The sequence below is a fragment of the Protopterus annectens genome, chromosome 9.part0 (genome assembly GCF_019279795.1).
Source record: "Protopterus annectens isolate FY-2018-M chromosome 9.part0, PAN1.0, whole genome shotgun sequence".
Lineage (NCBI taxonomy): Eukaryota > Metazoa > Chordata > Ceratodontiformes > Protopteridae > Protopterus > Protopterus annectens.
In genome coordinates this window covers 229,525,787-229,597,875 of record NC_056743.1, presented here as the reverse complement: position 1 = coordinate 229,597,875, position 72,089 = coordinate 229,525,787, and positions in this window count along the sequence as shown.

Genomic DNA, 72,089 nt, shown 5'->3' with positions numbered 1-72,089 from the left:
TGATGTGGATATTCTACAAAAGGGCCTTACACAAACAGATGCTTGATGCCATAGCCATAGGCTCAAGCTCAATGCCAAGAAATGTATAGTTATCCCCTTTGGGAAAAAACATGTACCCATGAATTACCACATAGGTGGCAGTACACTAAACACCAAAAGTGTGATAAGAGACTTAGGGACACAGGTGGACAGTTGTCTCAACTTCGATAACCACATCACCACAACAGTCAGGAAATCCTTCTATATGGCGCACCTCATCACTAAGGGCTTTTCATCCAGAAAAAAGGAGGTCATTGTCCCACTGTACTCATCCCTCATTAGACCCATTAAAGAATACAATGCCCTATTTGGTATGTACCTCTCACGACATCTGCAACAACTGGAAAGGCAGCAGAAATACCTCACTAAAAGAATCACAGGCCTAAAGCAGATGCCCTATGCTGACCGTCTAAAAAAACTCCACCTATACTCTGTCACATATCGTCTACTCAGAGGCGATCTCTGCTTAACATACAAGGCCATGTCAAACCTAGACCTGTTGGACATGCTACACTTAAAGAAATCCTAATCCCTCAGAGACACACACTCCAGGGTTCTAAACCTTGTCATCACAATGAACAAAACATGCTGAAGGGATAGGTTCCTGACCCAGAGACTCCCCAGACTCTGGAATAGACTGCCCATACATGTCAAGCAGAGCACCTCTTTGGCCCTCTTCAAAAGGAACCTTAATGATTGGATGAGAGATAGGAAATTCACCCCGGGGATCACGTCAGTCACCCTGCTAGACAGGGGTCTAGGGGAGTAAATACTGTGGGAAGAAATAGCCAGGGAATTGTTATGGCTAGGCTTGTGTAGACCCTAGGGCCGATAGCCTAGTACCAACCTATGAACCTATTATAATCTGCTTTGGATAAGTTTTTTAGTTTAATTGCTGCTGGGGGGAGTCAGGTGTGATAGTTACTTCACATGAGACTTATCTGTGGTCAGATCTCACCAGGGAAGACCTCACAGTAGGGGTGCTACAGTGGTCCCCCATATTGGTAAGCACCAGATCCAAGATGTTGGCACCCCTTCTGGGACTGTCAACCAGCTGGTCCAGGATATTGGAGCTAACAAAGTCGAGAAACCTTTTGGCAAGTGAGTTTGTGCACAAGTAATTTACCCAGTCAATGGATAATTAGTTAAAGTCTTCCAAAACCATGGTGTTCGGCTGTATCTTGATATATTCAAGTAGATTCAAATAGGCTGAGTAGGTGTCTTCAATCATGGAGTGGGTCCTCTAGCTGGCAATGACTTGAATTGGTGTCCTACCAACAGTTAATTGCACCTGAAGTATCTCCAGGGAATCATGCTGTTGACCAAACTGGAGGTGTATTTATCTTTAATGAATACTGATACACTGCCTCCTTTAGTTTTCATGCCTTCAGTTTGTGGTCTGAATGCATGGAAGGAGGTGTAACCTGGTATGGCTAGGATGGTCTCCACAGCCTTGAACCAGGTCTCCATTACTGCACAAATGTCTGCGTCTTCCAAGGTGAGGACTGCTTCCAGTGAGTGCAGTTTCATGTTAAGACTCCTAATGTTTAGCAGCGTAACCTTGAGGTTGGTTTTAGATGGAGTTTTTACGTCAGGAATTTTGTCCTTGAGACACTGCCTAAAAAGGCACTTTGGGGGTGGAAAAAGTCTTACCCAGTAGCGAAAATCACACGGGTGACAGATGAAGACCTTCTCTGGCAAAGCATCATGGTCTGTTAATCATGTCATCCCAGGCTGAGAGATACTGAATCCCTTAGAATGACACCAGAAACTAAGCCAATTATTGAAATCAATCATTTTCTGTTTGTATCGAGGCATCATCCTGGGTGAATGTAAAATGCTGCTTAAGGCTAGGGACATACCTGCCTGAGACACATAGTCCAAGAGCTCAGTCATGTCTCTCTTCATATAGTCCAAAGAGGTACATATCAAGTCGTTCACACCGACATGGACTATAATGGAGTCATAGCAGTACCTGTTGCTGAGATACATGAGTGCATGTGTGATATGGTGTATCCTGGCACCCGACAGACAGCTGACCATGATCTTTTCCTTATCCAGGCTGGTGAGAGAGACATCTGTGTGTCTCACAATGGAATCACCTATGACTAATATGTTTGGTTTTGTGGTTTGCCTTAAGGGCTTTATAGGTGAGACTCTGGTAAGTTAGCTATTATATGTATTGTGTTCAGCAAATGAAGCATTATGTGTAGCGTGCTTGTGTTTGTGTTTGGGAGGTCTCTGGTGTTTAGGTATTGTCAAATAAATTGTTAAAATCAGACTGTAAAAATCATTAGGCTTTTCAAAATGACAGTCAATAACACAGGATGCTCAGGTTCAAACAATATTGCTTTACTAATGTACATTAGGAGGCAAAAAACTATACAAAAACAAGTATAGAGTTTTGACTGGCTCTATACAGGAAATACCCTCAATTATATACCATTTGCAATCAGCTTTTGCCCACCTTACTGACGTAGTCAGTCACAGGGCATTTACATCACTATAGTCCATAATACTTCATTCATAAGAAGATGCTTAGGTAATGTTTTTAAAAACTTTCCCATGAGAATAACACAGCCTTGCGAGGCACCTGGTCCATTACAATGTCTTCCTGTAGATGTTACTTTTCCAAGGTTCTTAGATTAGTTCGGATACAATGGTCTGTTCTTTTCTTAATACGTTCCTTTGTCTCTCTGGTTAGCAGCTGCACACTATCTCTGATAGTGTTCACAAGGCCATCCTTCTCGGTGGAAGGAAGAAAGATATACATGCATACATATTTATTCCTCTCTAACCCAGCAGATTATAATTACTGAAAGACATAAGCTTGCTGAGCTGGCTACTGCCAGGGTCAGAGGTTAACCACACTGCAGCTAAGTTTCAAGCAATTATATGCAAGATCATTTCTACTGCCATATTGTTAAATAGAATCAAATGCATTACATATTATACTGTTTCTAAACTTTGCACTACATATATGTTTAAGTACATATTCTTCTAACAGTTTATATATGTTTAAGTACATATTTTTCTAGCATTCTGTATATGTTTAAGTACATATTTTTCTAACACTCTGTATATGTTTAAGTACATATTTTTCTAACATTCTCCCTCCTTTTAATGCTTTTCATTCTATTCAGAAACATAAACAACATTATTTCATTCCCTAGTCTCTTCCTCTCTGGAACTTTCAACTAGGCAAGTCATTTGTTTTATATTTCAGAAAGAATTTCATTTGGTATCAATCTTTCAATTTCAAAATCTTGGTAAAAAGTTTCAGTAACAGATATATCAACAAAATCTTTGATTAATCTTTTCATGCAGGGAATTCCACAGTAAACACATGCTCCTATTAGGAGTATACCCACACAAATAGCAATTAAAATGTTTAATAGGATGGAACCCCACCCCCCAAACAGATTCTGGAAAAAGTCCGTCAGTGGGTTTGGGCCTGGTTTAGTCATTGCTGATACTTGCTGAATTACCTCTAGGTGCTTATTTGTCTCGTGACGATTCTCAGGGATAAAAGCACAGCATTCTTCTTCGTGTACCACCTCTTGCCGCTAGGGTGAAGTAAAGAGCCATTCGATTTTGTAGCACAACAGTTCTCATTGCATTCAGTTCATCAGTCACCAATTCTAGGGCGGAAAAAGTTTCGAGAAATCTTGACAGCTTCCTCAGCTCCCAGATCGATTTGACTGCTCCATAGGCTGGTAGTATTCCTGCCCAGGATATAACACTGTTGCCCAAGTCCATAAGAGTCAATTTATTTCTGTCTCTTACTGAATTATGGTCTTTTCAACCAGCTTCGATCTTCCCAACTGGATTCACAGGTTTCTTAACTGGACCTTCAGATTTTTCGAGCTGTTTCCCTTACATTTCGTATCTTACCCAAAGGTAATTCTGCAGTATGTCTTATTGCTAGAACCAGATAACCCAAAAAACAACTGCCGGACCAATTCTCAGGTAACCATTCATATGCCTTTTTCCCACAAATAAAATCATTACTTTGGTACTAATACGTGTTATCCCTGCATGAAACATTTTCCTATCTTTAATAGACAATTGTTTAGTTAAGACTGGATTGTCACGTACTGCATTTAATGTAGTTTTCATTGAACTCAGATATGAATCATAATTAGTATTACAAACAGTACCCCCACTTCTGACTTTAATGTAACATTTATAAGACATTGTTATATTACAATTACTCCAGCCCACCTGGAGGGTATCACTTTTGTAGAAACATACAGCTCCTTTTTGTGTGACAGGTAAAAATAAAGCTATTTTGTCCTGTGATCTCACAGTTCCTGTATCAAAAACAAATTTTCCCAAGTCTCATTTATCCCCAGAGGGACAGCAGACATTAACAGTCTTTTATATGCTGTTGGTGTAGCTGTACAAACCCAGCAATTTGAAATGTTCATAGTCTCTGCATACACACGTTTCATGGCCAGGTATGTGTTAAAGTTTGGATGCCAGTCTATAAACAGTTCATCACGTCTTCTCACTTTCACTCGTGTGGTTGAGTGCAGGAAAAAACCACAATAAGAGAAAAATTGTCACACTTATAGTCAACAAATGCAACAAATGCACAGCCAACAAAATAATTATGCAATAGTTCTGGGGTTGCTCTGCTTTTCTATTTGCTTTACTCTTGGGCATTTTGCCCTTGTGTATCAAATTGAAAGTTCTTTGTTCTTGTTCTGTCTTTCATCTGAAAAAGAGTTAAACCTGCAAAACAGATTTATTCATTAACAGTTTCTTTATATAATTAGCTAATGAACTGTCAGCCTCCTGCTCTGCAGGCATGAGAGCTTTCCACTGAGGTACATAATATGCCCTTCCAAATACTACTTCAAAGGGGGTCAAACCCTTTACATTTGGAACTGTTCTCATGCTCAGCAATGCTAGAGGTAAACAGCAAATCCAATTCTTCTGAGTCTCACTCATCAACTTCCTTAACTTGTTTTTTAAAATCCCATTGTACCTCTCCACCAGTCCTGCTGACTGTGGGTGGTAAGCACAGTGATTCCTCAAGGAAATCCCAAAAAATCTCCCATGTTGCTGAATTGTCTGATTGACAAAATGTGTCCCATTGTCACTATCGATTCTTTCCGGTATGCCAAATCTAGGAATTATTTCCTTTACTAGGGCCTTTGCCACTGTTGCTGCATCCGGATTCCTGGTTGGAAAAGCTTCTACCCATTTTGAAAACATATCTATGATCACTAAACAGTATTTCTTTCCTTCACATTTATTCAACTCTATGAAGTCCATACAAATAGTATGGAACGGATATGGTGGTGTAGGGAAACTCCTTGCTTGTTTTTAAATGCTCCTTGTGCATGGTGCTTGTTACAAGTATGACAAGCTGCACAAAATTTTATTGTAGAATTTATGTATCCATATGTTTGGAATATTCTATTTACTAACTGTACCATCCCCCCTGTTGAGACATGGCTCTGCCCATGGCTCAACAAAGCTGCATATCTAAATAAATTAGACGGCAATATTGTTTTTTTCCCCTTTGGAAATGTACAGTCCATTCTCAAAAATTGCACCTTGTTTTACCCATTTTTGTTTTTCTGCTTTTGTAGTAAGCATTTGCATTGTTTTTAACATGTCTAAATCTAAAATCTCAAAGGGTTGTAATTCCTCATTTAAAAATAAAGTTTCTGAGTCTGAGGCTGCTTGCTTTGCAGCTGCATCAGCTCGTGCATTAACTTTTGAAATCTTATCCTGTTGTTTTGTATGAGCTACACATTTACAAATAGCTACTTTGGTAGGCAACTGAATAGATTCTAATAGCTCCAAAATAAATTGCGCATGATTAATAGGTTTTTCACTGGATGTAATCATTCCTCTATTTTCTTCATTGTTGTGCAAACACATGCACTGTAGAAAAAGCATACTGACTATCAGTATATATGTTCACTTTTTTGCCTTTTACTAAAGTACATGCTCCTGTCAAAGCTACCAGTTCTGCTGCTTGAGCATAGAAGTTGTGTGGCAAAGTTTGTGCTTCTAAAATTTCAGTGTCTGTAACTACTGCAAACCCCACCAGATTCTTTTCTGTAGGACCCCTTCTGCATGAGCCATCCACGTAATATGTCACCTCAGCATCATCCAAGGGCATATCTGTAAGATCTTGTCTAGGTAAAGCTAACTGTTCATATGAGGTTGACTCAGCAGTATGGTCATACATGAAAGATGTCTAGCAGGAGAAAGGTATGCAACTTTTTCTTGTAGCAGAATTATTGCAACTGCATGAGGCATTCTCAATGTGAGAGGGTGGAATAACACCACTGAGGCTGAAGCCTGCACTGCCATTGCTGCTGCAACTACTGCTTGTACACAGTGAGGCAAAGATTGTACCACTGGGTCTAACTGTGATGAATAGTAAGCTATGGGGCATTGCTTATCCCCATGTTGTTGCTTTAATACTGATGTCATGTACCCTTGCTTATAATCTACGGTCTGAAAGAACCGTTTGTGATAACTTGGAAGTCCTAAAACTAATGAAGAAGCTATTAACTGCTTCAACCTGCAGAAAGCCATTTCTGCTTCTGTTTTCCATTGTAAAATAATTTGGTACCCAGCTCCAACAAAAATTAGTTGTACCTAAGAAAGACATTATTTCTTTCTTAGTTGTTGGTTTGGGTGCTTGCAAAATTGCTGGTTTTTTTTCCTCTCTTTTTTTTCTTTATCTAGTATTCTACCTTTATTGGATATCACATATCCCAGGTATCTAACCTGTTTTTTCCAAAGTTGTAACTTACTTTTGTTTACTTTGTGTCCTTGTATTGCTAAAAATTTTAATAATGCTACTGTATCCACCCTGCACTGCTGCTGGGTGCTGCTAGCAAGATGTCATCTACATAAAGTAGAATTTGACTACCTCCCGGTGGGGTAAACCCTGCCAGGTTGCTAGCCATTTTTTGTGCAAATATTATTGGGCTATCACAATATCCCTGTGGTAGTCGAGTATATGTATACCTTTTACCCTGAAATGTAAATGCAAACCAATATTGACTATCAGGATGTATAGGTATTGAAAAGAAAGCATTGCTTATATCTACCACGGTAAAATACTTCTGTTGTGGCTTTAAATCATTCAACAAGGTATGTGGGTCTGGCACCGTAGGTGCTCTAGGTATTACTGCATCATTTACAGCTTGTAAATCTTGTACCATCCACCATTCCCCGTTTGATTTTTTAACAGAAAATAGGGGTGTATCACATGGTGAATCAGGAGATTCTACCAGTACTCCTTTTTTGAGTAATGCTGCTATTATAGGTTTAATTCCTACTTCTGCATCCTTTCTCAAAAGGTATTGTCTTTTCTGTGGTCTAAAAGCTGACTTTGGGGTAATTGTAACTGGTCCTGCTGTTTGAATAAGCCCTACATCTAACTTGCCTGTTGACCACAGAGTTGTTGGAATTTTACACAAGGCCTCTTCTTTTCCTTTTAATAAAAATGCTAATCAGCTGTCCTCACTAGATTGCAAGTGTACAGCTGTATGTGTCTGTGTCAACCAATTCAGTTTTTGTTTTTGTATCCCTTGTCCTGACATTTCTAAATCAGTCTGTTTTCCTATTTTGTTACCTTTTTTTCTAAGTCTGCCCATTTAACACTTTTTTTTGTCAAGCTGACATGTGGCAGTCTATTGGACTTATACAATCTCATGAATTCCTGAGGTAATGAACAGCTTACTACACTGTTTCCCTCAGTATCCCAACATAAAGTTCGTAATATTAATCTGTCAGCAGGATTTTTTTTGAACAATTCTTGCTTATATTTCTTATCAGGTCCTGGTGTGCTACAGTAGTATAGAGTACAATGTAACAAGTGCTGCTGATCAGTGTCAAGGGAGGGTACCTTACTGATGGCTACGTTCATCAGTTCTTTGGTTACTGCCCCTGGACCAGTCATAACTAGGTCCTGGCTGTACCAATAATAGACTTCACCCTCTGATCACACCATAAAAGCATCCATTTGTCTTTGTGCTTCCATACCCTGCATGGTAGGAACTACTGCTATGCCAAATATCTGCACAAGGTCTCTTCCCAGTAAGTTTACTGGACATTTTGCAGAAACTACAATTTTACTTTTCTGAGTCATACCTGAAACAGGGTCAGTTATTGCTATATTATGGGAGAGTGGTTCCCTGTATAGCTGTCCATTTGCTGCTTTTACTAATATATAATCAGGTGATTCAGAATGTTCTGGTAACTTGGAGGGGTGTATCAAAGTCCGTGACGCTCCTGAGTCACACAGGAATTTGACTTCCCTTCCCTCCACCAGAAGTGTCACTTCTGGTTTTGTATTTGCTAGGTAGAGCTCCAGGCTCAACAATGCTAAATCTAAAATTTCATTTCCATTTTATCCTCTACATCTGTTTGTACTTCCTCTATTCCCTCTACTACATTCACATTTTTTTTTGTTTATTAACCTTTCCTGATGATTTTTGGTTGTTATCACTATCATATAGTCAGTCCTCATCTCCTTTATCTTCTGTCATTGCTTTCTTATTTTGTTTACAGTCCCTAGCTAGATGCCCTTTTTACCTGACTGTAATACAAATACTTCAGCTCTGTCTTCAGCAGTGAAGACTTGTGCCTTTTTTTTTTCTTTTCACTATGAAAGTGTCTTTCAGCATGTCTAACATACTCAAGTAAGGCTTGCAGCCTGCTTGTTCAGTGATCTATCATATGCTTTGTAATAAAGCTACTGATAGAGGCAATGCAACCTTTTAAAAATGCATTTTTTTAATTGTTGTTTAAAGCATTCTAATAATCTAGCATAATATCCATCTATTGTCTCATTTTCCTGTTGTATGCATTGATTAATGCAAGTTCAGTCTACTTTAAGTTTTCATTTCTCAGAGATTCTGTCTGTCAGACCTTTCACTCTGTTGTCTAAAAATGTTTTTGAATTTCTAAGCTTCTGTTTTTCTACAATTTGCTTCCTCAATCCACCTGTGTGCTTGAGGTATGCCTAGTTGGTGCTGCTTTTTTGCCTGACCTCCTGCATCAGATTTAAGCTGTTTAAGGAGTTTAACTAGTGAAAGTTTATCTAGTTTACCATCAAATTCATATTTGTTAACACATTTTGCAAAATATCTCACATTATCTGCTTGCTGCAATTGCATATACTTCACATTATCCGTTAGGGGCGGATCTCGTGATCTCTCAGTGCACTGATTTCCCATGTCTTAAAAAAAAACTGTTACGTAACCCTTCTCTTGTACCATGTGGTATCTTCTTCCCTGTATCCACAGTAGTGTCTAGAATGACTGTTTACTTTGCTTTGTTTTTTTTTCCCTGATCTATGACCAAATGTACAGTACTTCAATACGTTCTCGTCCTGCTATCACAAATCTTAATAACAGTACAGTGTAACCTGGTCCCTGATCTAAAACAAAGACAAAGAGGGAAATTCTTCTTACCTGAGCCTCCCGTTTATGACTGCATATTTTTCTTCTTGGGATCCAGTTTTCCGCTTTTCAGCCACAGATCAGAAAGTGGACAGCCTCTTTACACACAACAATTCAGTCGGAGGTCTTTTCACTCAAGAAGAACCATTTGTTTTGGCAGCTTCTCCTGCGCAGATTTATTACCACCCATGCACTCTGACCTGCAGCTTACCAAGGGAAATCCGGCTCGAAGGACCAAAATGTCAAATAAATTGTTAAAATCAGACTGTAAAAATCATTAGGCTTTTCAAAATGACAGTCAATAACACAGGATGCTCAGGTTCAAACAATATTGCTTTACTAATGTACATTAGGAGGCAAAAAACTATACAAAAACAAGTATAGAGTTTTGACTGGCTCTATACAGGAAATACCCTCAATTATATACCATTTGCAATCAGCTTTTTGCCCACCTTACTGACGTGGTCAGTCACAGGGCATTTACATCACTATAGTCCATAATACTTCATTCATAAGAAGATGCTTAGGTAATGTTTTTAAAAACTTTCCCATGAGAATAACACAGCCTTGCGAGGCACCTGGTCCATTACAATGTCTTCCTGTAGATGTTACTTTTTCCAAGGTTCTTAGATTAGTTCGGATACAATGGTCTGTTCTTTTCTTAATACGTTCCTTTGTCTCTCTGGTTAGCAGCTGCACACTATCTCTGATAGTGTTCACAAGGCCATCCTTCTCGGTGGAAGGAAGAAAGATATACATGCATACATATTTATTCCTCTCTAACCCAGCAGATTATAATTACTGAAAGACATAAGCTTGCTGAGCTGGCTACTGCCAGGGTCAGAGGTTAACCACACTGCAGCTAAGTTTCAAGCAATTATATGCAAGATCATTTCTACTGCCATATTGTTAAATAGAATCAAATGCATTACATATTATACTGTTTCTAAACTTTGCACTACATATATGTTTAAGTACATATTCTTCTAACAGTTTATATATGTTTAAGTACATATTTTTCTAGCATTCTGTATATGTTTAAGTACATATTTTTCTAACACTCTGTATATGTTTAAGTACATATTTTTCTAACAGTATGCTTCTAGTGAGGACATCCACATATGTAATTATGTGTGATGTGGGTTTGGATTGAATAGGAGGTGAGCTGTGCATGCTGACAACCCACTCATTGTCATATGTACTAACTGGTGTGTGAGAGAGCATGAATTCAAGGTTATTAATATAGTTGCATCTCTCACATGTTGAGTTTGTGTAGATTAGGAGTAGAGGGTTGTCAGTGAACATGAGGCAGTTGCTACACTACCTCAGGATGCCTATGTCAACCAAGCTGGCTAGGGAAACTCTGGGAAATTGTCTGTCCATAGTGTTAGGTGAATTTATATGGTTAGGAAAAGAGGTAACACATAGGAATGGCTAGTGGGTGAGAGGTGTGTTGGTACCTCTGAAGCTAGGCTTAGTGTTCCGCCTGATAGCAGAGCAGCACACAAAAAACCTCTGGAGGACCACAAGCAAAGTGCTAAGGGAAAATTTAACAAGCAAAACATTTGCATCTAAACCACCAACAGTAACCACCGCTATGCAGCAGTGCACGATGGTGCACCACAAGCAGACAAGCACAGATGCAAGCCTTAAACAAAACAAGAGATAACCCTTTTAACTCAAACTAGCTAATAAGGACACTCTCTCTGAGCACTACTCCGATCACCCTCGATAAGATGGGACTCAGAGAGCACTCTCCTCCCACAAGAGTGCAGAAGGGCCTTCACCTACAAGGATGGCTTGAATTTGATGCTCAGAAGCTACAAAACAGACCCAGAAACAGCAAACCTGGAAATGGGCTATGCTACAACTGAACTAGTACAGTATACAGTAAAATGTGGGAAAAACAGTTCAGAGTATTCAAGCAGACAGTAGAATGCAAATTAAATGTGCAATATAAGAGCAAAAACAGACACTTATTGTTAGTTGGAAGCAACGGATGTCTCAGATCATTCAGCATCTCAATGAAAAGCTGGTTTTAGTGCTCAAGTGATACCAAACAGTCTAGAGTCAGCAAGTCTGACTCTAGCCTATGTTATAAAACAGAAATAAAAGCAGAAGTACTAGAACTTCAAAGTGCATAAAATCACAGTAAAAGAAGCAAAAATAGTTTAAATAAAGCATCAATTCACCAGCAATTCTCAGCTTAGAAGGTGTAGGCCACAGTCTCCTGCCACAAGAGTATAGACCACAAACCTTCCTAATGTAAAGCAACTGGTTTTAGAGCCCAAGTGCTTAAGCCAGAACTAAGACACTCCAGAAGACAGACGCAATAGGCCTGCAACCAGCAATTCCCAGGTTAGAAGGGTGTAGGCTATCCTGTCCTATCACAAGAGTTTAGGCCACAAATCCTCCTAATGTAAAGTAACTGGTTTGGAACCCAAGTGTTTAAACCAGAATAAAGATACTTAGAATAACAGGCATAATAGGCTTTTACCAGCAATTCCCAGCTCAGAAGGGTGTAGGCCACACTCTCCTGCCACAAGAGTCTAGACCACAACTCTCCCGATGTAAAATAACTGGTTTGGACTCCAAGTGCTTAAACCAGAACTAAGACACTTTCAGAAAGACACAATGAGCCTTTAACCAGCAATTTCCAGCATAGAAGAGTGATGGCCACCCTCTCCTCCCACAAGTGTGCAGACCACGAACCATCTTAATGTAAAATAACTGGCCTGAAGCCCACGTCATTAAACCAAAACTGAGAGACTTAGAGTAACAATTACAATTTAATCAGGCAACTTAAAGGCAGTAATAAATTCAGCAGAATAAACGGAACTGAACAGTTTTAAGAACAAGCAAAAAAGCAAAATAAAGTAATACAGTAGGAAGAGAGACAAATACAGTAAAAGCAGCTGAATAACATGCATTTTTAAAGAGAAAAGGAGGAAACAGAAGATAATTCAAGGTGAAGAAAATAAAGGGGGGGGGCTTCCCAGATGATGTCACTGTACTCAGTACAATGAACTGATGCAATGAGACTGGGAGAAGTGTCCAGTATCAAATTTGTAGTAGAAGCGGGCAACTCATAAGCCACCAAGTTTTACGAACACAACAAAAGTTGGGCTAGTGGGTGGGAAAATAAAAAATGGAGACAGAATCAGAGCAGAAAACACATTCCTGCAGGAAAGTTCACAACCCTGAGATATGTTCACAAAACACACCATTTGCAGAATACTGTTAAAACAAGAACCTAAGAGCAGTGCAGTATTAAGCAGATGCAATTTCTTTAACAAGTGCAAGCAGTAATAAATTCAGCCAATTAATAAATGCAGCACAGGAATGTAAAATATCACTGAAACAGAGCAAATGCAAAAATATACTTATAGAAGTTTAATATTTCGAGATGGGCTTAGAAGCATACCAATTTCTGCAGCCAGCCACAGGTAAACAGCCATGCACAAAAGAGCAGTATCTACAAAGTTACATTTTTATACCAGCAAGATGAAAGAATTTTCTAAAGATAAACCCTCAGGCCAATCAAATAAAAACACAAAGAACTAATGATCAGTAGTTCCCTCCTAAATAAAAAATGGAAACAGAATCGGAACAGAAAAAGGTTTCCTGCAGTAAAGTTCACAACCCTGAGATTTGTTCACAAAACAGCATTTGCAGAATACTGTTAAAATAAGAACCTTAGAGCAGTGCAGTAACAAGTAAATGGGATTTCTTTAACAAGTGCATGCAGTGATAAATTCAACCAATAAATAAATGCAGCACAGGACTGTAAAATATCACTGAAACAGAGCAAGTGCAAAAAATATATACTTATATCAGCTTAGTATTTTCAGATGGGGTTAGAAGCACTTCGGTTTTTGCAGCCAGCCACAAAACAGCAGTATCTACAAAGATAATTATTTTATACCAGCAAGATAAATGTGGATTATCAGCTAAAACACATTGAAATTAACTACCACTGCTGTTACTACTGTTTATCTAGAATAATCCAGATGGGAATTTCTGGAAAACAAATTTAATGAATAGATTATTTTTAAATCTTGTGTTTGTTAAGTGAATCGACATTGGGCTTTTGGCCTGTGATTTATATTATGTCATGGTAGTTATGCGTACTGTTTTCTTTGACTTAAAGATGTCCCGGTACATTTTTATAAGAGCTAAAATACAAATGTATGACTGACTTAAAGAATTTTCATAAATGGTTTACAACATTTTCTGTACAGTATAGTGAAGTAGGTATAGTCACTATTACAAGGAAAGTCAGAAAATGTAGTAACTACAGAAATGTATAATAAGTTTTAGAATCATATAAAATTGTTATCATTGCTTTTGTCAGTAAATTACAATGGCTTGACCAGGACACTAGAAACAGTCTTTAATTTTCATCATTGCCTGTTATGTAGCTGAATATCTCAGAAAACTCAGTATGCAACTTGTACTGGGTCAAAAACAAACCAAGAAGAAACTTTGCAGTGTGGAAAGTGTGAAGTACACTCCTTGAATTATGTTATGTACCTAGTTCACTAATAAAAATTGAACTGTAAAATACGTACTACAAAATAATAAAATGCAAAATAGTAGGTAGTCCACAGTTACATTAAAAGTGGCACATCCTTTATTGAAACACACAAACAAGTGATCCTAGTTGAGTATACTGAAACGCATCAAAAACATTCATTATTTATATATAATCAGGTTATTTGGAGCAAGGAAGAGGTTACAGAGGGTGGTTCTATTGAGCTACAAAAGCATAAAACTCATTCCTTTAAACAACTCCCCCTTCCCCCTTAACACCATAGTGTAAACTGAGACTGTACTACCTTAGAACTGAAATTAAAACTCTAGAGACAAATTAAAATATAAAAACTAAAAATCTAGAGACAAATTAAAATATAAAAGAACACCTGACTGAGGCTAACCTACTAATCCAAACTTTATTAATTAAGAAACTAACTCACTAACAAAATTATTAATTAACTAATTAACTAACAAAAAGATCTACCACTAGGTATCTATCTATGTCTATTTCTTGTACCTCAGACCACTCATCTTTTACTGCAAATCCCGGCATTGTAGCACCTGCAACTACTATGGACTCTGGATCAGCCACTTCCTCTCCAGCTTTAGCAGTCCCTTCAGTGGGCAAGGGAGAAGCACATTATTTCGTGTTGTGTCAGAATGCTGCGCCCATCCCTGAGTAAGCAGCAGCATCCCTTAGTAACATGGTTGGCTCCATTTTTCCTGTCAAAAAGAAACAGAAACCCAAGCATGTATCTATTTCTCCTCAAAGTTCTTTAGATAGGAGTAGCTTACTGGGACTGGCTCAGGGTTTAATTCAGACTAATGAACCTTCTTGCAAAATAGTTTCTGGTAAAAGAAAGAGGGATTCCTCTTTTCCTGAAGACAGCCAAGATTCTGAATCTGAAGATGAAGATTTAGGATTTTGTCCTCAGATTTCTGATTCAGACTTAGAGAATAGCTCAGTTTCTGATTTTCCCTGTGGGAGTTTCTCTTTCTCTGAGACTATTGCTAGAAAGTCCCACTGTTTTTTACTGAGAGAACACCCAGGTTTCTTATTCCCTCAGAAAATACTAGGAATTGTTACAGAATTTATCGGCCATTTCAGCCTATCAGCCCATGGAGCCTCCTCTTTCAAAGTAGTCTCATGTCAAAATGTTCTTGAAAGGGATTTTACATAATAGACCTCTTAGTAAACTGGTGGTTCCTCCTTGGAATCTTAATTTTGTGTTAGAGAAGATAACACTTGCTCCATTTGAACCAGCTAATCTGTCTGACTTGAGGTTCTTAACTTGGAAACAGTTTTACTGATTGCTCTGACCTCTGCAAGAAAAGTATCTGAATTGCAAGCTCTAATGATGAGTCAGTCCTACCCCATTTTCCACATGGAAAGGTTTTCTTTGAGAACTAATCCATCTTTTATACCTAAAGGATATCCACGTTTACCTTAAGCCAAACTATAAATTTTTCCGTTTTCTTTCCTGAACCTAAAAATGAAGGCAAAAGGATACTCCATATCTTAGATGCCAACGCAGGTACTAGCTCAACAGAATTAAATCTTTTAGATCTTTAAATCAACTGTTCAATTCTTGTGAAGGTAAGAAGAAGGAACAATCTATGTCAAGACAGGCAATTTCAAATTGATTGTCTAAGGCTGTTAACTTTTGTTATACTCACCATGACAAATCTATTCTGGGCAGGGTGAAGGCCCACTCTACCAGGGCCTTGACTTCATCTAAGTATTTTTGGAAAGGGTTGGATTCTAGAAGTATTCAAAAAGCTGCTACTTGGTTCTCTATACATATATGCTTGATTCCTTCACTAGGCCTAAGTGAAGCTTTGCTAAGAGGACCTTTCTTCTTCCAACTCCCAAATATAGTTAGCTATGGCAATCTACCCATATAGCTAAGGCTACTGCAGCAGTGATCTATGTGAAAAACATAGTACGGTTGTGTAAGCTGAACATAACATAACAGTAGATGTTTGAATAATCACTGCTGCAGAAGCTGCTCCTTCCTTCTGTTCCCCCTTGCTTTTTGGTGTGTTTTTCTATGACAGGATGTGGATATTTATTTTCTGTTATTCCTAACATTGTTCTTTCAGGGCTCAGCCTTCATCTCTCTGCTGGCAGGAAAACTCTGAAGGGCTTCACACCCAAACTTGTCATTTATTCAGCTCAGCTCAATTTGCCTAGCAGTGTGAGCTCATGGAAGGCATCATGAAGTTTTGGAGGTTGGCCGGCTGTTATATTCTTGGCAGGATATAACCTATATAGCTAAGGTGACTGCAGTAGTGATTATATGAACATCTACTATTATTGTAAGTTCAACATACACAACTGTAGTTTACAGGCTAACATTCTATTTTAATGCTTCTTCTAGGATGCAACCAGATGGCAAATTATCATTAAAAAATGGTACTCTATTAAGCAAAATTTCGAGAAATTAGATATGATTCTAATGTAACAGTAAATACAGTGTGTTGATGTATTTGCCTTTTTCATGGACCATGCTGAGTCCTTTGTTTCATGCAGAAAATTGGGTCTCAGAAAAGTTAGATAAATTCAGATAGTTATTATTTTTGTTATAAAGCTGCAACTCTGGAAATACTGTTAGATTCTTGTGGCTAAAAGAAGCCTTAGTGCTTTTTTAAGAGTTAGAAACAACTGTCTGGGAGATTTTAAACAGCTTTCATAAATTTTCATAAATGGTGTTCAGTTATTTTTCTTAGTTCATTAGGTACATCAAAAATAGGATCACATTCTGTTAGAGCATTCTCTTTGTTTGTTTGCATGTGCTACACTGTTTTGAAAAATGTTCTTGCCTGTATTTTCCTGGCTGAATTAAATCAAGTTGTACCTCACAGTTAACATTCACTGGTATTTTTCTTACTTACATTCTTAGCCTTGCACACACTGTGTTTACACTTTGTGTCATCTGTGCCACACTGGTATATCACAGAATATGTCTACTCTGAATACGTGTCTGGCACCGCAATTAGCAGTTTATGAACTCTGCTCCACCATGACAGGATGCAGTTACAAAATGTAATTTTACACACAAAAAGCCAGAATGCAAAGGGTAGAGACTATGTATTTATGAAGAAAGCTAACAGAAAATAAATAAATAAATAAAAGTAAATAAATGAATAATTTGTGATGGTTGATGCTTTGCCAAAAAGATACACGTCATCTATCTATTTTATATTAGTTTGTAAAACTGGAGATTAGAGCAAGTGAAGTTATTGTAATTGTCTGCTTTGATACAGCCCCATTCTTCCTCCTCTGGGGCCACTGTTAATATTTACTTTTTTGTGTTGTGTTATTCTTTTTTTTTCACCATGTTTTCAGTGTGTTGAGAAGCCGTACATGGAAAACTTTATTTTTAGACTGACGTAATGTTTCTGGATAACTGATAAGTCCAAAAAACAAATATATATATATAAAAAAAATACTGAATTGAGAAAAGAAAAAAAGAATTATTTCAAATACAAATAAGGAGATGCCTACTTTCAGACTTCACTTATAAACATACAATATGTATATAAGCATGTGTGTGTGTGTGTGTGTGTGTGTGTGTGTGTGTGTGTGTGTGTGTGTGTGTGTGTGTGTATAGATAGATCAATAGATAGAGATATAAAGACATATATATGTATGTATGCACTCACCAACACAAACATCAAAGGTGCATGGAGGGGAAGAAAGTGCATTGAGTAAATTCCTCATAAAAAAAAAAAATAACACAAAAACAACTCCAGCAAAACCTTTTTCTCTTTCTGCCTTAAACAGCTCAGTAGCAAGGCATGCAGATGGAACCTGAAAAACATTTTAACCACTTTAAACCTCCTATAAATGAAAATAAAAGTAAAACGTTTTTATTCTCCTTATTTCTTAAGTGAACTATATGGCAGGACATGCACTTGGAACCTTAGAAAAAAATTTTAAACCAACCGAAAAAATATATGTGCAAGTGCTGAAGTTTTTTTTTTTTTGTGTATGTATTTATATAGAGAGAGAGCTGGAGAGAGGATTACAATCAAGTCTCTGATCATAAGTTTTTATGTGTTCAAAAAATGGATGCCGAGAAATTCACCTTGACAGAATAAAGTGAAGCAGCAAAGCAGTGTGAAACCTTTGTGAAGTCAGCTGATGTGTTCCAACTTGGCAAGTCCTTAAGCCTATTTACATTTATTGTAAAGCTTCTCATGGCTTTACAATCAACAGCATATCATATCAGGTCCATGACCTTGATAAGAACTTCGATTTCAGTCTAACTTAGTCATGTCAAGCAGTTCTTACTCTTAATTTTTTTGAGTGGTTCATGCTTGCTTACTATGATTGGGATGGATTTCCAGAAAAAATCTATAATCGTATCTGCAGTTACAAGTCAGGATGAGGAACGAAGCAAAAAAAAAAAATATATATATATATATATATATATATATATATATATATATATATATATATATATATATACATACATACACACATAAATTAAACCTGCCAAGAAACCTCATCTGAGAAATCAGTCAAATTTATTGTAAGAATAACCTAAGAGAAGGGTATTATTTGAGTTATTTACATTCTAGATGCAAAAGAATGAAGTAGTCGGTCATTCATAGTAACTGGCAGAGTCTTCCATGCTTTTGTCATAATGAAATATGCTGACAGAATTCAGCAAAATGTAAATTCTATTTTAGAGCAGGGGTTAGTTTGAAGTTGCCACCTCATGAAGCAAGGGATTAAGCACTACTAAAATCATCTTCAAAACAGGATTCACACAGGCGGGGCAGAAAAAGGAAGGACATTGCATATATCAAGACACTTTCATTATACCTGACTTGCCTGTCAGACAAAATTAAGTTACATCTGAGGAGGAGGAAGAAAGCATTCAGTAAGGGATTCAGAGCTGAAAGCAGGTTTCATTGGCAAAAAGGATATCATAGTTGCAAACAAAATTACATACAATGGGCTGTAAGATTCCAACATTACATACCTGGAGCTGTAGGATTTTCCTCTCTAGATTACATATGTCCAAATGGGCAATCTTTGGGTCTTTGCTACAGTCCACTGAAATGTCATATTTTAAAATAAAGGTGATGTTCTGAGAAACATTCCCTGGACCAAAATGAGCATAACGTAAATGCGTCATTAACAAAGCAATAGGTAGACTGTGCAAGCTGTGCAGGGTTCCCAAGGTATGGGAATTCATTCAACAAATGGAAAATCTGTTACTTTTGTCCTCCTCAATGAATATTAAAGGATGAGTGCAGTGACAGCAAATGTTGTGGTAGAAGGTTTTTATCTAAATAGCAAGAATGGGAAGAAATTAGTGTGTTATTATGGTAAGCAATACAATCCAATTAGCCAGAACAGGATTAACTCCAATAATAATGCTAAAAAAAGAAAAAAATGGCCAGTTATCACCTCTGATAAAGAGTTCATACAGTACATTGAGAAGCTATGAAGGTAGAATTGGAAATAATAAAATTATTAGGAGAGTACAACAGTAGTAGTGACTTATCATCAACTATCAGAGGTTTCAGATGCAAAACAATGTGAGGAAAAGTAACCACAGACAACAGATGAATGAAAATAGGTCAGCTAAGCAGGCAAAACAGAGATAATCAGAACCAAGGGATTCAGTGCGGGCCGCAATATTGGCAGACTCATGAAGCCAAAGGAAATATTGTGAAAAGCTCATGGTAACTAACTTATAGTTGGCAACGAAAGACTAGACTGCTGGTAAATGAGAAATAAGAAAAAGGTAAAAAAAAAAACTCTATACTCCAACGCCCACATAAATTAAACCTGTCTAATCTTGGCCTACCTATTTAACCTCTATATTGAACCTCTTTTTCTGTTAAACACCCAAAAAACCTTTCATCGTATTCCCGTCCTCTTCAATACTAAAATTCCATTCTCAGCCTTTGCTGATGACCTTAACCTCTATTACTCCCTCCCCAATTCTGACCTTCCAAAAATTCTAGACTCAATAGATAAATACTCTAAAGTCTCCAACTATAAACTAAACTTAGCGAAATCAACCATCTTTCCCCTGAATCCTTTTTGCTGACTACCTAGCTGCCCCCCCCAAATCAAAATTAATGATTCTCTACAGTACCTTGGTATTTCCTTTCACCAAGACCCCAGCCAAAGTTATTCAAATAGTATCTACAAACTACAATCTAACATCCAACAAGATTTGAACAGATGGGCAAAATTACACCTCCCACTTCTCGCCAAAGCTGCTATAATCAAAATGAACATTCTACCTCATCTACATTATGTTTTCAATGCATCTAACATAATAACTCACAACAATTTTTTTAAAACTCTCCACATATCTTTCTCCAAATTCCTATGGTCTCCCAAATCAATTAGAATTAGCTACAATAGACAAACTCTTCCAAAAGACAAGGGTGGTTTAAGTCTACCTGACTTCAAACATTATTATGATATTATCAATGGTAACAAGATAGTAACAATATCTGATTATGCTCCCAATTCATCTACCTGGTCTCCTACATGGGTAAAATTATACTATAACTATATTAAAACATTTAGCTTTAACCCCAAAGCTCTCCCCTTTCTGAATACAGACAACCTACAATACTTCAAATTATTATCAACCATTAAGCATAAAATAACTATTCTTCAGAAGATTTTCAAATCTCTAAAACTGTCCATTGCTTTCAATACCATGCAACCATTCCATCTCAACCCCAACCTTAGATTGAACAACAAAATAATCAACCTGGATAAATACCCCCTTATCAGAGAATTAACTATAGCAGATCTCTTTCCTCTCAGAAATAATTTATTATCCGAAATAAGACTACACATGTCTTTACCCAAAAGTTATACAATCAATTTGAGACAAATCATTGAACTTTGCTGTAATACCTTGGAAGATATCTCTCTAAACCTAAAGGATATTAAAGCCTGCAAATCCATATGGAACCTCCTCTTACCTAAGAAGAAAATTATTTCTAATCATACAAATGTATTCTTTCTTTCAGAACCCAAAATGATCAGATGTTTTCATACTACTGGAAAGACCAAGATCCCTCTATTACCTGTAACCAAATCTCCCAAGCTATTTAACTGTCCTTGAAACTTAATCCCCTTAAAAAATGTAACGCTACCCAATTTATGATCTTAAACAATGCATACCTCACCCCTGCTAAACTTTCTAAAATCTATCCCTCCTTCTCTCTCCTTTGTCCCCATTGTACCAATCACAATGCTGACCTATTCCATATTTTTTGGAGCTGCAAATGCTCTTATAGCCTCATGTGCTCCTTTAGGGTACAATTGGAAAAAGAGATATGAAAAAAAAAATAACTTTGTCCTGGAAATTCGCAATATTACATATCCCCTCTATAGGATTATCCAAACTTTATACTTGTATCTTAATTACACTCTTTTCCCTTGTCAAACTTTATATCACCCTTAACTGGAAGGATAGATCTCTACTCACTTGGGATGGATTTAAACACCCAACTAACAAACACTTACTTGCCCACAAATATCTGAAATACACCCAAAGACTTAGTACACACTTTACTGAATATTGGAATACTTTATTTGATATTCTCCTTGCTTGATCTCTGTTAACTTATTTATTTTGTTGGACATAAGGCATATCTGTAAATAGTTATTTGTTGTATTTAAGTCTATATTACTTTCATTGTTCTGGTCGTGCATTGTCTGTTACCATTTTGTACTGCATTATTAAAAATTGTTAATAAAAAGAATAAAAAAAAGGTAAAAAAGGCTAAAAATCAAAGGATCACATGGGAACCTCATCAAAGAAAGGGAACCCCTATCAGCAGTGAAGAAATGATAATCTAAGTCCTGACACTTTGCAAAATAAACTATTTACCATAGCATAATAGTAAATTCTAAAGGTTACTATCATACTTTTTAATCAGTTTTGTAGGGGAGGGGGAATTCACCTTCCTATATACTTAATACTTACATATATTAACTACACTTAGTGTCAGATTTCTATACCTCAGCCCAATGGGAGCACAGTGAGATACCACAGTCTTGGGTTTAGCACAAAGTCTTCTATCCACACTTATTTTTTCAGTTTCCACAATATCTGATCCTGTTGCTGAACATTCAACGGACAACAAAAGAAAAACGTTGCCAGGGTATTGGAGAAGTCCAAAGAAGTGATGCTTTAGTAGTTACAGGAGGTCAGTGGAAGGTTAGCAGTCTGGACTAGGGCTATATTATAAGTCAATAGAGACTTACGGCACCATAGTGTCAAGGAAGCAAGAAAGAGAGAGAAGAAAAATGCATAATGCTTGAAAGAGAGAGGGGGAGCTAGTTAACGAGGCCACTCAAAACTGTACAGCTGGTAACAAATGGGATGTAGTAGCCTGACTGGACAACTTGTGCACAGAGTCTTATGTCACTCATGTAATAACTACAGCAGCACCTGACAACTTGTTGTGTACAGGGTCTTATGTCACTCATGTAATAACTACAGCAGCACCGGACAACTTGTTGTGCACAGGGTCCTGTGTCACTCATGTAATAACTACAGCAGCACCAAACAACTTGTTGTGCACAGGGTTTTATGTCACTCATGTAATAACTACAGCAGCAGCTGACAACTTGTTGTGCACAGGGTCTTATGTCACTCGTGTAATAACTACAGCAGCACCTGACAACTTGTTGTGCACAGGGTCTTATGTCACTCATGTAATAACTATAGCAGCATAGCAGGAGAGAGTTACATCTCTACAACTGTTGCTTTTTTGTCCTATTCTGAATCAGATGTGTAGCTTGTTTTTCAGACAAGGTGTACTACAGATCATACAACTCCTGTCATCTTTTTTAGGGGACAACAGCTATGCCTAACTGAATCATTCATGCTTATAGGCCTATGTATGTATGTTCTACTTCCAGAAAAAGAGCTTTGTCTGCTGCTTAACATCATTACCATGTCCATAAACAAATTACCTATGGGAAGAAGTTCACAGCTATACTGCAATTATTTGACTATTGGCAAGAGATAGTGCAAGTTTATTTAGCTGAGCTCAGAGTAAGATATAAAGGAGCACCTCATAAACCAAACCACAAACGCAGTATACTAGCATATTCAATAAAACAAAAAAAGCTGACCCACAAGTTGCAACAGCTTTAATAAAAAACTAAGGGCTTTTGCTCCACAGACTACCAGAACTTCATCAGATTCATGTGAAAGCATCATTTCTGTGATTTAAACAGAAGGAATGGCACCAAAGTCTCATTTCACAAAAAAAAAAAAAAAAAAAATGCAAAACAAACTTTTCATTTATAAAAAATACAAATTTCACCATCTGAAAAAATATTTTCTTTCACACTCTAAAAACCTTAAACAATAAATAAAAAGGACCAACTCAATATAATGTGCAGTTATGCTGACTCTCAGTTTATCCATAGAACACAAACCTTCTGTCCCTTCCAGCATCTTTGCAACCAGTCATTAATGCGTCTTTGTTACTTAACATACCCTTTTCTAACTATATGATGAATAGGTCATTATTTTTAATTTTGGATTGTAGTCTGAGAGACTCCTTTCAGTTCCTCCCTACAAACCACATCCTCCCCTTCCAATTCCCCTGGTTTGTTGAAGCCCCTAAAATACTGGATCATTGTAATAAAGACATCTTTGTTCAACAAACCATTAAAACTTTTACTTGCAGACATTATACATTATATATATATAGTTCCTTTATTTCTTTATTACACCTGTCATGCAACCCATCATTACATAAATTGTTCAGTTATTGCCTTCCCTTAAACCCACCCTTCATCCTGAACATTATTCGGCATGTATTGTTCGCACAAATTCCATTTATTTCTATGTAATTTTCTCTTTCCCTTTTCTAAAGATCCTAATTCCTGTTCTTTTACCTTTTTTACAATATTCAAATGTTCAAATATAATTGGTTTAGTCTTTGATTTCCATTTTCTAATAATGGCTTTTTTAGCAGGCAATAGCATTAAACTTATAGAGGAAACAGAGAGGGGAAGCTTCTTAATTAAGCTTACTATGTCTAATCAATTCAGTTCACATATCTCAGCTTAAAATAATTATTTCCTTAGTTACAGTAATTTACTCCTCCAGCATTTCTGACAAAGTTCCCAATCATACCTCTCAGCTGTACAGATTTTCGCAGAATCTCCAGATTTTTGGCTCATATTTTTGGTCTGTTCCTTATAAAATCTGGGTTTTTCTAACACATTACTGAAATGATCTGAGGAATGAAGTCACTAAATAATGACATACATTTGAGTTTAGACTGAAATCCTTCGGAAAATATATGTTAAAACAAATCCTGTTAGTCTAGCAACTTTCCAGGCTTATAAGAGTAATATTTAAAATATGTCCCTATGTTTTGGCCTTTGTCCCCCATTTTGTCAGTCTTTGTCCAGATTTCTTGCACTGAGAGGTTGAGAGGTATGTTCCTAATACATATATTTTTTAATTCTGACAACTCATTACATTCACAAAAAACATGTCCCAGTTATCCTCTTTTTCATTGCACCTCCAGCATTTCCTATTTGCATGGACACTACAAATGCCCATGCAAACACTTCCAAGCAAAAATTCCAAATCTCCTGGACTTTGTTGCATACTTGGGAGCCATATATATGTCCTTCCATTGTTCCTTTGTAAATTGCTTTTCCAGTCTCTGTTCCCAATCATTGTTAACCTCCTGTGATTGATTCCTATAGTGACCATGCATTATTTTATATGCCCTACTAATTATCTATTTCTAACAGCAGCTACTCATCTAGACTTAACTAAAAACTCAGCCAGAGCTGCGCTTTCACCTAACATTCCCTTACCCATTTCTCTTTGTTTATACTCCGTTAAGAATACCTAGTAGGGAATGTAGTCTACATCCCGAACTCCAAACTTCAGTTTGGCCTCAACCCACTCTATTACACTTCCCTCCCTAGTTATTTGCAAACAGTACCTTGGCTCCTCTGCTAATTTTCTCCACTAAATTTCAGCCCCCTCTTGCCTCTGTTCTATGCCCCTTCTTGTAGTCATCCCTACTGGTAAAATTTCCTTTCTCCATTCCCATGCTAACTTAGTTCTTAAAATGCTTTCTGCTTCTTTGTAAACATTATACTCTATATGGTTGTTATTATTTTCCTTAAGATCCTGCATCCAAAATCCTACACTTTTCTTATTTTGTGACCCCTCCAATGTTTAAACGTAATTTCTTTCCACTCAAATTTGTAATTTTCTGCTTGTGTTATTCATATGAGCTTTAACTATATAGCTCAAAAATATCCCTTCAAAGCTGGTAATCCTCGACCAGTTGCATAGCAAGGGTGGGATGAAGGGGACAGCTGACCCAAGTGTAAAATGTTATGGGGGTGCAATTGGCCAGTCTTAATCACTCTTCAGTGCATGCAGGCAATTGCAGTCAAACAATGAAGCACTGCAATGCTGCATGTGATTGATATAAATTGTAGCAGCTGCTAGCTTCAACTTTAATCTGTTTGCTACAGTTTAGAAGAAAAGAGATTTTTTTGTCAAAATCTGTAGCTCTCTGCTAAACTATCTTGTGCTATGAGGAAAACAAACAGCTTATCCCACTTAATAATAATTTCCTTCAATTCTTTATAGATTATGGTCCATAATTTCTCCTGTGGTTGATAAAAATATGCCTAATCTGTATATAATGCTAAAGGGGTTATAAACATTTTTACTGCTTATACCTTATTATCTATATCCATAATCAAGAACTTCCAACTTCTCAATTTTTGTATTATATTTTATTTAGTATCTTCCCACATATCCTTAGCTGCCATAAGATAATCCTTTTTAATCCATACATCTAAACTGCTTCATCTTGTCATGACTCTATAAATATGGGTATTGCTAACCAACTCATGTGTGGGAACACAGTATTCTGCTTTAGCCTATGATTTATCGTTATTTATTTTATATCCAGAAAAACAATGAAACTGTCTCAAAATGTTCCTCAGTGCTGAAATATATTTTCTGGATTTATCAAATACAAAATAATATCATAGGCCCATAGGTTTATATGTGTTTACTAGTATATCTATCACAAGGGCCTTTTTAAGCCTAGCCATGCATCCCAAATCTCTGACAATTTCTGGTACCCTTGATAAGTGTAAGCAGGGACTTGGGAGATGGAACATTTACAAGCAGGGGCCTGAGAGATGAACCATTTACAGACTGCCTGTGTTCATTAGAGACAGAGGTGCCACGCTAAGGATGAATTTCCTGTTCCCCATCCAATTGCCCAAGTTACACTTGAATCGGGTTAGAGAGGAACTCTGCTTCACACGATTGGGGAGCCTATTCCAGAGAAGGTTTAGTCTCTGGGATACATTCCTGTCTCTGCAGCAGGTACTATTTATAACACAGGCAATGTTTAAGTCTTTAGAATAGGTAATTCTGGTAATATTTGTTTTGCAGATATGCAGGAGGTCCATCAGAGTGGGGTCTAACAATGTCCTCTACTCCAGGCATAGATCTTCCATCAACAGCCTATAGGAGACAGAATACAGGGATAGGACCTTGAGGTGGTCTGCAAAGGGCATGTTACCTACATCCTGCATTTTTTAGTGAGAAACCTCTGTGGACATTCCAGCTGTTGGATATGCCTGGTCAGATTCATACCAAAGAGGGCATTGTCCTCCGTGGCAGGTCTGATGAATGCCAATACCATGGAACAATAACTTCCTTAGACCTAGATGCCATACCTTTGTTTATAAGTTGTGCAGTGTAGAATGATTTCCTCACAACTGTTGACACGTAATGGTCAAAGGCTAGATTACTGTCTATGTGTGTCCCTAAGTCCCTGACAACTGTGTCAGCTCTAAGGGGTGTGTTGTCAATATGATAGTTACCAGGGGTGAATGACTTCCTGAATAATACTATTATGCATTTCTTGGCATTTAGTTTTAGTCCATGGATCTGACACCAGTTGTATGTCTGTGTCAGCCCTTCCTGGAGAACATTTATGTCGGTGTGGGATTTAATGACAGCTCCTAATTTGTAATCTTCTGCAAATTTCGTCAGACAGAGGCCATTGACATTGGCCTTGACTTTAGGGAAGTAAATGCCAAAAAGTAGCTGTCCCAGGACCGATCCCCGAGGGACTTCATTTATGACTGGCCACTTTGTAGAAGTGAATTCGCCAATTCTAACTTCCTGGGTCCTGTCTGTGTGCCAGTTGGCTATCCACTGGGTGGCGTAAGGGTTTGTACCTAATTTCTTGAATTTGTCAACAATAAGCAGGGTAATGAGTCATATTCCTGGGCCAGGTCAAAGTAGGCAGTGTCAACCATTTTGCCCTCATCCATTGCTTTGATGACCTTCTCAAAGAAGTCGACCAGGTTGAGTAGACATGACCTGCCCTTGACAAAACCAAATTGGGTTGGGTCCAGTGTCTGGAGGCTTACTATATCATTACTGATCATTTCCATGATAATTCTTTCCATTGCTTTGCATATGAAACTAGTTAAACTTATGGGTCTGTAGTTTCCAGGGTCTATAGATGGCCCACCTTTGTGCAGAGGGATGACTGTTGCTGTTCTCCATGCATGAGGCATGAAGCCTCTTTGTGGACTACAGTTAAATAGCAATTCCAGAGGGCCTGATAGGTCATGCTTCATGCTATTTAGAAGGTATCATAGGATTTTGTCTGGGCCCATTGATGCAGTGTTCTTGGCCTTAGAGAGAGTATTCAGGACATGTTCCCTAGTGATAGCAGGGGCAGTTATATTTGATGGTATTTCCTGAGGGAAGGTTGAGTGAGACATAGGGGTAAAATTGGAGCTGAATTTATTGGCCAGTAGGTTTGCTATCTCTTCTGGTTCAGTATAGGTGGCTCCATTTACAATGAGTTCTGCACACAATTGTATATCACCTTTAAGTTTGCAGACATAAGAATGCCTCATGGTTGTCATTGACCTGGAGGGCCAAATTTACTTTATTTGTCCTCTGAGTTGTTTCTTTAGTTTAATGAGAGTGCTTTTATTCTGCTTGGTGCTGAACCTCCTAATTTTTGCCGTGATTTTCTTCCTTCTGTTATACAGTCTACTGATTTTGTGATTCCTCCACTGTGGCTTGTTTTTTGAGTTAGTTCTGTACTTCTTCCTAGTGGCTACAGCTGCCTCTATGCAGTTATTAACATGCTTGTACAAGCTTTTTTAAAACAGTTCTGCAAAGGCAGCAGTGTTCTCAGGGTTTATGGGAGCTTGACATGTTGGTGGGTTATCACTAATAGCAGGAAGTTAGCCTTAGAGTAGATCCTGAATATTCTGGGGTTAGCTGGGGGGGGTCTTGGTTTTATTTTTACTACAAAAGAGATCATTTTGTGCTCTGACCCTACCAGGGAAGACATTACACTTGAAGGTGTGCAGCACTGTCCCATATTAGCTAGGAGCAGATCCAGTATAGCTGCACCCCTGTTTGGTGTATTGACAATCTGGTCCAGGGAGTTTGTGTTAACAAAACCCAGGAATCTCAGGGCCTGTACATTTGGTGTCATATAGGATTCCCAGTTAAAAGTAGGGTAATTAAAGTTGCCAATGAATATGATATTGGGTTGGATGGTGAGTTTTTCCAATAAGTTTAAATACATGGTATGGGTTTCCTGGGTCATAGAGGGGGACCTATAGCTTGCAAGGAAGTGGTATTGGATCTTGCCTATGGTGCTTTGAATATGGAGAATCTTAAGTGCATTGTCCTGTCTGACCAGCCTTCAGGTATAATTATTTTTCATGTAAATCAAAACACCTCCACCTTTAGTCCTTACCTGTGTAGTAGCGGGTCTAAATGTGTGGAAAGCATTATAACCTTGCACTGTCACTGTGTTGTCCACAGCTTTAAACCATGTCTCAGTGACCACACAGACATCAGCATTCTCTAGGGTGAAGACATCTTCTAGGGCATGCAGTTTTGTTGTTTAGACTACTAGTATACAGCAGTAATATCTTTAGATTTTCTTGGTTTTGATTTGCCATGTCAGAATTACTTTCGGTTTGGCGTTGCCTAAAAAGGCACTATGGGGAAAGAAAATGTTTTAGCTAATATTTGAAAGCCTAGAGGGCAGAGGTGCAGACCATCCCTGGCAAATCAGTGTGATCTGTTAACCATCTCTTTTCATGCTGATTAATATTGCACCCCCCTTAGAATGACACCAGAAACTAAGCCAATTATTAAAGTCAGTCATCTTTAGTGGTATTGTGGCATCATCCTTGGAGAAGGTAAAATAATGCTCAATGCTAGGCTCATACCATCCTGGGACACATATTCTGAGAGCTCCATGATATCTCTCTTCATATAGTCTAGGATGGCACATCTAAGGTAATTTACACCCACGTGGACTATGACTGAGTCATACTGGTACTTGTGTTTCAATGACCTAAGTGCATGCATCCTAGCCCCTGATAAGCAAATGACTGTGACTTTCTCCTTACTCAGTCTGGTGAGATGGACATCAGTGTGTCTCACAATGTAGTCTCCAATGGCTAGAATGTTGGATTGTGTGGTGGTTTGCCTTATGGGCTTAGAAGTAGAGGCTCCATGAGATGTGGCTGTATGTGTAGATGTGGGTGTTGTTTTGGTAGAGTGAATTTGAGGCTGCTGAGGGTATTTGTTACATGTACTTTGTCTAGGTGGTCTTTGGGGTTTAGGAACATTACATTTAAGAGCCTCAGCATATGAGAGTCTATATGTCTGCTATGAATTGTGTGTGATGGGTGCAGCATGTGTACTACTGACAACCTTATTGACACCAGGACTACTTTTATGTGAGCTTTGTCTCCAGTGGCATTGTGTAAATACATCTCTCACATACCATATCAGTTTGTTTGAGAATTAACTGATTTTCAATAAACATGAGGCAATTTGTACATTGCCTCAGGATACTCATATCCACCAAGCTGATAATGGAAATAGTGAGAAAGTTCATATTCATGGCAACAAACCATTTTTATTGATTAGACAGTTGGAGTAAGAATATAAAGCTATGTCTGGCATATCTGTTTTGCAACTCTGGGGGCAATGCTTGTCACTACAAACTAGTTGTCCTGTGTGCAACTAGGTATTGGTGAAATTGTGCTTTTGCAGGAAAAATGTCACTTAATGTGTCTGTGTCTATGCAGTGTACTGCCAAACACTTGATGGGAAACTAATAAGTAGACCCTGATGATTTATGGATAAAATATTTACGCAGATATTCTGAAGTCAGAAAAAAACAAGCAGTACTTACTGAAAACAAAGAATTAGCCAGTCACATGGTTGGGAGGGTGGCCTAATGGTTATGGTGTTTGCCTTATAAATACAAGATGCAGGGTTTTAGTCTGACAGGGGATAATTGGCTAGGCTTAAAATGGCTCACAAGGGCAGTTAGCTTAGTACTAACCTATGAACAAATGATGAAAAGATGGAAGTCGTATGAATGGCTACTGCCTGGCTACTACTAGTGCTGGTCTCACCACAGCTTCACTCTGCTGGGATACAATTGTCCTTTGCTTCTTTTCTCACCAGAAGTTAAACATTAGCACCAATCCCAAGATAAGAAGCAGGACACGACCTGTTTGGTGATCCACAGTCTTGTATCAGATGATGTAAGGGTCTGTAGGCTTGTTGTAGCCTCTTCCTGGTAGACGCCTTGAATAGCAAAAAGACCAATCAGGAATGTGAAGCACAGACACTCACTGCCCAACCAGAAACAGTCAGGAATCAATGCACTCTGCTTCTTCTCTCACTAGGAGCAAAATACATCTGCAAATAACACTGTATTTTCCTTGACTGCCACACCACTTATATTTTTGAATTTGTAAGTCCTTTATTTTCTTTTTCAGTGGATATAAATATAAAATAATAAAAGTGAAAGAGGATATCCTGCCTGGTTCCTATATTCAAACACAGCTTGTAATGTGGTCTCACATTATTAAGGTTTCATTTACGTTTAGATCCTTGTCTTTATGTATGTAGCATTCTTTTATGAAAGTGTTGAATGTTTTAGCCAGACTGAGATAAGCTGTATGGACAAATAAACCTGCATCACTGCATATTACAGGGCACTCCATTTCAGTTTAAGGAAACTATGGGAAGTGTTAGATTACATTACTCCAGAGCTGTCACAAGTTACAAATACATGCTATACACAGCTGATTAAATAAGAGAAGACAAGCTAGTTAACAGTCAGTGCCATTTTATTCTACTCAGTTTGAAAAGGTGATAATATAAAAAAAAATGCCATAAATAAACACACTGTCATAGTATGCTTACTTTGTTTCAGCCTCCAAAAGGCTACCAGTGTTAGCATTTGGACGCCCCCCCCCCCAAAGAAAAACTTGAAGGACATCTGCTCCCTAAGTACTTCTCATTCCAAAATACGTTTTCCTTCCAAGAAGAATGATTTCTAAACCACCACATGTAAAATGTAAGTTACCTGTTATTCTCATTGTATGGCATTTCTCTACTGCTATTCAGTTTCCACAGAGCATCGTATATTGCATGAAAAATACTCACTCTTTCCTTAGGAAATTGTGTTACTGGTTGTTACATCATATACTGACCATTACTTTTAAGATTTTTGGCCGAAGAAAAGACCACAAAGCAAGGTGTTTCCTGGAACCATAAAGCTATTGAGTGTCTGGAGACTCACAACACTGTTACTGTGTACTGTTAGTCGCAGTGGAGACAGCAGCTGAAGCCGTAATGTGACAATTTAGTAAGTAAAGTCAACATTAAGGGTTTACAGCTGTTCTGCTCTCGCTGAATGCCCCCTCTGTGTTGTTTTCCAATAATAAGCATCTACTTGCATTCACTTTCCCTTGCCAGCTGCCCTTTCTGTCTTTTTCACACAGTTTAGCCATTTTTTTTAAGTATCTAATAGCTTATGTGATATGGAAATCTCTTAAGTAGAAACATGTGAAAGGTCACTGTACATGGAAATCAGGACTTCACATTATCATATGAACCTTTTTCCATGCAAAACAAATGGAAGGGTAGTGGTGTCATAATTTCACACCATCAGTAAATATTGTAAGTGGTTTTATCTGACATCTCGAGTAGCAACATTTCTCCCCAATTAACTGCCAAATCTTTTTGTGAATGCTTCTGAAATGTGACGCATGGTACTGCATTACATGTAATGATAAGTTATTTTGTGGGTTGCTAATACAATGGAGGTAATTATGGGTATAGGACTGCTTCTAACTTCTGAGTATGGATTTTTTGTTTATAAGCTATCAGAAAAAATACATCATCAAGTGTACTGTATAATCAGCTAATGGGCGTCACAGGATGGGTGATTTCTTGGAGTCTGCTCTGACACAGCACCTGAGTAAATGTACGTTTTTATGTATCTTTTTACCTATTCAGCCTGAGAAATCCACAACAGAATTTTATAGGTCTACAATTAAAAACAGAATGCTTAAGTACAAAGATTCTGTATCTCTTCATGTCTGAAATGCAAAGTCTTAACATTTTTGTAGCTAATACACTGTAAACATTTATGCTAAAGAAAAAACACATTTTACTGTTTGCAAATTATGATATACTCCATTAGTACTGGCCTATTATGAGAATGGCTACATATAAGGTTGTGATGTGCTAATTTGTAATATACTTACTCAGCTGTTCCTACTGATTACAGAATATTTTATCTGTATTTTTGTAGTAACCCTGCTTGATACTGCTATGTTTCACTACAAGGCTGTGCACATCATAGCTATGTGAAACAGTAAACCAGACTCTGTGAGTGATGCAGAGGTGGGTGGAGAAGGTAAACCATGAAACTACAACTAATGAACGTATATGATGGCTTCAATAGGTGATAGGTACAAGAGATCTTCTGAAAATGGGGGTGTCATGGGGCGATTCTTCAAGGGAGTTGCCAGTGACCCTTAGCCTAGGATGATGTTAACATTTGTAGAAATATTAAATAAAATATGCTGTAAAATAGAGTCATTTTTCTTACACTGTGGTGGTACAGCATTAAATGAAAAATATACCCCCTGATCAGCTGTGGTTTGTGTGTTGTTTCCTGTGTTACAAGCACATGAATGCTGTGTACTCCTGACATTGTGACAAAAAAGCTGTTTTTTTTTTCTTGCACTCCACTAAGGCTACATTAAATAAGAATTCTGTTTCCCACTTTAACAATATCTGTAGTGGGACCCTAGCATTGTCCTACCTTAAATAACCAAAACATACATATACTGGGAATTTCAAGGTGAGACCAGAAACCTCAGTCTTTGCTGTGAGGTTGTGTTGTGATAGCACACATAATTGTTTAATGTAAACTGCTATAACTATTATGTAAATTTACTGATTTCTTTTTGTCTGTAGTTTCACAGTGTGCTTGCAAGAATCAAAATTGGTTAATGTAAATTGCTATAAATACCATGTAAATGTACTTCTCCATTTATTAATACCATGTAAGTTTTCTGCTTTATTTATTATCTGTAGTGTCATGGTCTACTTAAAGGAGTGCTGCGTGTAATCACAATAGAATGTCCCACTCTTATAGTATCTCACACTACCTTAAAATATACTTAAAGTAGATTTGTTAGAAAAAAATACGCTTTTACAGTATGTTCTACTATATACTATAAGCCAACATATTTGGTTTCATGGCTACTATAGACTTGCTTATACTGTATCTTGTCAGGTCAGACCAATATCATTTTTTATCTCTCACAGGCAAACTGAAGATATTGTCAGAAATAATTTGAACTAAAGTCCTCTGCTCAAACAAAAATGCAATTCCTAAGTTATCCCTGAATTTAGATTTAGAAAAAGCCTTTGAAAACACAGACTGAGGCTACTTCAGACCTCTCCAGCAACGTTTAACTTTTCAACCCAAACTCCTTCTTACTGATGTGTCTGCATGAGCATTCATAACCCAGTACTAAGAATGGTTCTTATATATCTGGAAACTTCCGGATTTCCACTGCATAAAGCAATGGTTCCCATTATCACCTTTACTTTTTAATCTCACAGTAGAATTTTGGCACAGATTACACAAAATGGAAACAATAAACACAGCTCTATACTGTCTAATGACAATCAACATATATCTTGCTTATTTGCAAGTGACCTCCTGGTGTTTCTTACAAATCTAAATTGCCATCTACCTGTTGCTTGGGACTTCTTATAAGCTTTCAGTCCTGAATTAGGATTTTATAACACTTCTCAAAATTCTTCAGCTGTCCACTGTAATTTTGTATATTACCCATTATTACACTGTATCTCACCTGATAAACTGATGAAAATATTATATACATAGAAATTATGCCTTCACCATCTCATACAGATGACTGGATAAAATGTTTAGTAACTTACCTTATGCTTTCTCCAGCTCATGTAATTACAGGTATCATTTGACCTTACACGCACATTCTGCAGTTAATAACATACATTCACCTTATTTATCATTTTCAGCGTTGTAATGGAACTTCAGCCTAGCCTGTGATGCAATGGAAATGAGGCAGAAAATGCACACCCACATATGAAGGACATGTAGACACCACACAGAGGGTACCCTGGTCAGGAGCTGAACCAATGCACCAAGCTCCAGGATGTAACATTGCTAAGCAGCATGCCTTTACAACAATAACACTCAGTGTACCTACCATTCAAACATTGTGTGATGATAAAAATGGCCACATTATTCAAACATCTTTAGACCTTACAAGCAGTATTTTAATATTATCAATCTTTGCTATCACAAATGGTCACATAGGTTCATAGGTGTGTACTAGGCTAATGGCCCTGGAGCCTTTACAAGCCTAGCCCATAGGATTACCCTGGCATCATGCCACCCAACCTTAGTTCCTAGTGCCTCTTTTTCCTCTTATACCTTTTGAAATATGTAAATATTATTTTGAAATAATAGAGTTATTAAACAGCATCATCACATAGTCCCCAAAGTTTTAAAGAGGGGCAATAGCTCATATATTTATTTATTATTGCATTTGATTATTGGGAACATTCACCTCGGCAATAAAACCCTTTTTTAGCAGAGGCCCAAAAAGAAAAGCTCCAAATGAAAAATATATACACATACGATGCATACAGTATACAGAGATAGCAAACATCTTATCTAAGACAAAAGGAGTAGAACAGAATTCACATTTACATACAATATACAGGGTTGCATTCAAACAGCAATCTCCAGTTTTGTTCTCATTACATTATACACTAACAGAGATGGATGTGTGTGTGCATCACTTAGATTCAAGAAAGGAGAGCAATACAATCAAAAAAATGAATACACAGGGTTGCATTCATGTTGTAATATACTGAGGTACTTCTCATTACAACAATTAACACTGGTGGATATCTATGCGCAGACATTCACAATTAGTCACAAAATTAGCTCTGAAGAATATTCTGTAATGATGTGATAAGAGATGCTGACAATTGTAATAATACATTTGTATCAACAAAAGTTAGCTTACAATTGTTTTGAGCATGAAAGACTGGGCAACAGATGTTTGTCCATAGGATAAAAATCAGGAGAATGGCTGGGAGATGTTACCAGTAGTAATGAGGTGTGAGGCCAGGTGCAGGAGCACAGCCAGGAGTCTGCCAGATATTTTTTAATTGTTTTTTATAGAATTTTAGATTCTGCATTTGTCTGAGAGAAAGACAGATGGGGTTTCACTTTTTAAAGATGTACTTAGAGTACAGGGAGACTCCTTCTGGGTTGTTTGATTTGGTTATAAGTAGTTGGTGTTTGCCTGTGGAGTGCAGAATTCTATTAGTGGAGTAGTAAGTGATTACACCATTTAGAAATGGACAGTTTTCTGGTTTGTTAATGAAATTATGAGTAGTCACTAGCTGAGAAATGTTAAGTAATGGGGCAGTTCACTACAGCTTAACTGCTTCAGATCCAGGCAATGGTGTGCCCTATGAGGTGAAATCTAGCAACATTGTTATAGAATCGTTCTAGTTGACTTATCTGTGTGGATTCTAGGTTTGTGAAAATGGGAGGGGCATAAAGCAGCACTGGAAACAGATGGGTTGAGGTAATGTGTTTTCTGGCGTTATTAGATATGGTTTGATCTTACACAGGGAGCTGAGTTTGTGGTATTTTTTAAATGCCTGTTTTATGTGAAGGTCAGATTTCATACTCTTATCTATGATTATGCCTAGAAGTTTGGTATGAGTAACAAGTTCACTTTTTGTTCTGTTTGATGAGGTTATATGGAAATGGACTTTCTATGCAGTCAATTGTTTTGGAGTAAATAACACTAATTTACTTTTTTAGGGTTTAGTAGTAATCAAGAGTCTGTTAGCCATATTTCTATTGAAGTAAAGGGATATTGGGTTATTTTTTTTGTCATTTTTCCAGAGGTTGGTTAGAACAGATCAAGGTGGAATCATCTGCATACTGGACTATGGAGGTGCTCTTACTTGCTGTGTGCAGGTAATTCTGAATATAATACAAAGTAGAGGGCCCAGGACAGATCCCAGAGCAGCATCAACAGATACAGGGAGGAAGGATGAGGATTAATTTTGCTATTTAACTGTTGGACAGGTAACTTTGAAACAAGGTAAGTGATGGATGAACTACAGATACCAAATCAAATGCTTTATCTAGGTCTAGGAAGAGTACATATACCAGATTGCCTACATTTCTATGTAGGTTAACAGTGTGGACAAAACTGAAAAGGGCAGTAGTGGTACTGTGGTGAGGACAAAAGTCGTGTTGAGACTGTTTTTGCAGGCTATTTTCAATAATCTAATTGAGCAGTTAAGATTAGATACATTTCTCAAGATTTTGGACCCAGGGGATGGAATAGCTATTGTTCTATAGTTTGAGACATCTGTTGAGGTGCCTCACTTAAGGAGGGGCAGAATGTAAGTTTATTTTCCATAATGAGAAGACACATCGCTTGGTGAAGGATCTGTTTGTTAAGATATAAATTGGATATTGGATGTCTGATGGAGCATTAGTTAATGCAATGTGAAAGCACTTACCTGTGATATGTCATTAAATAAACATATTTTTTAAAGTTTGTTTTATTTTTAGTTGCTGTACAAGTCGCAGTAAGTTGTATTATTTCATTTTGTTGTTCTTTTATGTGCGACTTTACCCGACAGATTATATCTTTGTTTCCGATAAATTGGATATGCCAAGGCATCAGCTGCAATCCTAGTATATTTAATTGGTATACTGTCTGGAGTTAGAGTTATTATTTTTAGCTTAAGAAGTCTTTTAACGTAGGATGTAGACACATGCTTGAAGTTCGGTTTGCTATTGCTATTGCTGTTGTCTAGTAGAGAAGTGTGGACTGGGAGTTGGGGGTATTGTAGTTGATTTGGGATGCTACTGTTTGTATGAAATTAGTGTTGAAATGATTTGCTATACCCCTTGATTGGATGTCTGAGGATAAAGCTGGTTATGTGGTGCGTATAGGTTTTAGGAGATGATTCATGGCTGACAGAAATTTTTGGGACACACACTTTCTTGTAGTATGTCCTTTCTCTCCACACTAGCAGCTCCACAGAGTAGTTTTTTTTATTGATATATACATCACATATTATTTACATATTTACATTATGTTTATCTGTTTACAAATCTCCATACATTATAAACTTCAATTTAAGCATTTCCCTCCCACTCTTTTATCCACAACCAAAACATTGTTTTCTCCAGAATCTTTGTCAAAGTCCATTTTCCATTGTATTTGATTTCATTTAGTCTCTTTCCATATAGTCCATGAAACTTAAAATATTACTCTGTCCATTTTCTTCACTTCTTCCTGTTTTCGTGCACCATAGTAACCAAATTCTATTATGTCCATATTTGTTGCTAAACTTTTAAGGAACTTTTCACCCTATTATGTTTACATATTTTTTTCCACAAATTGTTAACTCTTTCACATTTCAAAAATACATGCTCAGTAGTCTCAAACTCTCCACATTTATTACATATACTATCTTGAATTTTCTTGTATACCATATTTGCCTTAACCGACAATTTTCTAATAGAAAGTCTCCATAAAATATCATTACATTCTTTAATATTTTTATAGTTATTATATCTCATTATTTTGGCTTTTTTCTTATCTATTTCTAAATCTTTCAATGGATTAATGAAATAAAATGTTTTCATAATATTTAAGTACCATTTATTTCTATTTTTTCACATACATTCTTTTTTTATTTTCCATAACACAATTTTGTTTTGGTACTCTTTTATTTCTTCATTCACAGTGCTTTTACTTCTTTTTCTAACTTCCATTCCTTCCAACAATTCTTTATATTTATAATAGAGTATCATTTCTATCAAGATATTTTCCTTCATAATTCATTTTAATACCTTATATAAAATTAAAGATGCTACATGTACTATTGGTTTTATTAAACCCAAGCCTCCTTGCTCTTCTTTCATATATAGAATCCATATTTTGACTGGATTCAGTCTAATGCCCCATATAAAAATATAATAATCATTATTTCCTTTTCATACTTAATAGGAATCATATAGATGATAACAACATAAGTAAGTTTTCCTAGTACCATGGTGTTCAACAAGTGTGCTTTTTTCTATATGAAAATCTATATGATTTCCAAAAAGTAGCCATATCCTTTACTTATTTGAGTGCATTATCCCATTGTTGTTGTCTGTATTCATTCCATCCAAATATTATTCCTAATATGTCTATATATTTTTCATTCAACTCAATACCGCCTATCATACCTTCAAAACCAAATCCTTTACTTTTCTCTTTATTTATACTTAAACATTTTTTAATTTATACTTAATTTTTCATTTACTTCTTACATCCATACTTTATTTTTAACAATTAGTGCAATACCATCTGCACAATTATACATTATTGGCAATTGTACTTCCTTCATCATTTTGTATCCACCGCTACTTGACATTTTATTAATTTCCTTCACTATTACATTCATAACTAATGAGAATATTACACTACTAGCTGAGCAACCCTGCTTTATTCCACATTTTAGTTTTATTTTTTACCCAATCCAGCCATTTACATTTAATTTCACATAGTTTCTTTCATAAACAGATTTTATTACTTGTAATTTTTTTTTGCTTACATTATATGCCTGCAAAATTCCCCATAATGATTTATATTGAATATTATCATAGGCTTTACTTATATCCCCTATCATAACTTTTGCTTCTACATCTTTATTTATGATATCAGTAATCATTTCTCTTATTATCCATAATAACTTTTGACTTCCTTTTCCTTTTCTTCCGAATACATTTTGGTCATATATTCTACCCATTTTTTTGTAACCTTTTTGTTATTATTCTCATACAGAATGTTATAATCTGCATTATTCGGTGTTTTAGGTCTCCAATTTTTATCTCCTCTTTATTTCCTATTTTAAATATACATTTTATAATTCCTGTAAATAGCTCTTTCTCTTTAATTCCAGTTTCTAACCATTCATTCATAACACCTATAAAAATTATTTTTGTCACTCCTTCATTTCTTTATACATACCATATTCAATTCCATCCAGTCCTGTTGCAGAATTCATGTTAATATCTTTTAGAATTTCATTCAATTCTTTCATAGTTATTTTTTGTTCTAAATTGTCTTTATTATCTTCATTATTTAATTTTTCACCTTTATAAATTTGTTCTGCATTTCTGTCTCTTTTAACAAATAATTCCAATACATATTCTTCCATTATTTCATTATTATTTCACCCATATAGCCACATGATCCAAAAATCCAGCATATTTAATTCCTTTTTTAACTTTTAAACTATCAGATATTAAAAAAATAATCAATTTCTGTCCTAATTTCATTCCTTTTCTAGGTCCAGTAGTTATTCGCCCATACACTTAACTTTCCACTTCTCATAATTTCTTTAACCATTTTAACATCACAATTGCTCTTATTTTTAATCTTAAATTGCAGTTAAAATCACCCACCACTATAATGTCCATATTTACACAAACATATTCAAGAATATTTTTAAACATCATTTTTCTCTCTTTTTTTCTTACATGTGCATATAAGGCTATAGTTCTATACACATATGTTTTCCATCTCAAGTCTATCAACTGTAATTCATCCTAGTTCCACTATGGTTACATGTAATATTTTAATGCTTTCTTGACATAATATACAAATGCCCGAGCACATTTCTTTCCCCATGTTTCAAACTACCATATCATTCCATAGTTTTCAGTTTGCTTTCTTTCTTCCTCTATTAATAATCTGACACCTTCAAAAACAACAATATGTGTATCTACTGCAGCACACCATTGTAATATACCTATTCTCCTCTTACAATTTTTCATACTGTTCACATTTAAAGCTAATATTTTCACCTTTTAAGAACAGTTAGTATAATAAAATTTGTATCTCTTTCCTTTCTTATTTTTTCTAAGTATTATAGTTTTGAATTTTCTTTTCCTTTCTTTAACTCTTTTCCATATGAAATTATTTTTATTTCTGACTGTACGCCAGTCAGCTTCTTCCTCCCTTTTCTCCTCTGTTTCTTTTTCCTTGTTTCTTTCTTCAACTTCATGTACAACTCTTTATCAGTCACATCGTTTTGTACATTTTCTTGTATAACACATTCTTCTATCGCTTTCTCTTGTATAACTTCATTTTCATTTTCTTGCACATTCATTTCACATTCTAGCATGAATGACCAGTATTGCCACATTTTTTGCACTTTAAATCACATTTTTTGCATTATGCCCTGTTTTATCACATAAATAATATCTTTTTTTATCACATTCATTCATTAAATGATCATGTTTTTTCCGCAAAAATAAGAAGTCTTTGGTTGACCCCTGTATTTTACAAAACCCCTATTACCATGAACATTAATAATACTAGGTACATGCATAACATTATCATTTTCAGTATTACTATACATTCCCATCCCCAGTCCATAGTCCTCTTTCATAATATATTTTTGAAGTGTCCATTACTTCTTTACATATAGTTAACAAATGTTCCTTCAGTTCTTTTTCTTCAACTTCAGTTCTAAACTGGATAATTATTTTTTTTGTCTGTAAAAAGATTGCACCACATAATCTGACCATCGATAAATATTTTTCTTTTGTTCATATGCACCAAAAAAAAATTTCCATGGCCTTCCCAGTCTCAAATATAAAGCCAAAAAAGTCTCTTTATTAATTAAAATAAATGCTCTTACCTCTTTTGCTTTGAAACCCACTGGTGCTATGACAGAGTCCCAAACCTCATACATGTCAAACTTTCTTCTTTTTTGCTGCTCACACATGCTGCATACTTCTTTTATATTTCTTTTATTTTTTCCTTCTGCTTTGTACCTTCTCCAACAGTTTGTGCATACGCTTTTGTCTCTGGAAATTTTTCTGGCACAGTCTCTTCCTCTCTTTTTTCATCTATTTTTTCCATGACATCACTCTATGAAGTTGCTGCTCCATTTTCATCTTCCTCTCTTAAGGCATCTGGGATTTGATACACTGCATACGTCCAGCAGAATTCCTGTACTTTAACTACCAGGACACTTACCTAGGATCTGATTCTGCCTCTTACCTGTCCTTTTCATGGGATGGTGTCCCTCCTCCACTCTCACCTCACATTTGATACCATCCTTTGTGTTGATCACTGCTTTACCACTATCAGACTGCCTTATCATTTTACAAACCAGCCATCACCCAGAAACCTCCATGTCCCATCCCCACTTGTCACTGGCCCATGTTTCTGTGATACAAGAAATGTCCACTCTCATGTTCTGCATCATGGTTTGCAGCTCTACCATCTTATTACTTACATTGATGGTTTGCATAATAATTCTACCCCACTACATAGTGAGTCACTTTTCTTTGTTCCTTTGCTGCGTTCTGTGACATTTTTTTTCTTCCTCCCTGAGTACCTACCCCTTCATTCTGCATCTATAAAATACCCTTCCTCATTTCATCTTACTTTAAAGGTACAACCATTGAATTGCATGTTGCCAGTCTAGCTATTAGCAGCATTACCTTTTCTTGAGCTAATATTAAACATGTATATGGCACAAAACCGGTTTCTCTGCAGGTCACTCACCATCCTCATGTAATACTCACAGCCACATCCAGTGATTATACTTCCTCCTCCTCTCCACTCAGTCTTCTGACTGCTGCACTGGGAGTACTTGTGTAACACCTATCCTGCCACGGTCTATCTGCAGGTCGCTCACCATCCTCATGTAATACTCACAGCCACATCCAGTGATTATACTTCCTCCTCCTCTCTACTCAGTCTTCTGACTGCTGCACTAGGAGTACTTGTGTAACACCTATCCTGCCATGTCTCTGCTACCTCCTTGGTCCTACTTATTACTAATTTAACTCCCTTCCACAGACAAGTTAGCGGTCTTGCATGTACCACAACATTCATGGTGACCCCTTTTGTCACCTCTGTCATGTCTTTCTAGGTCTGTACTCCAAGACCATTTGAACTACACTCTGGTACCCCCTGTCTCCCTTGCAAAGACTCTTGTTCTTTCTTGTGAATGAATGTACAATTACCAAAATTCATTTTTTCTCTCCCCACTCTGAAACTTGCCTCCTCAACTTCCTGTCCCATGACCCAACTCCTCCTATGTGCAATCAACTTCTCCACTTCTATTACTTCAGCCCTTTTTAATGACTCTGCTGGTTGCATTACGCTCCAAAAGGCATTTCATCCATTTTCATATCCCTCTTGCACTCCTCCAACAAACGTTTTCCACTATTCTGTCCCTTCTGCTCTCTGACCCTCCCATCTAGTTTACTTCTCCTCCTCATCCACTTCTCCCCCTACTCACCTCATGGTATTGGTTCATTCACAGCCACTTCTGGTACTCCCTCCCCATTATAACCTAGCTCTGTGGCAAGTACATTTTCCTCTGTATTTCTTTCTTTTCCTTGTCCAGCTATCATGGCTTCATCTTCATTTATATCCTTAACATGTACCAGCTCATTGACCTGTATTACTCAGGCAACCTCAGATGCATCCTCTTGCCCTCTGCCTTTCTCCTCAGCATTTTCAGACCCTGTCTTGTCTACTAGCCTCATGCGACTTCATTCTGTTCTTACTGTACCTTTTATTGCATTACTAGCCAGACCACTACCATTTCTAGACGCCATCTTCTGCCATGAAGCTCCCCAGTTTTCCTACAGACCCCACATCTTCTGCCACCATAAAGCTCATTAAGTCAGACTACTGTCCTGCATATTAATCATGTCAAAAAAAAATAAAGTAAACTGGCACCACAGCACTTGATATAATAAAAAAACAAATGATTTTATTAAGCTTGCTAGTTTAAGACTTTCACCATTACTAGCTTCCTGGGGCAAATAGTTGGTTTCATTAAAAGAGATGATTTAAATAACAAATAAAAAATCAGGTGACTTCAGCATGCTGGTTTACTTTATTTATTTATTATTATTATTATTATATATTTGCACTTAGTATACCGACTTTATCTATGTGGCGAAATTATTATCTTTACTTTGTTAATCACATCACCCATCTCTCATCTGCTTTTCTTTCCCAACTTGTACAAGTCCTTTAATGTGTCTCATTCTTAGATACCCCTCTTTTTCACTTTTTAACAGTTGATATTTGCATGGATAAAAACTTTTGGAGCACCTAGCTAGAAGGCCCTTCTTACCTCACTGCATTTCAGCGTGACCTGCTAAGCAAATTCCAGTCAAATAGCAAGATAATTGCTAATCAAGTTTAACAGACTAATAATTGTCATTTAATTTACCATACCCAGTAACACCAGCAAAGATTTCTAAGGGAAATTCTCAGGTCTGTTATGTCTTTCGGCTTATCCCGGTTAGGCGTCGCCACAGCGGAACTATGGTCATCTAATATTTGGTAGTGGATTTTTACATGCCGAGTTACCAGCCCTGACGCACAACCTTCAACGAAGGCATGCCCATTCACGCATGCCTCCACACAGAAGACGCTCTAGCTGAGAATCAAATGTGACAACGTTTTGCTGTGAGGCGACAATGCTACCGCAGCACCATTACTGCGGGTATGTAATAAACAAAATGTTCACACCAAATTCTGTTTAGCTAACAAACAGGCAGGCACACAAATACACACACACACAATTTCTCTAAGCCTCTCACCAGAAGTGCAAAATGAAACAGTAAATGTTATACTGTTGCCTGTTCCACAGATGGATGATAATGCTACTTCTTACCTTAATCAGTCATGTCAACAGTCAAAGACTACGCTAAAAATAATCTACCGAGTTCACTTCAAAAAAAAGAAAAAAGAAACAGACCTAAAAAAATATGCCTCAGGTTTCCAGTTGTATGCTATCCATAAATCAGAAATTAATTCTAGAAAATCAACAAATGTAAATCACTGCACAGTGGACTACTCTGCCACACTCCTGGCAGTAGCTCTTCAGACCACAGGACTGATATTGCAAAGAGCAGGATGGCTACTCTAGGAGTCAGTGAACATTACTACTGCAGAAAAGATTAAAAACACTCTCTACTTTTTAACATATAAACTTTTGCCTCCAATGCAGTTCCTTCAATTTTCTGAACTTTAAAAGTATAGTGGTAATCTGTGTTTTTCATAAAATCACTTTAGATATGTACAGCCCATATCCAGATCAATTCTTTGATATTTTCTGTATATATTATTACTGAAATGTATCCATAAACTATTTAAAGGTCAGCTCTGGCATTCTAAGCTTTAACATTCTATGAGGTTTAAGATTTGAATCACAAATAGCAGTTACACATTTTCAAATTTTGGCATTTAGTAAAAAATATAATCTCTCATTTGTGATGGCCTTTTTCTTACTCTATTAAATGCACATCTAGCTATAGGATTATTAAGCAATAACCAACAAGTGGGTGTGGGTATATTGAGGATTTACCCACAGTTGGTGTGGTTTGATCACAAGGGTGAAGCCACTCGAGTGATTAAACAAAGCCAACCATGGTAAATCCTCTTGTCCCCACACCCACATGTCAGTTATTGCTATTATGCAATGACACTATTTAAGAAATATATTATTTTTCTTAAATAATGTCTTTGTATAATGGCGCCATGGTATTTATTCCATTGCTTTGTTTCCACATTCTTCTGCATTTGTTGATGTACTGCACATATGTATGGCACTTACATTTCTACACTTGCACAGTACATCAGTGCTGTGGAAAACAAGCAACAAATAAAGGAGGACCTCCATTGCTATTTTTTATTAATTATAAAATCTGGAAAGTTTAGAGGTACAAGAGAGACAGGGCAGAAATACAAGGAAAATCAGGTACATTTCTTATCTTTTGCAGAATGTACCTGATTTTCCTTGTATTTGCTCTGCCCTCCATACATAACCTCTCATCCTCTTAGCTGAAGAAATGTGGACAAAGCCTTAAATAAAAAGGGGGGGGGAACAAAGGCCCAAAGTGGGGACTGATAGTAAATGTTGCTCTTATAAACTTAGAAAGCAGCAAGAATAACAAGATTTGTATTTTTCTGCATTGTCTGAAGGATATGAAGTCTAAAACTGAAATGGGTGTCATTATTTAGTGAATTCATTCCTCAGTGATTTATCGTAAAACCATACATTTTATGAGAAAAAGACCAAAAATATAAGCCAAAAATATGATGCAAAAATCTGAACAATTGAAACATATGCCTCAGTACCATATACAAATAGAAGAAAGTCTGGCCGCTCAATGGTGCTTCAGTGTCCGGACTTTTTTCTATTGGTATATGCTTGATATATACAATGGGCATGCTGGTTGGGCTAACCAATCAGCATGAATGTATTTGAATAGTAATGAGCTATCATTGTATAAGCAAGCAATAATGCCTGACAGGGTATGTTTTAATGTGTAATTAATGCCCTCCCAGGGGTGTTATGAGGCCCGGCACTGCAGGCGAATGGCCTCTACACCCCTGGAAGGGCATCAGTAATACATTAACACACACCCTGGAAGGCATTATTGAGCTTAGAGAATGGGCTCTCTGTAAAATTGTTGTGTTTTACTTGCTTATTTTTTTTTAAGTACTAATATTATTTTTGTTATATATTTTAATGTAAAATAGTTCCACTGCCTAATGTTTCAAACTTGCTGTAGTATATGTTAATGGTGTTGGGAGGAAGTATTTTACATCAAACATATATAAAAATAATAAGCAAGTAAAACACAACAATTTTACATAGAGTCCATTCTCTCTCTCTCATACACAAATGCACAGTCTCTTCTGCTATCACACACACACACACACACACACACACACACACACACACACACACACACACACACACACACACACACACACACACACACACACACACACACACACACACACACACACACACACACACACACACACAGTCTCCTCTGCTTTCATACACGCATTCAGTCACACAAGATCACTCAAACTTTATCTTTCTCTCACACACACACACACACACACACACACACACACACACACACACACACACACACTCACACACACACACACAGTCCAAGGTCCACGGCAGCTTGACATGCTGCCATGAAGTGGTGGACTTGTTTGTTAGCGGGCATTATTTGTACATTAATACCCTGCTGGAGAACGTTTGTTCTACAATCAGGGTGTTGATGTGCAGTCTACTCATTCTCTGATAAACATTATCACTATTAGAACTATCAGAATTTTGTTAATGTTCAAAATTCTAACAGTACATAGCTTGCAATGTTATTTATTTATTTTATTTATCTTAAAAAAAGTTGCAATGCCTGTACCTGTTCTGCCTACCACTAAACCTTTGATTATGGCTACACTGTATTTTTCTAAGGAAAAACAGAGAGTGATTTTTATGAATCTCGTTTGTTTTAAAAATACATAATGTCCTTCTATGAAGTAATACTGAACAAGGGTGCATCTTTTAATCAGTATGTTCCGTCATATTAGCACTCTTCACTTTTGTAATAGCTTCTTAATATCTGATTATTAGTTGTTTTGTTTCCTCTTAGGAAGGAAATTTAGTTTTAAAGTTAGTCTTCAGTAAGCCTGGTCAGGACTGTGTCCATGCTGTGTGGTGATGAACATCATCTATCATGTCTCAAAGTATTTGTTGATATTGCTTCAATGACATGTCTATGTTTTGGGCTGTTATTGCAGCTTTCTCTGATTAATGCACATATTTGGCAACAACTCCATAGTCCTACAACTGCAAAGTTCTTACTTTTCTATACTTGAACACTAAATATTTGGCAAAATATGCAAATGTTTATCCATTGAATGGTGGTCTATTATGAATTCTATGAATGTCAAGAATGCTAGATAATGAAAGTATTTTGCAAAGCCTAGAAGTATTGCTTTTGGAGATGTGGAAATAATTGATTCTGCAATCAAATATCTAATTGTCTTCAACTAAAACCAGCAAATATTCATACCAGGACAAAGGAACACAAAACATAAGTATGAGGTTCTATCCATGGCTATGTTGGTAACTTTGATATTTGAATGAGCACTCCTAACAGCGGCGTGGCATGCCACATGACTCTGAAGCACTGACTACTCAGTATCTGGAAACCAAGTGTTTCTCTGTATAGTGCCTTTGTCTGTACTGTCTTTGTGTGAGTCTTGTATAAGCTGTAGTACTTTGACCTGTAATGAATATTTTACAACTAATCTGCTTCCTCCAGAAAATGTTCCCACATGAGAAGAAATAAGTTTATCTTAGTAATTAACAAACTTCTTAAGGATGGAATCAGCAGTGAGTGTGTGCCAGTCAATTTATTTGATAACTGATAATTATTTAACTTACTGGAGGACTGGCTTACTGCGTCCTCTAACGTGATGGTAACTGGACACTACATTTATTTTGGTGAAATGAATATATTCTTCTGTTCCTATGGTCTATGGATTCTCTGGTTACTCGTGGTTAACTGAATATCTGGGTGTGATATCTGCTGCATTTCCTTCCCTTTTTGTGTAGAACAACAAAGTCATCATGCTAGACTTTTAAGCTGCATCACTTGATTAATGAGGGTGTTTTAGATCTTGAGTTGTTATAGATAATGTCTACTAGTTTATATGAGAGTGAGCCTGTGTCATTAGTGATATTAATCAAAACTTTAGCAAGAAACTATTGCAGAGGTTTGAAATAATATTTTCCTTGTTTAGAGTTAAGCAACTCTATTTTATTCTCTGAATAGCTTTGATTAAGGTCATGTAATACTCAATTTTATATTTTTTCCAAAGTACTATTATGTTATAATGAAAGTTCTTAACATTAAAAATCCCTTCCAAAAGTTGATGTATAGTGTTTTAGAATATTTCTGCAGCTGAGATCACTCTGGAAATTGTAAGCATTTGTTACATTCTAGATGTTTAGTAAATGCTGCAATGTTTCTACTGTCATTGTAACTCTATGAATGAGAATGTTCTGATCTTCTAATGTGCTGAACCCGGGCACTGTTCTTATCAAGGACTATTTCATTAGTAGTTGGTGTTAAGTGTCTTCTTATAGAAATGGCTATATTTGCCATTCTTATATCATCTTCATGGATCATAGGATCACAGGAGGTTTCTAGACTAACATCCCTAGAGCCTTTTTAAGCCTAGACATTCATGCCCCATTTTACCCAGTTATCAATGTCCGTGGGCTAGAATGGCTTTGGTTTATGCCTGTGCCTTAGGGCATCTACAAATTGCCCTAACCATAAGGGCCACATGTGACAAACCAGGAGTGAATTTGCAATTTCCCATCCATTGGTCCAAGCTGCATTTGAATAGGCTTAGTGAAGAGCTCTGTAATCTCGGAGACACATACCTGTCCCTCCAACATGTTTAATTTATGTCACAAGTGAGGTTCAGAGCCTTAGATTGGGTAAGTCTAGTGATGTTTGTTTTGCAAATATGTAGCAGATCCATCACAGCTGGATCAGAAAATGTCTTATAGGTTAGGGATAGATCACTACTCAATAGTCTGTAGGAGACCGAGTACAGGGACAGGGCAAATTATATATATATATATATATATATATATATATATATATATATATATATATATTTTTTTTTTTTTTTTTTTTAACTAGGTTTATATGTTCATACTAAGCTAACTTTCCTTGCAGGTCATATTAAGCATAGCCAGTTATCCCATTTGATAATCAAACTCTGCGCCTTGTGTCTGCAAGGTAAACACCTCAGCCATTATGCCTACTCTCAAAGTCCTTTGACTTCCTCTGGGTTCTTTGGCATAAAATGGAGAACCAATCGATGACATCCATGGTGTTGTTCCACAGATTGTTTTTCTATTATAACGTCTTCTAACAGTCCCTTTTCCACTTAGCTTCCAATATGCAAATGCACTATTCTATGAAGCTGAAATACAGGCCGTAATGAGGCCTGTATATATAGTCTGATTTAGTAGTTCAAATAGTCCTTATCCTGTGTTTCCACCCTGGACTAAACTACACACTTGTCCTGCAGGTCACAACCACATTTCTCATAAAAATATTGTTCACGGTTCATCCTCAGAGGTGGAAGCAGCTGGCCAAACAGTAAATCTGTGAAAAAATAAAGTTATGCTGTGTCAGATAATGTCAAAGCTACACCTGTCATACAAAAACAGTTTATTGTTTACCTTCAAAGGCTGAAACTGCTGCTGCTGAAAAGCTATATGGAAAAACAAGCTGTGAATAACATTAAATAATGCTGAGCTCAGAAAGCCTTAATGTCATAACTACTCTGTTTATACAAAAATAATTTACTACTGTCCAGCTTGAAAGTAGGAAACTTGGCTGCACAAAGTATATTAAAAAACTGTGAACAAAGGTAAAGTGACACTGTGCCCAGAAAGCAGAAGACAACATGAGGAAAAAAATGTGAAGAAAGTAAAGTGTCATTGAGCCCAGAAAGCAAGTAACATTATGGCTACACCTTTTCACACAAAAACAGTTAATTCTGTGTCTTCAAAGGCAGATGCTTGGCTGTTCATACTATACAGATAAAATACCTGCAAACACTGTTCATGGAATGGAGTTAGTGCAAGTAGGTTTTAAGTCAAACAGCAGTTTCAAACTGAACTACAACCAACTGATTGAAGAGACATCATTTTTGTTGTTGTTTCAGCTGTGGCCTAGCAGCTTGGGAATACTTCAAAGCAGAGCCAAAAATAATAACATTATAATTAATCACACTTGTAGTTTCAATATATTTAAGTTTGGGCCATCTAACAGAACATTGGTTTTACCTTTGTTGAACCACATGGCATGCTGTTAAACTATTGTAATACCTCTTGCATAAACAAACATTCCCACAAAGTCAGTAAGTAGTTGATTCACTAATGAGAGAGAGTTAACCAGCAGTTCCCTCTTGTGGATAAATTGACTAACTGTCTGTGTGACGCAAAGCTCCTCTAAATGTGTTGTTTCTACAGGCTCAATCCCACAGATGATTCACAGCAGCATAACAGCTGATACTTTGAGCAGTGATTTTGTATTCCTTCTATAGTGATTTCCTAAGCTATATTGTACCAGTGTATGCATATATATACATGACAAAACCTTAGCTGGTACATTACAAATTGTATTATCATACAGCAACTAGACCTCCATATCGACTTACTGCTAGTTGTTACAATAAAGTTTCCATTTAGAGACCCATAGCCCATATACATATTTTCTCATGGGCCTATACTTTGCACTTTCCTACATTCTTTCCTGCAGGTAACAAACATTGTTTTTTGAATGAAATGTATGTTCACACATTCTGCAGAACATGGCATTAATAATACATGTGTTAGATGAAATTAAATCCACAATTTGTGAAGTATAACTTTGTGTTACAACAGCATATATAAATACCTCTTCTTAACAGATACACATCAATAATATATCTTACACTCTTGGCACTTTTAAGTAATGTTATATTTTTAATTTAAAAGCTTTAAAAAGTTTAGCTGTTATAAAAAATCTACAGTGCATTGCTAGACTACTAGTTTTTAGACTATTTAGGAGCATCAGTGATCAATTATAATCAAGGGGTGAGAAGCTGGTATAATGTCTGTAAGGAGTTTACCTTACAGACACAAGGTGCAGGGTTTGATTCTTATATAACATAATTGGCTAGGCTTAAAATGACCCACAAGGCAGTTAGCTAATACTAATCTATGAACCTAAGTACCATTGCATATTTAGCCTGCAAGTGCAAAATAACCATATAATTCATAACTAAGAATTAACTCATAATCATAGCCTGATACTTCATATGTAAAATATGTTACAAAACTGTACCATGTTTCTCAGACACAACTACACTTGGAGTTCTAAATTCTAAAGGGGAGATGGTGGCAGGTACCTACACAAACTACTGACTCTGATATCTGTCTCATTGTTAAGTCACTATTGTAATATTGTACAAACTTTTAGCCATTGTTTATATATATATATATATATATATATATATATATATATATATATATATATATGTATATATATATATATATATATATGTATATATATATATATATATATATATATATATACACACACACACACCATATTTCTTCGTAAATAAGACCTAACCAGAGAATAAGGCCTAGCATGGTTTTCCAGGATGGCAATGATATAAGCTATACCCCAAAAATACGCCCCAGTTAAGATCGTCAACCACACATGACAGATGTGTTGAATTATAAAATAATATTATTGATACCCATTGACTAAGGTTATCGTTCTCTGCTCGCCATTTTCGGACCATTCGGACACACAACTTCTTCTCTTAGCAGAACCTCGCAAGATTCTTTCCCTGGGAGACCTCCATGATTCTTACTGTAACCCTAATCATCACTCACACTTGACCATTGAGATCCTTGGCCCATAAAGACTGGCAGATGTACTTTGATCAGTCAAAGTACAAACAATGCATGTAAAGCGCGCACACTTGATAACGAATGGCTGTGGTTGTGTCTTCTTAACCATCGCCATTTTGTGTTGCCACTCCGGTCTCATAAGTCTTCAATTAACCCCCCCCCCCAGACCAGATGAATGCAAAAGGAGGACTCCTGGGGAAAGAATCTGATGGCTTTCTGCAAAGAGAAGAAGTTAGATCTCTGAATGGTCCGAAAATGGCATGCAGGGTATGATAGCCTCAGTCAACAGGCCGATGAGGGAAATGCTAAGAAGTGTAAGTGTGGATCAAGTTGACAACCATTATTTTTTGAGCTGGAAGATATCATCTGTGAATGGATTGCTAACAGGAGAGCAAAGGCTTTGGCTGTGCACAGAGCTGATATTCATGCATTTGCCCTTGCAATGGCACCACAGTTAGAAATATCCCCAGAAGAATTCAAAGCATCACAGCATTGGCTGGATGGCTTCCATCAGCGATATGAACTGTCTCTATGAAGATCAACAACACTGTTCAAGCTGGAAGATACTGAAGTTATTAAACGTGCACTTGCGTTCAAGTCCTTTGTTGATGGCATCGACTTTTCTAAATACCATCTCTCCAACATAATTGCTATGGATGAAACTGCAGTGTTTATGGGCCAAGGATCTCAAACAACAATTGATCAGAGGGGTGCCTCGTCAATCTACATTCCCTCCACTGGTTACGAGAGTGCACATGTTACCTGTATTTTGGCAATTCGTCTAGGTGGAAAGAAAACCCCACCTCAAATCATTAGTAAGAGCAAGAAAGATAAGATTGAACGTGCTTCAGGCATTTACATTCTTGAAACCAAAAAAGCCTGGTGCACACAAGCAGTTATAAGGAAGTGAGTCGATGTAATGCTGCCACTTGTTTTGCGAGGTGGCAAAAGAGGTCTGCTAGTCTGGGATTCAACCAGCACTCACCGCACTAAAGACATGAAGAAGTTCCTTGCACGGAGAAGAATACATCAAATAATGATTCCCGCAGGAATGACTGCCTATCTCCAGACTTTTGATATTACAATAAACAAGCCATTCAAGGACCAGTTGCGCATGGAACTCAATGACGACACTGAAAATAGAATGGAGAGAAATCAGCATGGAAACTTTTTGAAGCCTAGCCTGCAAGAGGTCATGACTTGGGTGAAAAATTCATGGGATAAAATTACTGACAGCTGTGTTGCCAATGCACTACGAGCAGGCTACTTGGACAAGTAGTGCTCATTTAAGGAGAGCTCTATTGCTAGGCATGACAGATTGGGGCCAATGGTTCTACAGGAAATGGAGTCGCAAGAAATTCAGGCTGGAATTCGGGGGTTGGAGACTTATGACAATGTTCCAGAAGAAGATGACATGACTGTATTTGAATAACTTTTACATTATCAGGGCAATAGAATGGATTGCTTCTGCTTTCAATTTTATCCCCCTCCTCCAATACACATGTATTGAGATTTTTCTGCACTTTCTGTTAAGCATGAAATATTGCACTATGAAAGCCAAGGTGTAGATATTCTGAAGCTGAAATGTTTGTTGCACTGTTTATGTAGAATTCTCACACAACCGTTAATGTGTTACTTAGAACTGTTGCTCAATAACAGAAAAGTACCAAATAAATGCCAATTTGTGTACATGAATAAATGTCGATTTTTGTGCATGAATAAATGTTGATTTGTGTACATGAATAAATGTTGATTTTTGTACATGAATAAATGTAGATTGTTGTACCGGGGGGGTAAATAAGGCATCCCCTGATAATAAGCCCTAATGCGTATTTTGGCAGGGGAAGAGTATAAGACCCTGTCTTATTTTCGGGGAAATACTGTATATATAGTTTTACTGTAATTACCTCTTGTATAATACCCACATTTATGTGCTTTGCTACATTTTATCAACTTTTATATTTGGAATATGTGTTTGTGTGTGTGTGTGTGTGTGTGTGTGTGTGTGTGTGTGTGTGTGTGTGTGTGTGTGTGTGTGTGTGTGTGTATACATCCTTTGTTGTGGATCTAGGATATGTGCTTCATTTATAAAGCCTAATTCTTGGCTGGTTTATGTTTATATTTTAATCTGTCTGCTGTGCCTCAGACCTACCACTGTGTTCTATATTTCCTGTATCACATATGGAGCTTGATCCTGTTTAACAACCTGGATAAGGAAGCTGTCTTTTTCTTCACTAGTACACAAAGCTGCATTTTTTTGTCATCACCTGCTGGAATTTTGTTTCGTACATTCAGTCTTCAACTACTGTTTTTTGACTGTCGCTGAAACTACTAAAATTTTGCATTAGCAAAATGAGTGTTTCTCCTAACTTGTGTCATGTGATCTTGCCAGTTATCTATGATTTCGAAGAGGTATGGAGAATTAATCATTGTTTGGCTGCTGCTTATTCTTTTTCAAGTAATTTATTCCAGAGTTAATCTGTGCCTTTAGTGTTCTGTTTTTTGGAAATATGAATATATTTAAAATGTGTAAATTTTACTGACTGCTACTCTTGTTTTTTATCCACATCTGAGTGTGATCTAGTCCACTGTTTCCTCAGACATGATTTGGAGTGTTAATAGTGACTGTAAAGATGGAATGCCCTGTTTCCATGACTTATGTTTGACCAACTTATCAAACTCTAAACCTGGTCTGATTCATGCTAGTGGGAACATTGATGGACTTTACTTTAATATACACCTGTTGAGTAAAAACAGTTTATTATCCACCTTCAGAGTTGGAAACCGTGGAACTCAAAGAGCCACATCTGTCTTACCTTTGCTGTTAAAATTATTGTAATGATTTCTGTACTAAATCAATGCTGCCACAAACCCAGTGTCTGGTTACGTATTGACTTACAGCAGCGTGTTATGCTAACTGACTAATGGACTGGTATCAAACACTCACTCATGCCTGCACATGCATGTGTACACACACACACACACACACACACACACACACACACACACACACACACACACACACACACACACACGCACACAGAAAACTGCTAAATTTTTGTTCCTGCATAATCTTTGTCTCCTTTACTGACCAGGTGTACAAACATACAGATAATGGAATTATGTGCATAGACCTAGTCACAGCCTTCATCTTTATCTCCCTTTGCAGAATACCTCCAAAACTGATTCTCCTCCTCCACAGCAGCAAATTACTAGTGCGTGCTAACCCTATACCTGCCTCTGTCCCTAATCCACTTATGTGCCTTAACTTAGAAAAACCCTTTCAGTAAAACCACCACTACCTACGACACTCAGATACACACCACATACAGTAGCACACAAACTCACAAAAATAAATCTATACCCTTACATAACCCATACTCTAGCCATACCCCATAAATACATTCATGTATACTCCCACCCCAATACCAAAACTTCCAGTATGTCTAAAAGTTTTGGCATTAAAACCTCAAACTCACATTTAATTTATACACGTGTATTAGATCCTCCTTATTTCAAAGTCTGCAACTTTTATCAATTACAACACTAAAAGAGCTTCCCAAGCCATTTATTCTGTCAAACAACTAAATATTTGACAGAGTGAATGACACCCGTATAGTTCATTCTTTATGAGCTGGACAAAGAGTTCCTGTGGATATAGAAGTTCCACAAAATAAAAATCCAGGCACTGATACCAAGATAGAACCAGCTGACATACTATAAAGGACCTCACACATTGTTATTATCCAGTGGAAATGACAGCTTAACTTTGTTGATACAGGAAATCTGAAACTGCACTATGAAGCATTTACTGCATAAAATGTCAGACTTGTGATTTTTTCCCACCAGGGACTACAGATTACTGCATATTTAATGATAAAAGTACTCTCAGTGTTGTATCAATACCTTACAGTTGTATGAACTAGATGACAAACATGACAAAGTAGTATGTTAAACATGCTGAGATTTTCACACTGGGGCTAAACAGATTATTTGTTGTGTGCTGACTTATACAAAAGGGGTATCCGTTCCTGTTACCTTATTTTCCTGGCATACTTCTCAACTGTCCACATTTTTGCAGAATGTGCAGATTTGTGCCTCATGTTTTTGGTCTGTTCCTCATAAAATTTGTGGTTGAGAACTGAGGTCAATAAACAATAACATACACTTGAGTTTCAGACTTCATATCCTTCAGAAAATGCATACTATCACAGATCCTGTAATTCTAGCAAATGTCTAAGTTTATAAGAGCAATATTTAACATATGTCTCTATTTTTGTGCCTTTGTAACCCCATTATTTTAGTCTTTGTAAAGATTTCTTGTTCTAAGAGGTTGAGAGGTATGTTATGTGGTAGTTCCGTTTCTACTATTCGGGTCTGTCAGGTGTTTTTCCAGGAAACACATAGGTGAGATCGGTGTGGAATGTCACATCTTTAGCAGCCTACACACATCCTTGCATTCTGCAGCATTTTCAGCTTAAAATGCATCCGATAAACAAATGTAAATATTTTGTGAGCAATAAAAGCTACCAGGACTGTACTAATATCAATGTTATCAGGAAGAATTGTTCTTTACAGGCATAATATTCAGTGCATTCATAGTTTTTCCATAAATACTATATTATAATGCTTACAAACCCAGAATTAAATTTTGATAAACTTTCATAAACATGAATGAACTTGCAATTACCAGTTAGAAGCTTTTAAGAGTATATAAAGTGTTGCACCGAAGTGCGCTTTCACACACAGAGACTCTGAACAAGCCAAACACTTCTTGAGAGCGCTTAGTCGCAACAAACACACTACACTGCTTGGTTGCTGGCTGATTCTAAAAGCAGTTTTCGTGGTTTTTGCATTCATATTTCATTGCCCTTTATTGGGAGTTGTTTGACTTTGTTAACTTTCATAAACACCTTGTCATATCTTGGAAAATGCAAAACCTAGACATATATTATTAGAACACTTTTGTTAACGACTCATAACTTTTGTATGATCATGAGAAATTCCTCTCTGAGTGTGTTTATTGATATATTTGCAGAAATATGAAAACATGCGCATACTTGTATAATTAACCATAACATTAACACTGAATATCTCTCACGATGAGCAATTACAGTGCAAATATAAATGTCAGTTTTCTTCAACAACACCTAAGGTTTCATCTGATGCCTTCCAATAATTTTTAAGTCACTAGGTTTTTGAAGTGTTACACACCCATGAAAATATTTCTTATTTTCATAATTAGTGACAAACAACTAGCAATATCTACAGTATAGTGTGACATGAATTTACCTGGACAATGAATTAGCCAGTCTTCCAGCAAGGCATTTCACACCATACCCTTCAACCGCAAGTAGGTTTTTCAGTTATGAAAATATGAACATAAATATAAAAATATGAATAATAAGTGGAAAACAAAGATTAATTTCTCTACTGCTATTCTCAATGAGAATGTAAACAACAAAAATGTGGATTATTGTTTGGCTATGCACGTAGCAGACAGTATAGATTCCGTATAGGTTAAGAAAATAATCAGAACCGGTCTCAGAGTCATGGAATAAAACAAAATGCCAAGAAATGCATAATGGTATCCTTTGGGAAGTCATCCATCCCTGGTAACTATCATATTGACAACACATCCCTTAGAGCTGATCCAGTAGTCAGGGACATGGGGACACACATAGATAGTAATCGAGCCTTTGATCATCACATGTCTACAGTGGTGAGGAAATCATTCTATGTTGTGCAACTTACAAACAAAGTTATGGCATCTAAGTCCAAGGAAGTCATTGTTCCACAGTATTTGGCATTCATCAGACCTATCATTGAGTACTATGCCCCCTTTGGTATATACCTAACCAGGCATATCCAACAATTGGAACGTCCACAGAGGTTCCTCACTAAAAGAATACAGGGCATAAGTAATATGTTCTATGCAGATTGCCTTAAGGACCTATCCCTGTGTTTTGTCTCCTACAGGCTTTTGAGGGGAGATCTATGCCAAGCATACAGGGCATTGTCAGACCCCACTCCGACGGACCTCCTGGATATCTACAAAACAAACAGCACCAGAATTACCTGTTCTAAAGACTTAAACCTTGCTTGTGATATAAACAGGACATGTGGAGAGCTAAGGTATGTATCTCAGAGACTACCCGTCTGTGAAACAGGCTCCCCATCCATGTAAATTAAAGTTACTCCCTAACTCAATTCAAGTGCAACTTGGACAATTGGATGGGAAACCAGAAATTCATCCCTGGTTTCGCACATATGTCTATAATGGACACAGGTAACCTGTAAATGGTTCATCTCTCAGGTCCATTCTTACACTTATCAAGGGTAGTAGAACTTGTCAGAGATTTGGGATGCATGGCTAGGCTTAAAAAAGCCCTTGTGGTTATTAGCCTAGTAAACACCTATGAACCTGTGAAGAAGAACTTGATTATTATTAGCAGACATTCAGATATAAGTAAAACAGTTAGCAATAAACCTATATAGATTTGTACAAAAAAGAGGTAAGAGTTTCAAGAATTTTATTCAGAGAAACTTAAGCTTACCATTGAATAGCAGTGTAAAACAGTGATGTTCAAATGTCTCAGCTGTAATTTTTGTAATTATTTGTACACTGGAATAGAAGAAATAAGGGTGAACAATGGTGATCAAAATCAGAGACAGATTTACTTGCAAATCTAAGTTTGTTGTAGATTTAGCTCTATGCATGCTCTGTCAGTCATTTTATGTTGGCAGAACAACAAGATAGCTTTACAAGGGAATATATGAGCCCAAATATGGAATATCAGCTGGTAATGACAAAATGGTTTAAGCAAGCATTACATTTCATCCAAATGTAAAATGGATTTTAAATTTATTGTATTTGATTATGTTGCAAGTTATGACAATAAGTTTGACACTGAGGAAGAATTAGGATGGAATGACTATTTATGGCAAGTTAGACTTAATGCTTGTTATCCACCAGGATTAAACAGAGAAGATTTTGTTGCATACCTGAAACACAAAGGATTAAAGCACTAAACTATTTTAATCACATGACTAGGTATTATATAAATGCTTGTTGATGCTAAATGTATTCAGTGTGAAGAAGTCTCAAGGTTAGAGACGAAAACACTAACTGGATACTTCTTATTTTATTGCTTTTATTTTGTGACTATTAAATAAGTTCTGGGTTTTCCTATTCAGCTGTTTTTGGTTTTCCATGTTTTGGATACAACAGCTTCACCTTTGATTGAACTAAGTATCATACATATCATACATTCATGTATATAGGATAGACAGATAGACAGACAGATAGCTAGATAGGCAGACAGACAGATAGTTATAGATAAAGATATAGATAGACAGAGATATTAAATCACAACCAAAATTTATTAAGTTGCCTGAGACATTTGCTGAAAATTTTCAAACGGTTTCAGAACTACGGTCCAAAAGTTACAAGTCACGCTAAGTGGCCTATAATACCACAAGCTGCTTATCTCTTTTCAGGCAGCTCATAAGGAATCACAAAAACATGAATGAAAACTGTTCCAAATGCAAACAGGCATAAACCAAAAGAAAACTGCCACAGCATAAAGTAGTCTCAGTATTACTGAGCACTTTTATTCCTTATAAACTTCACCAGAAAGACAACAGGAAATTGTACATTTACATATACGAGTGTGAAATGTAATTGGCTGCTACTTCAGCCTATAACTTTTTTCTTTTCAAACAGGCAAAAAAGATGCATACTCATTAAGACCAGGAGCTAAGTCAGCCCTTAACGTAATCTGCCATCTCAATTCACTTAAAAACTTCCAGTCTTTCCACCCCCCTAGAAGATTTTTCAAGCATCTCAAGAATAAAAAATATTTTTCTTAACTGATTACATTCACAAGAATGCTTGAAAAGTGTGTTTGTCTTGTCTTTATTCATAATGCTTCTCAGATTTTTATAAATTCTTTTGTGAAGCTACCTCCCCTCCTTGTCTTGCCCACATAAAAATGCAGGGCAGACAAAATATTGTGCAATGTAACCACCCCACGTGTTGTAGTTAAATTTGCCACCGGAGTGCAAGGAGTAAGGGTAACCATGAACATTTATAGAAACACTTTCCTTGATGTACCCAAAATAGTGGCAACAGCCACTTTTTTCATGGTGCAGTGACAAATTTTGGCTGAGAAATTGAATAAATATCAAATTATATATTCAGTGAGCTATTATGACACCAGAAAAAAGAGTAGTCTTTTGAAAGGAAAAATAAATACATTTTCTGTTATTTTAAATGTAATTGTTATTACCAATATAGTTTTACAGGTACAAATCGACATTCAGATATTTGAAATGTAATAACTCATTACCAAAAAGTCTTATTATTATTATTAGATTTCTAAATTTCTGGTGAGAGGCTTAAGGCATGCAGTGGTGGCTCCAGGTTTCCTGGTTTTCTGAAGACACCGCCATGCATGCTAACAGTTCTCGCACAATCCATTGTTAATCATCAATTATCATTTCCTTATGAAAAAAAAAACAATAAATGCCATAGTTTAATAACATATTTATATATTTTACATATCCTGGCAATATGCAGAACACAGAGAAAAGCTTATATTTGCTGTACTCCTAGATTATGGTGCTAAAGTGTAACAAATCGACATGGTAGCCAACAATACAACAAAGTTGATGAATGGCACGGACATCTGTGCCTCGGTAAAAAAGAGAGTATCTCATAAAACAAATTTAAAATCAGAAAGCTGTACCTATTTTGCACTGGTCAGAGATTGGATTTAGTTTAAGAAGTTTTAAATTGTACAGCAAAAACTCTCACATCCGTTTACTAAACAAAACAAAATATTTTAACGTTGAAAACAGACTTAGCATGAGCAATAGTAAACTCCTCTTCCATTGAAACTCCCATGTATTGAAAATGCATCTGGCAACCCATTAAACTACAAGAGACCTATCTGGATTCACAGTCAAATATATTGTAAAGCACTAATTGGCAGTTATGTGAATTGTTAAAGAATTCAAAAGACAAATGTGTAGCACATTTGCTAACAGCCTGGGGCAACCAAGTGGACATAAGGAGTAGCCCAGGAGTACTGTCTAGTGAAATGACTTGGACAGAATAACACTGAAGACAAATGAAGGCTGAGGGAATCAAACCCAGTACTACATGATGCAGCTCATTTAAAGCACATAGCCTTACTCATCTGCATCAAGCACCAGACAAACTGTTGTATCCCAACAAACTACATTACATTCTCATGTACCTGCAAAAAACAAGTTAAATTACAAAATGCATTCATAGTTCATTTTTAATAATAAACATATAGACGTCAAGTTGTCCAGTTTATTCACAGACGTACAATAAGTACACTTTCAATAGTAAACAAAGAACGTGGGTCATATGGTAAAGCTCCTGCTTACTACAAGCGATTCCTTTCTTTTCACCAAAACTACTCTGTGATGCAGGGTATACACACACACACACACACACACACACACACACACACACACACACACACACACACACACACACACACACACACACACACCCAGAGATGTGACCATCAATTACAGCACTTTGTATAGTTGTTTACCTGTGATAAAATGAATGTGCAAATGCATACATAATTACTGCTGTGAGAGCCATACAGCTCATCCCATTGTATTCCCATGCCCTCCTTACCTCTTAGTTCATGAAACAGAGACAAAGACCCAAAACTCCAAAATAGATTTAAAAATTTTCTCTCACATACTTAGAAAGTTGCATTAGCAAGTATATTCTGAAGGTTTTTCTGAAGGACACAAAGTCTGAAACCTCATATGCCTGACATTTAGTGACTGCAATCCAAAAAAAAATTGTCTGAAAGCCACATAGTTTAAAAGGAACACACATAATCATTCTCAACTTCTTTACTCTAGAATTCTGGATAAAGAAAAAATAATGGGGGGGAGGTGCAAAGACTCCAAAATGGACATATTTTAAATACTACTTTTTTTTCTTGGTTAAGCGCATAACCCATTGGGGAAAGTGTCCATTTTCAGAGTTGACCAAGAAGTTCAATAGAGGTGGAAGGATTAAAACCCAGTAGTTTTGACCACAGGAAGCAATTTATTAATAGCTCAGTCTTAAGTCAGACAGCTCTAAGTAATTTAAAATGTTAACAGAACATAAGGTGCTGCATGGAGATGCATTTTCTGAAAAATGAGAACTATGAACAGGACACACCACTATTACAACCTAAATCTGCTAGGGTGGCTAGAATTGCCTAACCTACTCCAGTACAACCAGCTCATAGTGGCCCATAAAGTTCTCAACCAGCCTGAAAATATGCCTGCACTTAAAAACATCATCAGCCCCTATAGTAACCTGAGGCCACTTCGCTCATCTAATAGATTGCTGGTTCAAACATTCAAAACCAACAACTCTGCTGGGGACTCCCTGTTTTTCAACTCTGTTGGCAAAACTTGGAACTCACTTCCAGCAGATCTTACTCTAGAACTCTTTCTAACTCAATTCAAAAAAAGTCCCAAGCAATGTTTTAAAACACACTGGCTATGTCCTTGTACTGGCTGGGAACAGGAAGTAAAGAAAGCAAAACCAATGTATTGGGGAAAGAAAAGAGGTTGGTGGTTGGAGATTCAGTCACTAAAAGGGATTAAGTGTCTTGGCAAGAGAGAGTGTGATTACCATGTTTCAGTGAAATAAGTGTTGAGGCTCTAAATTGGTAAGTTTGGTAGCAGTGACAAAGTTGGGTAACAAGGGGAGGGATAGAAGCATTTGTGGCACATGTAGGCACAATGATCCATCAGAATAAAGAGTTAGGGTAATAGCAAGCAAGATGGAGGAAGCATCAGGAGTTGTCACAATAGGGTGTTAGATGTAGCATTCTGCAAAATGTTACCTGTGCCAACACTGACCACACAAATAAAGCAGAAGATTAAGGAGTAATGTGACAGGTTGCAGAGGTGAGCACATGTAAAGCTTTGGAGTTAGTAAGTGGATGGGGAAGAGACATGGTAGGAAGATTTGTGCCTGGGTCTACCTGATAACACCGACACGCGAAAACACCGACAACGAAATCACCGACACCACAAAACCGAAAGTTCAAAAACACAAAACTTCACATGCCTGACAAACCACAATCCCAACAATCAACAAACAAAACAAATCCCCTGTCCAAAAAGAACACACACAACACAAGCACACCAAAAACCTTACAAACCTACACTAAATCTTACATACACAACTATCTATGCACTAACCTTAACCCGTGCCCTAACCCTAAGTTCCACCACTATCGCACACTTACCTAACCCGCGCCCTAACCCTAACTCACTTAACCCACCCTAACCCTACAGTCTGTCACTATCGCACACTCACCTAACCCGCGCCCTAACCCTAACTCACTTAATCCGCCCCTAACCCCACACTTACCTTAACATGTCGGTGTTCTCAACATCGGGATTTTCAACTGTCAATCATCTCCATTGTCGATCTTCCGGTGTCGGTGTTCTCGTCATTGGCATTTTGCAGTTTTGGCGTTATCAGGTAGACCCATAATCTTATCCCAAAATGGGTAGCTGACCTCAGAGGTGATACGGAAAGGTGTATCTCAATACATGTATCTATAAACTGAGCTGGAAGAGGTAGGAGTACTACAGATGCAGAAAGGAGGGTAGGTATTTATGCAGTAGAAAGAATGAAAAAAGGACACAGAAGATAGATGAGCATACCTGGCTCTGTGGCACAGAGGGAGCAGGAAGGGCCAGGTATGTGAAAGTAGGAGTGAGTGCTTCATACTGGTTCAACCATCTTGTGAGGAGGGAGATGGTGGTCCTGGTCAACTCTCTGCAGTGATATACACCTACTCTATAGCTGTAGGACTGAGAAACATGAACTTACTGTTCCCAAGCCAGTAGTGATAGCTCTCAGTGGACATGTGCATGGGAACAGGTACACTCCATGTAGAGAACATAGTATACTCCCATGGTAACACTGGTGTCCATATCAGTCCCCAGGGGTTGTGTTAGGACTGTTAAAAAGAAACTCCAATGACTGTGTGCATGATGGCTTATGAGATTGTCCATCACCAATGGGGTGAAGTAGTACTGATCCATAGTAAGGTCTGATGGTCAGCAGGCAGTAGTGGGAAAAAAAGAAAATAGCAGATGAACAAACAAGGGTGACTTGAGACATGGCTGAGTGGTATTACTATGCTCTGCAAGGAGGCTTGGTAAGAAGATGTGGGAGTCGCAGGTAGTAATGTTGGAGTGAGTGGAGGTTGGGTACTGCTGCCAACACCTAAGCCTGGGACCAATAACGTGAAGGGGAATTATGAGTCTGTCTTTTTGTAGGCTATTCAGCAATGGTGGGAAAGGGAGGAATAGAGGTGGAGTAGCAATCTAAATAAAAGGCAGCACCAAGTCAAGGTTAGAAAGGATAAAAAGCACCACCATATGGAGGGTCAAGGCAGTGGGCAGGGTCAAAGCTGAATACTTTGGAAGTTAAAGTAGAGGAAGGGGAAATGCCGATGGACTGATACAACGTACTCACCCAAGACACATCAAGGAAGGACAATGAGATTCTGAAGGAGAGAACATATGAATGTGGTAAGAAGAAGAAGGTTATGGTCATGGAGATATGAATTTTCCAGGATCACACTGAGATATCCCATGCTCCAGGGTAGAGTAGGAAAATTAGTTATTAAAAAACACAAAGAACCCATCCAAAAGAGCGGAAACACAGAAATGACTAAATAAAATAAAAAAACGCCACCAAAACCCACACAGAATCAGTAAACACTTAACAGACTTTATTGAACAACAAAACTAAGCACTTTCACCAAGTAGCTCCCCAGGGCTTCATCAGTGTAGCAGTTAAAATTCAAATACCAACTTAAATAACATTCTTAAGTGAATCGCATGATTCAATTCAATAATTAATTAATTAATTAATTAATTAATTAATTAATTGCTATTAAAAACTCATTACAACAAGAACAGCATAAAAAAGTGAAACAATAACATTTTAAGTAAAAATCACCTGTAAATATAGAAATATAGAAAGTAATTGTTGTATTTGTTCACTATTGTCAGAATAGGAAAATTAGTTGACTGAGATCTTGGATCATGAGAGGTTCTCACAACTGATGTTTGACAATACAACAAAGGACATGATTAGTTTTGGATGTGACCCTAAATAAACTAAAGGAGGTCAGTGGTGTCCATGTAAAGATATCATTAGTCAGCAGTGTTCATGCCAATATTTGCTCTACTGTAGGAGAAGGGAATGAACACAAGGTTAATGACAATGGTCTGAAAGTTTTGAGGAGTCAGTTATGATGAGCTGAGGAAACAGTCAACATTTAGTTAGGAGACTGAGGACAAATTGAGACAGAAAGCGTGCTATGGGAATGTACTACTGCTGCAGTGGACAGGGTTATGAATAAAAATGTGAGAAACTGCAAAAAGGCAAAAAAGGGAAATGCAAATACATTTACACAGCAAGTTGAGGCTAGTAATTGGGGCAAAAGACAGGGCACAAAAGGAGGAAGGGAGGGGGTTGGAAAATGAGCACAGTACAATGACGCAAACAGAAGAACTTTAGAGGAGCAGAGAGCAGGAAAGGCACAAGTTGACAGAAAAAAATGGCAGAAGTGGTCAAAGGGGAAAAGCTGCATTAAGAATATATCAGGAAGAAGGAAAAGAGGGACAGGGCTATTCAGACTAAGCAAAAATGAGAGGAAGATCACAGAAAACTAAAAAAAAACAGAGGTATTAAATGAATACTATGCCTCACTCTTCACAAAGGAAAGCAAGGAGATGATGTTTTGCTGCAATGGTGGTAGGGTAGAGTAAAGACAGTTGCAGACAGACACCAGGATAAAAGCAAGGAAGATGGGAGGGAGCTGGCTTCTTTATGAAAGGATAAAGCAGAGGGACCAGAAGGCCTGCAGCTCAGGCTCCTCAGGAAGTGTGTTATCAGACTATCAGTGGATGTCTTCAGTAGATCGCTAGTCACTGTGGAAGTGCCTAAGGACTGGAAAACAAGTGTGGTACCTTTTTACAAGACAGGAATAAGAAAATCCAGGGTACTACAGCAGTGGTAGGGAAAGTAATGTACAGAATCCTGTGGGCAGAAGTGTTTACTAAATCTCCAAGACAACAACTAACATGCAGTCATGGACAAAAGAAGCTGTCAGTCACACACAATTTAGTTTTATGACTGATTTACAGGAAAATTTGACAGGAAATTACTGGTAGATATGGTCTGCCTGGATTTTACCAAGGCTTTTGATTCAATCCCACACAAGTGGCTGTTGGGAAAGCAGGAAGGGTTGGGAGTAGGATCAAACTAAGGAAATGGAATTTCACCTGACTTAATGGTAGGACATATACGGATATGTAAGACCAACCATGTCAAGAATAAGGAGATTGACACATAGAGTACCGCAGGGTCAATCATGGGCCCAACATTCTTCAGTGTATTTCTTTCAGATATATCTTTGGGAGCATCAGAGAACAGAATTATCTGCTTCTGTAATTAAGCAAATCAAAACCTCTTCCTCCAGAAGCAAGGAGAAAATGTTCCAATTCTAATATGTGCAGTTCTGGAGTCCATTCAAGGAAAGGGACATCAGGTTGATGGAAGAAGTCTAGAAAAAAGCCACCACAGGGTTGTATAAGATGAAAGGGAAAGGCTAAGATTATAGACTAGAGGAGATAAAGACCTTCTTACTAATGACCAGAAGAAAAAAGGGAGACATGATATGGGTGCACAAGACCATTTCAGGACTGGCCTAAAGAGAAAGAGCAGCAGGGGGGCAAGGGTCTTCTGGTCCCATTCCTCTTCCACCAATCCATCTCACTTCAGAAATATCACTTTAAGTTACATGAACATTGCAGTGTTAATAACAAATGGCTTCCATTTGAGTCCTGTCTGAGCAACATCCTAGTAACCTGACAGCCATATCTGAATCCTGTTTCAAAGACTCTTCCCACATCCCTACATATTTTACCTTCAACTATATCATATTCACTAATAACAGGCCAGGCAAATGACAAGGGAGTAGCACTGTGATATTCATCAAATGTAATGCCAATCTAGCTCACATCAATTGGCAAAAAGTGATTATTCCCATAACAATGACCTAAACTGGTTTGTAGTTCAAACACAACTAGGTAGACACTTTAAAACTATGTGTTGCTGTTCTCTACATGCCACCACCTTCCTTCGTTGCATTACTTGAAAATACTCCAAACATCATTCTTCAATACACTAGGTACTATAACTTCTGATTATAGGTGATCTTAACCTGGACTGATGAAGCTCCTATAAAACACCATTCAGTAGGTTAGCTACATCCTTGAATCTTAAACATTTACTCACTAAAGGCACTAGGCCTAGTACCTCTAACTCAAAGAGCATACCCCTTGCCATTACACTAACAAATATACCAGAAAAACTACAACTATAACTTCTTCCCAGCTCCCTCAGTGATCACTGTCCCATCATTACTGTTTGGTCCCTTAAAGGTGGAAAAATGTCTCCCCAAATCATTAAGACCTGACCCACCCCTGACAGCTCAGCCAATGCCTTTCTAACAGAACTTAGTAGCATGGACTGGTTCCCTTTTCTATATATGCACTAACCCAATTACCACTCTCGCTGCATTCTATAACACTGTCAGTCCCATACAAGGTAGATTATAGCACTGCAAGAAAAGCAGAAATTGAGGATAACATATTCCATGAAAAACAGACAACATTAGACATCTTTTTAAACTCAAAAATAAATCATGTTCTGATCAGAAAGTAGAAGCTTCTAACTTGGATAATTCAACACATGCTACAGACTTAAATCAAAAAAGAGACTAGCAACTAAAAATGATACAGCAGGGAACTACAGACTGCTATGAAACACAACTCTTGAGCACTATTAGAAATTCTGGAAAGCCCTAAAAAGTCTCACTTCTTCTAGTATATTTCCCAAAACCAGTTCTATGCTTAATTTACCCCCCATTTCTCAGTGCAGAATTAAAAAACAACATCTACAATCCCTCTTGTAAAACTAATCATTTATTTGATAATCACCTCTCCATTTCACCACCCTTCTGCGCAAGATAATCCAGTGCTCCAATTTTATTTCAAGGCCATTAGTATGTCCAAAGTAGAAAAAGCACCTGGAAAAATTAGTGCTTCTATCACCCATCCTTCCATACCATTCATCCCAACATTTAGACTAGGAAGCAGACAACTAAATAAACCATTTGCACGTACATTCAATCTTTCTCTCTCTCTCTCTGTCTGAACCATCTTGCCCCATAATTTTAAACATGTCTTAGTGCTACCTTTTCCAATGTGGCCACCATAAATCTACCAATTATTTCTGCAATATCTCCAAACTTTGCTCATTGATTTGAGCCAACAACAGAACCATTACAACCACCTGCTATTCGTTGACATCATCTATTCTAATATGGAGCAAGGAAAATTAACTGATGCGTTTGATCTTACAAAAGCTTTTTAATACTGTTGATCATGCCATCTTATTTCATGGTCTAAAAGATACAGGCTTCTCTTCTGATGTCATCTAGTAGTTTCAAATCTATCCCTCAAACAACACCTTCTCCCTTCTTGAAGTAAATAACATCTAAATATCTGGAACAACATGTAAAGACATACCTCAAGATTCTCTTCTCAGCCTTCTCATTTTTTTCTGTTTTCATAAATGATCTTTAGTGGGACCTCTCTCACATCAGTCATATCATAGTTAATTGTAATCCTTTCCATCTGAAATAAGAACTTCAGAATAACTTTGCTACCATCTAGGACTGGCTTCATAACAATAGATTTACTGTCAACACTCTCTTATTTCTTGGTTGCCTTTAATCAATAAATGTTTCTTTACTATCTACCTTCTCCATATCAGGAAGGGTAAACTGTAAAAACTGCTATTCAATGTGTCAGAATCCTGAATGTAATATGTTGATACTACCTGTAAATAAATACTTGTATTGCTCATGTCTGCAACCTGTATGTAACTATCATGTACTAAAAGTTCTATAACTGTATGTGTATATGTACCTTGGAGCTTTACTCCCCGGGCCTCCACTGAAAATGGACATATATCCAGTCAGACTACCCCGGTTAACAAATGTAAAATAAATAAAATAAATAAATAAATAAATAAGAGCTCCATCATGATATTTGGCACACCACAAAAATTATAATCTACACAAAGTATAATTATTACTGGCACCTCAGATGCACCATTTCCATGCATCAAAAAAACCAGAATATCTAGACCTGCTATTTGTTCAGACCCTCACCTTCCATAAAGTATTATCTCAGCTTAAAATTGCATTTAAAAAAATCTATATTTTGTTTAGTATTGAAGCCAGATGATCCATAATCATAAAAGTACTAATTCCAAAGTTATAATATGGACTGACGACTGCCCTATTACTGCCCTCTGCTCTGCTCTACAAAAAATTCTCATCTATTACAATTTGCAGAAAATAAAGTACTTCAATTGATTCATTTTGCAAACAAAAGTGAACACACTTGTATTACAATTAGCAAAGGAAAATAGTTGCCAGTAAGCACTATGGCAACTCTTCTAAGACACTTAGCTTCAAACTATTGCATGCATAGTACCAAGGGTGCAGCCAGACAATGACTTTGAACTCTAAAGAGTTCATTTTTTTCTTTGCATCACTCAGAAACATTGTAATTTTTTTCAGGCCATATTATTTTACAACTATCTAAACACCTCAAACAACAAAATTGTTTACAGAGAGGATTGCAAATCTAAAAACAATATCTCTAAACATTTTAGAGGAAAACCACTGAAACTGAATCACAGCAAGGGGGCAACATTTTGAAAGATATGCCCATTTGTTGAAATGTTAGGTGGGTTGGGGGCAGTGAAAGGAGTTGGTGTGTACAAAATGGAATTTTCTGGCTACACCTCTGCAAGGTACTGTCCACCCTCATTACCAAAGTGATAATTAAGGGGTGTCACCAAGACAGCAGAGTGAGAGGAGAAACTAATAGAAGCCCTGTAACTTTATATTATTTCTGACTAAAATTGAAATAAAAAAGTTATATCTCTGAGGTATTTTATACAAAAATGTATTCTTGAACTCAAGGATATAGAAATTCACCCTAGAATAAAATAAATTCCAGTCAGAAACTTCAATTAAAGATTTCAATGTGAAAAGACCTGTAGATGAGTTACTCGAAGGTAAGCATCCAAGATTCATCCTTTCTGAAAAAAAGAGATGCAGTCTTTGTTACAAAGCATGCAAGAGCTATTTGTTAAAATGGACAAGTTAGAAACTAAGATAAATAAAATCAAATGGAACATATGGAAAATTTGATTAAAATGCAGGGTAAACAAATTATGGCAATGGAAGAAGCATTAAATGATCATGAGGGGAGAATATCTAAAAGTGAAATATAAACTTAATTAATTTTAAAGCAGAATACCTGGCTTAATGAAAAGGTAGATGATTTGGAAAGTACTTAGAAGAAATAATATAAGAATATATGGTATACTGGTAAATATGAAGGTAATAACATAATTACCTTCCTCTCAACTTGGTTATATAGATGTTTGAAATTACATGAAGCTGTTTCTTTTGGTATATAAAGAGTACACAGATCCTTGGTTTCCTCTCCTAGAAAAGAAAATGCTCATCCTCATTTAATTATAGTAAAATTCATATCAAGTGTGGAAAAATACATAATACTTAGAAATGCTTGGTCAAACCCTCCTATAAAAATGTGAGGAAATGTCATTTAATTTGATAATGATTACTCTATAAAGGTTATGAATAAAAGGAAAACTCACTTGCCTTTATTTAAATAAATAAAAAAGAAAGGTTTTAAAGCAATGGTTCTTTTCCCAGCAAAAATGAAAATTATCCTCCTGGATGGTATTAAGATTTTCAATAACCCAAAAGAAGCATCTGATTTTTTACCTAAACAAACAGGATATTAACTTCTTCAGAAGACATGGATTGGAGCAAAACATCACTTAAAAGACGGAGTGATGGTAATGCATGGAAAACAACTTCAAAATCCAAGAAGCTCAAAAATAAATGGGTAAGTATTAGAAACATTATTTTTTTTCATAATCCTAACACTGGAACATAACAATAAACCCTCGTGCTCTTATAGTCTTGGATATAGCCAAAGCAGCTGAATTAGAGGAAGTAAACAAATGTATTACTAAAATAAACATATGTGTTGTACAATAAGCCTACTATTTATGTACTTCAACTATATAAAGAAATATAAGCAAGCTTCATAGCATGCATTATAATATTAAATCCAGTATCTTTATTAACAGTTTATAAGTTTGAATTAATATTTCATAGCTAGTTTCAAAATAAAAGTAATGTACTGGTACAATGGATTCCAGAGTGGATTAAAGAGGTTGTAATGTGTGGATGTGTTAAATATGCTTTACCTTTTGTTTTTGCCTTTACTAATCTTGATGTTATATTTGGAATGCATAAGAAATGGGCTTTGTACCTTGAGTTTTAAAGAACACTTAAAAGCATGAGAAATGGGCTATGTGCCTAGGGCATTAAAAAATGTTTGAAAGCTTATTCTATTAAATGTTTATTGTTGTTGTTTGTCAATGTGGCATAAATATAAACAAACAAAACAAAACAAAACAAAAACAAGTGGTATGCCACCAGGAATAAAAAGCCTGAACTGTCAATGACTTCCATGAATACAATAGTAAGTTAAGCACTTTTGTCCTTTTATTTAAACAAGAACTTCATCAGATCTGATGAAGCTTTAGAAAAACTTAGAATTAAAACCTTTGCTAGGACACCAACAATATGCATAGATTAACTAAACAAAGTAAAACATTAAGAAAAAATATTTATTTTAAAGATATCATAAACCCATTAACTAAAAGTAAAATATCAGATATTGATGAAATGCTTAAAAATTAACAAGAAGAACTTAATCAAAATAACACAACAGTTATTAATGAAAGTAAGCTAGATGAGTATTAAGACAAAATATACCTTTAAACTAAATAAGGAGCAGATCTTGAAAAGTTCTAAACCTATAACTATAAGCAAAATTACCAGTGTAATTAAATACAGTAAAAAAAGGGAAAGCATCAGGATTAGATGGCAGATGTAATGGTGTCTATAAAATACTGCCAGATAACATAAAGAAGTTATTAGAAGAAGATTTTTGACTA